Here is a 72,089-nt window from a genome sequence, read left to right on the forward strand (position 1 = left end):
AAACTTTGTTTTTATATGGCAACTACACAATATATGCAATATTTACCACATAAAACATTTTAAAGTGAAAAATTTGAACTAATTGGAGCTTTGAAAATAATTCATTATAACATGGATTTTTTGTCATTATTTTTTTTTGGAGAAGTGGCAAAAAAAAGAAAAAGAAAGAAAGTCAAAAGAAAAAAAAACAGCCTGCGTGGCAGCTTTGTGTCAACATTGCAACTTTTTCTTGTTAGATTTCACCTCATTCAACTTTTTTTAATGTTCATTTTTATTTTTTGCAATAGCATTTTCCGGTAAACAATTAGCTGCGGGCTGCAAATGGCCCCCGGGCCGCACTTTGGCCACCCCTGATCTAAGACATTTAGCAAAAATTAAATCAGTTTGATCTTTTAACAACTTTTTATTTCATCATATTTGGACATTTTCAACTCACATATGAATGAACCGGGCCTCGATAGCTGGATTGCAGGTAGTCCAAAATGCTGCTGCTCGCCTTTTAATTGGCACAAAAAACATGAGCACATTACCCCTATTTTAGCATCTCTTCAATGGCTCCCAGTGCATTTTAGAATTATTTTTTTTTAAATTGTGTTTGTTTTTAAATATTTTAACGGATTAGCGGCAAAATATAAGTCAGACCTAGGGTTGTACGGTATACCGGTATTAGTATAGTACTGCGATACTAACGAATCATAATCGGTACTATACCGCCTCTGAAAAGTACCGGTCCGCCACCCCCTTGCGCCCCTGTCGTCGTCATGTCGTGACATTGCTAGTTTACGAGCAGAGGAGCATGTTCGGCAGTGCACAATCACGGAGTACTTACAAGCAGACACAGTGTGTAGACAGAAAAGGGAGAACAGACTCTTTTTGGCTTAAAAACTAAAGATAAAGGTGAAGTTATAACACTGAACCGCCCTCAGGAAGAGGTGCTTTAAGACATGGCTAGCTAGCTAGCGGCTAAAGTCCAGCCCCAGTCTGCAGTGTTGTAGCTACTTCTAAATCACTAATCCTCACCTCCATGGCGACAAATAAAGTAAGTTTCTTACAAGTATCATCCCTGCAGGACGAGGAATAGCTAAACATGCTTCACTACACACCGTAGTTCACCGGCGTCAAAATGCAAACAAACGCCATTGGTGGATCTACACCTAACATCCACTGTAATGATACCAAGTACAGTAGCGTATCTAGTCAATAGTACTAAAATTATGTCGATATTTTTTGGCATCACATCCTCTTTGGTTGTTTTTTTTATTTATATCATGTTTATAAACTCAGGAAATATGTCCCTGGACACATGAGGACTTTGAATATGACCAATGTATGATCCTGTAACGACTTGGTATCGGATTGATACCCAAATGTGTGGTATCATCCAAAACTAATGTAAAGCATCCAAACAACATTAGTAAGTAAGCAAACAAAGGCTCCTAATTAGTCTGCTGACTTAAACAAGTTGAAAAACTTATTCGGGTGTTACCATTTAGTGGTCAATTGTGCGGAATATGTACTTCACTGTGCAATCTACTAATAAAAGTTTTAATCAATCAAAAAAAAAGCATATGCAGTAACATTGTGTCATTTATCATTCTATTATTTTGTCAACATTATGAGGGACAAGCTGTAAAAATGGATTATGAATCTACTTGTTCATTGTGTTTTTTTTACTGTTAATATCCGGTTATTTTCTGTTTCAACATGTTCTATCTACACTTCTGTTAAAATGTAATAATCACTTTGTCAGGACATGGTCCCTGGTGTGGTTGGTTCTCCCAGAAGGCAAAGGAAAATTGGCGCGTGCGAGGCGTGAATTTAAATACATGTTTATTTAACAATAAAAAAGGAATAAACAAAAGGCGCTCACAGTGGAGGTACAAAACGACTATGAAAACAAAACACTAGCACAAAGGCAGAACTAGGACATAAAACAAACTTGCAAACTAAGGCTTGAATAAAGAAAACTTACTTGGAACCAGAACAGGACATGAAAAAGAACAGCATGGATCATGAGCGTGAACAGAGTGGCAGGAGTGAATGTGATGTCGCCAGGATGAACAACACAAACAGAAAAGCTTATATAGTGACATGATCAGTGAAAACAGGTGCGTGACTCTAACCGTGAACAGGTGCGTGACATGACAATGTGAACCAGGTGAAACTAATGGTTGCTATGGTGACAAATAAAAGTGCACAAAAAGTCCAAAACCAAATCCGAACATGACTAAAACAAAACATGATCACAGACATGACACACTTATTTTTTGTTGTATGATACTTTACATTAGTTTTGGATGATACCACAAATTTAGATATCGATCCGATACCAAGTAGTTACAGGATCATACATTGGTCACATTGAAAGTCCTCATGTGTCCAGGGACATATTTCCTGAGTTTATAAACATAATATGAATTTTAAAAAAAGGAAAACAGATTTTGTGATGATAAAAAATGTTGATGTAATCATTGTAGTATCGACTATATATGCTATTGTACTTGGTATCATTACAGTGGATGTCAGGTGTAGATCCACCCATGGCATTTGTTTACATTCAGGGTGCTAGCTTGGTATTAGCGGTTAGCTATCGTATCCTCCTACGGTGTGTAGTGAAGCATGCTTAGCTATTCCTCGTCCATGGAGGCGAGGATTAGTGATTTAGAAGTAGCTAAAACACTGCCGACAGCTAGCCATGTCTTAAAGCACCTTTTCCTGAGAGCGTTTCAGTGTTATAACTTCACCTTTATCGTTAGTTTTTAAGCCAAAATGCGTCCGTTCTCCCTTTTCTGTCTACACACTGTGTCTGCTTGTAAGTACTCCATGATTGTGCGCTGCCGAACATGCTCCTCTGCTCGTAAAACTAGCAATGTCACGACCTGACGACGCGCCGTCATGCCTGGGAACCGGTACTTTTCAAACAGAGTATAGTACCATTTTTGAGTCATTAGTACCGTGTACTATACCAGTACCGGCATACTGTACAACCCTACTGCAAAACAATATAAGGAAAAATATATGTTAATAATATTATAACCAATAACACCGATTTGTCTTTAAATATGTTTGTAACTTATTTTTGCCTTTTAAAAGAATATATGCGCCGCTGCCAATTATGCAAAATATATGATGACATCATTTTGACACTGCCCTGGCCACGCCCCCATTGTTACAAATTGATTTCCCGTTAGTTTTTTGACTCTCCAATCAGTCAGAAACATTTCAATATGTATTCTTTCAATGATTTCACTTTAAGTAACAGAAAGGCCACTTTTCAAAATAAAATAGCGAGAATAAAAGAGAATGAGTTCAATAAATTGGGCTCTGAGGGAACATTTGTTAGCACGCCGTTGGTCGTGCAGTGAATAAATTGTTCAGGATTTGGGGGAATTGTTCATGCTTACTTTCCGTGGCCTCGGTTCAGTTTTGAAAGGGTGAGTTTAGTCAATAATGTTGTGCTTTGTCTAATTGTGGTGTTTCGTATTGTCATGTTTATATAACTGCCACAGTCCCTGAGCATTGTATGAAACAGAGTGGTTGGCGCTTCAAGAGGGAAGAATGAAAATGACAAAGTCTGACCTTGCTGCATTACTTTGAACACTGCATTTTAGCTGTCCACTTTTCTCTTCTTAGACAGCGCCATCTATATTTATTTTTACATCGTTTCCGACTCGCTTGTCTCTCTGTCCTCTGTCTCTCTGGGTATGTGTCACTCGTTTCGCTCTCATCACGGTGTGTCACTTCCATGCCACTCGCTTTGCTTCTCTGCGTACTATTTCTCCGTATATTATGAACAGGGCCCCCTTGACCTGAGGAGGGCCCCGGGGCAGAGGAGGTTTTGCCCCCCCTACCCTGAAAAATAGTCCGAAAAAAAATATGAACAGAACAGCAACAATGCAAAAATGTCATTCATTTTAAAAATGATTACGCACATGAATACATCTCCTTTGTGACAGCATCTGGGAGTTCAAGAATAGTGCCAGCGATCTGGGAGACTGTGTTACGTACTGGGAGGAGTAGACGGCACAGACCACAAGGGGGCGTAGTTAAGCTCTAGATTTATTTATATACATACAATATATATATATATATGGTAACACTTTGGTATGGGGAACATAATCACCATTAAGTAGTTGCTTATTAACATGCAAATTAGTAACATATTGGCTCTCAATTAGTCATTATTAAGTACTTATTAATGCCTTATTCTGCATAGCCTCATTATACAACAACCCTAATCCTAACCCTAACCAAATAACCCTAACCCTAACCCTAACCAAATAACTCGAAATTAAGTCTTTGTTACTTACAATATGTCCCCCTAGTGACCAAATAACTCTTAATTAAGTCTTTGTTACTTAGAATATGTTCCCCATACTAAAGTGTTACCATATATAAATATATAAATAACAAATAATATAACAAACCAAGAGAAATGGAGTGTGATTAAATCTAAAACAGTGTGTGGTGTGTGACTATGTGTGGTGATTAGCTGTTGAGTGTTACCGTGGACCACAATGGAAACAAGCCTTTTGGCTTTTTGTGCCATTCATTTGCATACTTGCCAACCTTGAGACCTCCGAATTCGGGAGATGGGGGGAGGCGGGGTGGTGTTGAGGTGGGGGGCAGGGTTACGTGGTAGCAAGGGGGGTGTATATTGTAGCATCCCAGAAGAGTTAGTGCTGCAAGGGGTTCTGGGTATTTGTTCTGTTGTGTTACGGTGCGGATGTTCTCCCGAAATGTGTGTGTCATTTTTGTTTGGTGTGGGTTCACAGTGTGGCGCATATTTGTAACAGTGTTAAAGTTGTTTATACGGCCACCCTCAGTGTGACCCGTATGGCTGTTGTTCAAGTATGCTTTGCATTCACTTATGTGTGGGCCGGCACGCTGTTTGAATGGAGGAAAAGCGGACGTGACGACAGGTTGTAGAGGACGCTAAAGGCAGTGCCTTTAAGGTACGCCCCCAATGTTATTGACCAAGTGGAAATCGGGAGAAATTCGGGAAAATGGTTGCCCCGGGAGATTTGCGGGAGGGGCACTGAACTTCGGGAGTCTCCCGGGAAAATCGGGAGGGTTGGCAAGTATGTCCATTTGCCTTTTTAAAGCATTACATGGATTCAATTTTTTAAGATGTCAATAAACTTCTCAATCAATCAATCAAAAAAAACGGTAGTGTTGAGCGAGAGATCCAGGGCGAGAGAGAGACATCCGTCCGTGTCCATGCGAGGCAGTCGAGACCCGGGAAGGCAGTCGAGATCCAGGGGGAGTCCAAGGGAGCAAGACACACAGCTCGAATCCAAGGGGGCGGAAGAAAACAGTGTGGGCACAAGGGAGAAGACGGGACAAATGAGCATGGAAGCGGGAGGACACTGAACGCAAGAATGCACAAGGAGCTTGACAGGTTTGGCTTACTGTACAGGACAGGTAGCTACGTTCTCGCCCGGAACGCAGGTCTGCACTGGCTTAAGAAGCCCAGGGAGCTCATCAGCAACAGGTGTTCAGGAGGATCCTCCAGGATATTATTGAGTACTGTAATCTGCAGTAGAAGAAACTCAAGGGTACTATATTGGGTGAAAAGAAGTGCAAATGTAACTCTATGGGTGTTATTTTATGTTTGGAGGGCTCGGATTATGTGAAAATACACTATATTGCCAAAAGTATTTGGTGGAGGAGGTATTATGGTGTGGGGTTGTTTTTCAGGAGCTGGGCTTTGCCCCTTAGTTCCAGTGAAAGGAACGTTCAATGCTCCAGGATACCAAAACATGTTGGACAATTCCATGCTCCCAACCTTGTGGGAACAGTTTGGAGCGGGCCCCTTCCTCTTCCAACATGACTGTGCCTCAGTGCACAAAGCAAGGTCCATAAAGACATGGATGACAGAGTCTGGTGTGGATGAACTTGACTGGCCTGCACAGAGTCCTGACCTGAACCCGATAGAACACCTTTGGGATGAATTAGAATGGAAACTGAGAGCCAGGCCTTCTCGACCAACATCAGTGTGTGACCTCACCAATGCGCTTTTGGAAGAATAGTGGAAAATTCCTATAAACACACTCTGCAACCTTGTGGACAGCCTTCCCAGAAGAGTTGAAGCTGTAATAGCTGCAAAAGGTGGACCGACATCATATTGAACCCTATGGGTTAGGAATGGGATGTCACTTCAAGTTCATATGTGAGTCAAGGCAGGTGGCCAAATACTTTTGGCAATATAGTGTATATGTATATATTTAGAAGGTCGTAGAGAGGGTTTTTTTATGCTTTAACTATGAAAATATTAAAGTTATGTCATGATCCGTGATCCGGATCATGTTTTGTGTATTCTGTTTGTTTTGGACTCCTTTAGTTCCTGTTTCTGCACCCCCTGAGTTTAGTCACCATGGTTACTTATGATTTTCACCTGTCTCTGTTGTTCGGGACACTCACCTGTTTGTAATCAAGAGACACTATTTAAGCCTGCCTTTGTTGATCACTCATCCTTGTTTCTCTGTTTGCTTCACGCTACTGATATGTGGGTATTCCTATCTCTAATCCTTGCTAAGTGTTAAACTAGCATTCAGTGCGATCAGCACTTTTTTCCCTCGTCTGTTTTTTTCTTTCTTTTAGTGCTTTGTTGTTTTCACAAGATTAAAAATGTTCCTACCTACAAGTCCTGTCCAGAGCGATCCGTTTGCATCCCGGGGGAACCAATCTCGCAGCAAGCTGCGTAAACCCAGCCATAACAAGTTATCTTACTGTGCAGGAATTTGTTATCACAGAAGTGTCCAGTAACCAATTATGCATGATAAACAAAGGACGACCATAATTAGTTTGTTACTGTATTTTTGTAAAGGGGTTTATTCTAACATATGTCGTATTAGATATTAAGATGTGTGGGTTCATGCAAAGTGGCAGCTGGATAATAAAGGAGACAAAGGTCCTGGCAGGCGACAGAATTGTGTGAGATCATGAAAGATGTTGACTGTTTTTGGGGTTGTTTTCTTTTACTTTTCTACAGCAGGGTCTCTTGTGAGACTAAGCAAAGAGTTCGCAGCATGCACTATGCTGCACAAACAAACTAAATAAAGGTTGTTTTTTTTGCTGTCGCCCTGCCTTTTTGGAACTCATCGTACCTTACGACCCTCCGCAATAAATGTTAAGCAGGCATAACAGAGGACTGGCTACCCTGCCTGTAGCGAAAAGGGCTTGACAGCAAAATGAATTATCATGAATTAGTTGTGGAGAGTGACTGGAGATTGATGTTGTTATTCCCTGAATTATTTACTCTTTTTGACCTGCATTTTTCTTGGCCTTGTTATTTTTGTGTACAAGTGGATGGCAGGCATGCTCAAAAAGAATGTTCACATATTACTCTTTGTCCTCTGTTTCGTCACATACTCTTCCAGTTATACTTTGTAAATATATATATATATATATATATATATATATATATATATATATATATATATATATATATATATATATATATATATATATATATATATATATGTATATATATAAATATATATATATATATATATATATATATATATATATATATATATATATATATATATATATATACATATATATATATATATATATATATATATATATATATATATATATATATATATATATATATATATATATATATATATATATATATCTCACCAGCCACATTTGCCTAAAAACATCCTTTTTTTACCTTGAGGTAGGCATCTCAGAACCATTGTGATGCTTAACTGGCTTGTTAAAGGGAAAACAGTAGGCTCTGGGGTTTCCATGGCAACCCAGCATCTCTGCAATGCCAGGACCGCTTTTAATGTTGTGCTAGCATTGACGCTAACTATAGTGTTCAAAACAGTGCGCAGTGCAGTCTCACATTCAAACAATTAAACATTGCTAATTTTAAGTTTGCTGCAACAAAGTTAAATAGGACATTCAACAGATGTTCGTGCTGATTAAAGGGACAGCTCTAAATCATATCATAATTCTCTGGAACTAGCAGGAAGTTGTTAAAATTATCAGTTCCGGTCTAGGGTTGTTAGTGATGAGCTTGTTTTCAAGAATCTGATACATTATTTAAAGGCCTACTGAAACCCACTACTACCGACCACGCAGTCTGATAGTTTATATATCAATGATGAAATCTTAACATTGCAACACATGCCAATACGGCCGGGTTAACTTATAAAGTGAATTTTAAATTTCCCGCTAAACTTCCGGTTGAAAACGTCTTTGGATGATGACGTATGCGCGTGACGTAACCAGTGAAACAGAAGTATCGGTACCCCATTGTATCCAATACAAAATAGCTCTGTTTTCATCCCATAATTCCACAGTATTCTGGACATCTGTGTTGGTGAATCTTTTGCAATTTGTTTAATGAACAATGAAGACTGCAAAGAAGAAAGTTGTAGGTGGGATCGGTGTATTAGCGGCGGACTACAGCAACACAACCAGGAAGACTTTGACTCGGATAGCAGACGCGCTAGCCGACGCTAGCCACCGAACGCACGGATGATCGTGGTGAAGTCCTTCGTCCTTCCGTCGATCGCTGGAACGCAGGTGAGCACGGGTGTTGATGAGCAGATGAGGGCTGGCTGGCGTAGGTGGAGCGCTAATGTTTTTATCATAGCTCTGTGAGGTCCCGTTACCAAGTTAGCTTCAATGGCGTCATTAGCAACAGCATTTTTAAGCTTCGCCAAGCTGGAAAGCATTAACCGTGTAGTTACATGTCCATGGTTTAATAGTATTGTTGATCTTCTGTCTATCCTTCCAGTCAGGGATTTATTTATTTTGTTTCTATATGCAGTTAAGCACGATGCTATCACGTTAGCTCCGTAGCTAAAGTGTTTCGTCGATGTATTGTCGTGGAGATAAAAGTCACTGTGAATGTCCATTTCGCGTTCTCGACTCTCATTTTCAAGAGGATATAGTATCCGAGGTGGTTTAAAAATACAAATCCGTGATCCACAATAGAAAAAGGAGAAAGTGTTGAATCCAATGAGCCAGGCTTGTACCTAAGTTATGGTCAGAGCGAAAAAAGATATGTCTTGTACTGCATTCTAGTCCTTCACTCTAACGTTCCTCATCCACGAATCTTTCATCCTCACTCAAATTAATGGGGTAATCGTCGCTTTCTCGGTCCAAATTGCTCTAGCTGCATTGAAAACAATAGGAAAATATGAGGAGGCTATCAACTGACTATGTCACGCTACTTCGGTATAGGCAAGGCTTTTTTTTTATCAGATACCAAAAGTTGCGATCTTTATCGTCGTTGTTCTCTACTAAATCCTTTCAGCAAAAATATGGCAATATCGCGAAATGATCAAGTATGACACATAGAATGGATCTGCTATCCCTGTTTGAATAAAAAAAAAATAATTTCAGTAGGCCTTTAAGGTAATGGAAGGAGTAAATAATGGTGTTGGTCGTGACCCCAGTATGCAGAGACAGCAGGCAAGGTGCAAGTAAAAGATTGTATAAAGGAAAACAAAGCAGAAAAATAGTGCATCAAGGAAGTGCACAAGAAGCATAGGGTAAACAATGCAAATGATCCAGCCCAGGTATGTCCTGATTGCCAATCCGGCAGAGGCAAGGGAGCCATCGCTCAGATTAAAGACACGGTGGCAAATAGAGGAAAACAGGAAGTGGAAACAAAAATAAAAGCGCTGGACAATCAAACAAAATGCAAGAAACGAATAATAACTGTCATGTGAGATCATGTTGTATTCTTGTACCGTATGGATAGCCTGGTAATAGGCTCCTTTTATTCAAGCATGATACTATGCTGCTGTGTGATATGAAATGCAGAATGTGTGACATTCTGATTGATGTATGGTATGTCGTGCTGTCAGCAGCAGAGACGGGATATTCAGCTCTTTGAAGACGGCCGGATCTTAAGGAGCAGGTATTATCAAAAAGCCGCTACATTTTGTTATCAAATATCAAAGGAAACCATCCTTTTTAGTGTCAGCCACACTAAACCATCGTTAAGGTTCCCCTGCTTGGATAATTTTTTTACACGGGTAAGTGCTCCATCTTCACTGCAAAATCTGAAATCTAAGTAAGATATCTCAAATAATGGTGATATTTGCTTATTTTCTGTCTGATAAGATAATTCTTCTCACTAAGCAGATTTTATGGTAGAGTGTTTTACTTGTTTTAAGGGTTTTGGTCCTAAATGATCTCAGTAAGATATTGCAGCTTGTTGCTGAGATTTGATGACCTATATTGAGTAAAACATGCTTGAAACTAGAATATCAACTGTTGCAAAGCTGTGTCATCAACACTCACAAGTATAAAACTACTTTTTTAAAGTAATAATTTCTTATTTCAAGCATGTAAAAAAAAAAAAAAAATCATGACTTTGACACAATTGTGTCTCATATTAAAACAGATGACAACCAAATGGACTTTGCTGTTTTATTTTCAATGAAACAATAGAAAATACGTACTCATATAGTAGTACAGTTGTTGTTAGTGAGAATATACTTAATTTAAGATATTTTGGGGTTCATTGAGGTTAGCTAATTTTACTTGTTTTGGAAAGTCTTGACAAGCCACATTTTCTTGTTCTATTGGCAGATAATTTTGCTTAGTTCAAATAAAATACCCCAAACTTTTATATATTTTTTTTCTTGTTTTTGAACACTGACTTTTTGCAGTGTATTTCTTTAATCTCCGGCTCTTAGCTTTGTATGGACTCATTGATCGTTTATAAACGGAGCTCGGAGAGGAAGTGACGTCAGAAAGAATGCGCCCCAAACAGGAAGTGACGTCAGAAAGAACGCGCCACAGCCAGCTTCATAACAACTAACCGGTTTCCACTCGGAGGTAACCACTAGAAAGATGGAGGCAAATCATCCGGACATGCTCGTGTTTCTCCTTCTTCTACATGTACAGGCGCTAGTATAAATCACACATGAATACCGTAAGAGAAGGAAACGCGTGATTGCAGCTATTTGGGATACAACACATCTCAGACGGCAACATAGCAATGTTGAGCGACGGTTTTGGATAAGGCCTGGAAGAACGGCAGCCTGATTAAATATGTTTGTCAACGAGTGTGTTGTGTCAGAGGAACGGCAAGAGAACTTTCCAATGTCCAGGTCAGCTGAGATTCTACTTACCGAAAAACATTGTCCATTTGTCGAAGGGGAGACAACGAGAATGCGGGCTCCCGTGGATGTGATAAAAAAAGGTAGCGTGTGCTTTGTATTACCTGTCTGACGAGGGAAGTCTACGGAAAACAGCGAATGCTTTTGGACTGGCAAAGCAGACTGTATCAGTTATTGTCCGCCATGTATGTCGAGCGATTACTCAACGTCTAGTTTTGTGGTAAACAGTGTGAAACGGCAGTATTTATGGATTTAACTGAGGCATTTGACACAATCAAAAATTTTGAGCTGTTTGGCATTGGAGGGTTGGTCTTAAACTGGATAAGAAGCTACTTAACTAACAGAAAGCAACACGTGAAGCTAGGCGAACACACATCTACAGTGCTAAATATATCCTGTGGCGTACCACAGGGATCAATACTGGGACCAAAACTATTCAATCTGTATATAAATGACATTTGTAAAGTTACAAAATAATTAAAGGCCTACTGAAACCCACTACTACCGACCACGCAGTCTGATAGTTTATATATCAATGATGAAATCTTAACATTGCAACACATGCCAATACGGCCGGGTTAACTTATAAAGTGCAATTTTAAATTTCCCGCGACACTTCCGGTTGAAAACGTCTAGATATGATGACGTATGCGCGTGACATCACGGAGAGAACGGAAGTATTCGGACCCCATTGGATCCAATACAAAAAAGCTCTGTTTTCATCGCAAAATTCCACAGTATTCTGGACATCTGTGTTGGTGAATCTTTTGCAATTTGTTTAATGAACAATGGAGACTGCAAAGAAGAAAGCTGTAGGTGGGATCCGTGTATCAGCGGAGGACTACAGCAACACAACCAGTAGGACTTTGAGATGGATAGCAGACGCGCTAACCGCAGACCTCACCTTGACTTCCACAGCATTAACCGTGTAGTTACAGGTCCAGTGTTTGGTTCGGTGTCTCCTGATAGTAGTATTGTTGATCTTCTGTCTATCCTTCCAGTCAGGGGCTTATTTCTTTTGTTTCTATCTGCATTTAAGCACGATGCTATCACGCTAGCTCCGTAGCTAAAGTGCTTCACCGATGTATTGTCGTGGAGATAAAAGTCAATGTGAATGTCCATTTCGCGTTTCGACTCTCATTTTCAAGAGGATATAGTATCCGAGGTGGTTTAAAATACAAATCCGTGATCCACAATAGAAAAAGGAGAAAGTGTGGAATCCAATGAGCCCTTGTACCTAAGTTACGGTCAGAGGGAAGAAAGATACGTCCTGCACTGCACGCTAGTCCTTCACTCTCACGTTCCTCATCCACAAATCTTTCATCCTCGCTCTAATTAATGGGGTAATCGTCGCTTTCTCGGTCCGAATCTCTCTCGCTGCATTGTAAACAATGGGAAAATGTGAGCAGCCCTTCCTCCTGTGACGTCATGCTACTTCCGGTACAGGCAAGGCTTTTTTTTATCAGCGACCAAAAGTTGCGAACTTTATCGTCGTTGTTCTCTACTAAATCCTTTCAGCAAAAATATGGCAATATCGCAAAATGATCAAGTATGACACATAGAATGGATCTGCTATCCCCGTTTAAATAAAAACAATTCATTTCAGTAGGCCTTTATAGTTAGTATTATTCGTTGATAATACAACAGTGTTTTGTTCAGAAGAGAACCCATAGAAGCTAATACAAATAATAACAGAATAAATGAACAAATTAAAAGATGATTTGACAAAAGCAGACTATCTTTAAACCTCAGTAAAACTAAAGTAATGCTATTTGGTAACAATAGAAGAGAAAGTCAAACACAATTACAAATAGACGGAGTAGACATGGAAAGGGTAAAAGAAAACACATTTTTGGGTGTAACAATAGATGATAAAATGAATTGGAAATCTCAAGTAAAAAATATGGGCAGCACGGCGGCAGAGGGGTTAGTGCATCTGCCTCACAATACGAAGGTCTGGGGTTCGATCCTGCGCTCGGGATCTTTCTGTGTGGAGTTTGCATGTTCTCCCCGTGACTGCGTGGGTTCCCTCCGGGTACTCCGGCTTCCTCCCACCTCCAAAGACATGCACCTGGGGATAGGTTGATTGGCAACACTAAAAAATTGGCCCTAGTGTGTGAATGTGAGTGTGAATGTCGTCTGTCTATCTGTGTTGGCCCTGCGATGAGGTGACGACTTGTCCAGGGTGTACCCCGCCTTCCGCCCGAATGCAGCTGAGATAGGCTCCAGCGACCCCCCACGACCCCAAGGGGGACAAGCGGTAGAAAATGGATGTATGTAAAAAATATACAACATAAAGTAGCAAGAAAAACATCAATAATGAATAAAGCAAAACATGTTCTAGACCAAAAATCACTTCATATTCTCTACTGCTCACTAGTGTTACCATATCTGAGTTATTGTGCAGAAATATGGGGACAAAAACAGACTATCTTTAAACCTCAGTAAAACCAAAGTAATGATATTCGGTAACAGTAGAAGAGAAAGTCAAACACAAATACACGTAAACGGAATAGAAATTGAAAGAGTAAATTAAATCAAATTCCTAGGTGTAGTGATTGATGATAAAATGAACTGGAAACCTCATATAACAAATATACAACATAAGGTAGCAAGAAACACGTCAATAATAAATAAAGTTGAATATGTATTGGACCAAAAATCACTTAATTTTCTTTAGTGCTCCCTAGTGTTACCATATCCTAGTTATTGTGCAGAAATATGGTGAAACAACTACAAAAGTACACTTCATTCATTAATCGTGTTACAAAAAAGATCGGTTAGAATAATACGTAATGTTGGATATTGAGAACATTCAAACCCTTTATTTACTGAATAGAAAATTCTGAAATTCCACGACATAGTGAATTTGCAAACAGCTAAAATTAAGCACAAAGCAAACTATAACCTGCTACCCAAGAATGTACAACTATACTTAACAAAAGAGGAGAAATACAACCTCAGAGAAAAATTCAACTTAATACATTTGTACGCACGTACAACACTGAAAACCTTTAGTATATCAGTATGTGGAATCAAATTTTGGAATGGATTAAGTGAAGAAGTCAAACAATGTACTAATATGATCCACTTTAAGAAGCTGTTCGACTCAAAGTATTTACAAACTACAAAGAAGTCGAACCATGATAAACATTGTGAATTTATTGATAATCTTATTCATCTCACTACATGAAATACAACTTGCTTCACTATTTATTATTGTTATTATTTTATTTTACTTTTTTTCTAACGCCCCACATAAACTCTTGTTAAAAAGTTAAAGTACCAAAAATTGTCACACACACACTAGGTGTGGCGAAATGATCCTCTGCATTTGACCCATCACCCTTGATCACCCCCTGGGAGGTGAGGGGAGCAGTGAGCAGCAGTGGTGGCCGCGCCCGGGAATAATTTTTTGGTAACTTAACCCCCAATTCCAACCCTTGATGCTGAGTTCCAAGCAGGGAGGTAATGGGTCCCATTTTTATAGTCTTTGGTATGACTCGGCCGGGATTTGAACTCACGACCTACCGATCTCAGGGCGGACACTCTAACCACTCTATCCAATATGTTGTTATCCTGTGATACGGTTCACACGCATCCAATTAATGTCGTTAACAGCGTGTTTTGTGTATGTCTTGCTGTTTTGCCAGTTAGCATGTAGCAGCAGAGTTCCATCCATCCATCCATTTTCTACCGCTTGTCCCTTTCAGGGTGGCGGGGGGATCGCTGGAGCCTATCTCAGCTGCATTCGGGCGGAAGGCGGGGTACACCCTGGACAAGTGCCCACCTCGTTGCACACACTAGGGGCAATTTAGTGTTGCCAATCAACCTATCCCCAGGTGCATGTCTTTGGAGGTGGGAGGAAGCCAGAGGGAACCCACCCAGTCACGGGGAGAAGATGCAAAGTTAAAGGAGTTAAATGTTGCATACCAACTCTGATTTTGGCAAAACAACCAAGCACTGTACACCCACACTCCCCAAACACATTTGTGCTTATTCTAGTGTCATGTTAAGAATGTTAATTTTCGGATATTAATCATGAAAGGGAGTTACTAAGTTACACGAATGTTAATACAACTGTGTCATGATGTATTTTGCAAGTTGTACACGTTATCCAGTGCTTGTGGTGTAGCACACATCTCATTATGCAAAATGTGAATATTTGAAGGACTATCGGAAAGAGATACACCAAGCTCTACAGGATATGTTCAAACGTGAAATACCTCTTGAAAGTAAAACTTTGTTTTTTTGGACATATACCTCTCAGGACAGGCTGAAGAAAGATAAACACTTAATGAAAATCCTACTGGTGGCCTGTAAAAAGACCATTACTAGGAAGTGGATATCCCAGGAGAGCCCAACTTTGAAGCAATGGATGGAAATAACAATGGACATATATTAAAATGGAGAAGATAACTGCCTTTATTAATTATAAATTGGAGAAATTCACTTCATACTGGGAAAACTGGGTCAATTATGTCACGCCCCATAAGCCTGACTTTAATTTTTCGAATTAGAGATTGTACTGCTTAAAAAAAAAAAAGATTACTCCCTATATATGTGTATATGTATGTATGTGTATATATATATATATATATATATATATATATATATATATATATATATATATATATATATATATATATATATATATATATATATATATATATATATATATATATATATGTATATATATGCATGTGTGTGTGTGTATGTATGTGTGTGTATATACGTGTATATATGTGTGTGTATATAACGTATTTTCCGCACCATAAGCCGCCCCGTGTTGTAAGCCGCACCTTCAATGAATGGCATATTTCAAAACTTTGTTTACCTATTAGCCGCCCCGTGTTATTAGCCGCACCTACGCTACGCTAAAGGGAATGTCAAAAAAACAGTCGGATAGGTCAGTCAAACTTTAATAATATATTACAAACCAGCGTTCTAACAACTCTGTTCACTCCCAAAATGTAATGTGCAAATGTGCAATCACAAAAATAGTAACACTCAAAATAGTGCCGAGCAATAGCAACATCAATAACTCAACGTTGCTCATACGTTAATGTCACACAACACACCAAATGAAAATTTAAAGCTCACTTTCTGAAGTTATTACTCATCCACAAATCCCTCGAATTCTTCTTCTTCGGTGTGCTTCACTTGTTTTTTGGACGCGCATGCAGTCGTAGATCAACAGGGACGGAGCTGCGTGAAAAAAGTCACCCGGTCTCTTCGCTCATTTTTTCTTCATCCATCCATCCCTTCGAGTTAGCTTTTATGATGACGCCTGCTGGAAAGTTCTCTTTTGGCAAGGTCTTCCTTTTGAATATCACCGTGGGTGGAAGTTTCTGGCCGTTAGCATGGCTAGCTAGAACCACATTGAAGGACGACTTCTCATTCCCTGTGGTGCGAATATTCACCGTACGTGTTCCCGTTGTATCCACAGTGCGGTTCACATGAATATCAAAAGTCAGTGGAACCTTGTACGCGTGTCTCTTAGTAGGAGACATTTTGTGGTCTTTACAGAAACACACAAATGAAATGAACTGTAATATCCGCGCGCTTCGTCTTCTACGGGGGCGGGTGCTTACCTTGGCGGTTGCTTACAGTAGAAGAAGAAGCGCTTCCTCTTCTATGGGGGCGGTTGCTTACCGTAGAAGAAAAAGCGCTTCCTCTTTTACGGGGAAAAAAGATGGCAGCTGTTTACCGTAGTTGCGAGACCTAAACTTTATGAAAATAAATATTGATATTAATCCATATATAAGGCGCACCGGGTTATTAGCCGCACTGTCAGCTTTTGAGAAAAATTTAGTTTTTTAGGTGCGGCTTATGGTGCGGAAAATACGGTATACACTACCGTTCAAAAGTTTGGGGTCACCCAAACAATTTTGTGGAATAGCCTTCATTTCTAAGAACAAGAATAGACTGTCGAGTTTCAGATGAAAGTTCTCTTTTTCTGGCCATTTTTAGTGTTTAATTGACCCCACAAATGTGATGCTCCAGAAACTCAATCTGCTCAAAGAAAGGTCAGTTTTGTAGCTTCTGTAACGAGCTAAACTGTTTTCAGATGTGTGAACATGATTGCACAAGGGTTTTCTAATCATCAATTAGCCTTCTGAGCCAATGAGCAAACACATTGTACCATTAGAACACTGGAGTGATAGTTGCTGGAAATGGGCCTCTATACACCTATGTAGATATTGCACCAAAAACCAGACATTTGCAGCTAGAATAGTCATTTACCACATTAGCCATGTATAGAGTGTATTTCTTTAAAGTTAAGACTAGTTTAAAGTTATCTTCATTGAAAAGTATAGTGCTTTTCCTTCAAAAATAAGGACATTTCAATGTGACCCCAAACTTTTGAACGGTAGTGTATGTGTGTATACGTGTATATTTGTGTATATATATATATATATATATATATATATATATATATATATATATATATATATATATATATATATATATATATATATATATATATATATATATATGTCTTAATTAGATTATCCAAACAAAATAGTGCTCGATACCGTGGTAGAGCGTAATATATATATATATATATATATATATATATATATATATATATATATATATATATATATATATATATATATATATATATATATATATATATATATATATATATATATATATATATCTGTTTATATTTTTTTATTTTACTTCTGATTATTATTATTATTATTAATGTATTATTTATTTTTTTGTTTATTTAATTGATGTATTTGTCGATACTACTTTGTTGTTTTTTTTGCTGTTTCTTTCTTTTTTGGGGGGGGTGGTATGGTTGGGATATAAACAAAAAATATTTTGACATTTAGGGCAGACAACAGATGTATGATGTATGTGAATATGATATAATGGATAGGAATGTCTGATGCTAGATGTCAATAAAAAAAAAAAAAAAAAAAAAAAGTAAATTCTGAAAGGGGTACATGACTCACATTCCTCCACAGTAGGACCCCATCCAGACATTCAACATACAGCTTATGAAAAACAAGATTTTTTTATTTTCATTGTAAGTAGGCCAAATCATTAGTACTGGAAAATATCATAATGGAAATACCTGCTGTTATTTGATTATCATAATAAAACATTTAAATTGCTGGGACAGTTGTGATGTTGGTGTGGCGACAGTGTATAGGTCTGATGTTGCTCACATCATATCCATAAATCATGATCATAATTAAAGATACAATTATTTTTCAATTTACTTCCCCTAAATATCTGAAAGTATTCATATTCTCTTCGTGTCATATTATGCTCAATCCAGTGCTGTTGTTTTTAGGTTTAGTTTGTATCCAATCAGAATTCAGCTAGCTTATGTTGCCATGCTGTACGAAATCTACCAGAATCAACAATGCAGGCGTCTGTGCACTGTAAGTGAACGGACACATACAGTTGATAGACAGTTGCGATAGCCAATCAGATCAAGAGTTATTATCAGTAAGGCCTTCTAGCTGGCCTCACATTGAACGTGACATTCACGAGTCCTGTGATTGGATACTCTTCATGAGAACACAAAGAGTTGATAGACAGTTGCGATAGCCAATCAGATCACAAGTTGTTGACAGTAGCCTATCCAAGTAGCCTGATGTTAACGAGACTGTGATTGGATACTCACTAGAAAGAGAACAAAACGTTGATTAGGTGGCAGATATATTGAAGAGTTGGTGCTGCAGGGAATTGTGGGAATTTGTTCTGTTGTGTTTATGCTGTGTTGCGGTGCAAATATTCTCCCGCAATGTGTTTGTCATTGTTGTTTAGTATGGTTTCACTATATGCCACATATTTATGACAGTGTTGGCGTTGTTCATACAGCCACCCTTAGTGTGACATGTATGGCTGTTGACTAAATATGGTTCATTCACGTGTGTGTCGATAGTTGATAGGATCTTTACATACCAACTTTATTTATAAAGCCCTTTAAAAACAACCACAGTTGAAAAACAAAGGGCTGTACACCACAAAGAAATAAAGGCAAAGGACAGACTAAAAAATAAAATTTAAAACAGAAGTAAAATACACATTAAAAAAGCAAATACAAAATTACCCTAAGAACAATTTTGTTAGATAAAAAGCAGTTAAAAGTTAAAAACAGTTAAAAAAGTTAAAAGTTAAAAACAGTTTAAAGTCTCATGCTGGGTTAAAAGCCAGTGAATAAAAATGGGTTTTAAGAAGGGTCTTAAAAACAGCCAAAGAAGGGGCCTGTCTCACATGGAGTGGAAGATCATTCCAGAGTTTGGGGCCCGCAACAGATTGGCAATGATTGGACAGATTTAACTCTTTGTTTGATATCTCCAACTAAGGACTAATACTAACCCATCAGCAGGTACAAAACATTTGCAAGGCCATTTTCAAGAAGGATATTTAAAGAGAAACTACATCTTTTGAGACGATATTGGCCTTCCCGGAGGCTAGCTCAGCTGTTCTGGCGATCAAATGGGGGAATGTTCGCCATTTCCAGTCCAATCAGCCGACGACGAGGTGTACCACTGGCTTATACGGCACCGAATAGTGAGTTCAAATATTACATTTTTTTTTCACTTTTAACATGTTTTTTGCAATTTTAATTTTGACAGTACCACATAAGATATGTTGTAATTGCTGATGCTGTTGATGTGATTCAATGCTCAGTAGGGCGTAAATGTGTTTCTGTATAGTATTTTTGGCAAGAAGACAACACCTGAAAGTCACTCAATGACCTTGTGGGCGGTCTGTATGGACAATTTTCAGTCTGAACGGAGGTTTTCCGCCTGGCACAAGTGTTTGACTTGTCTCCATTTAATAGCAATACATAATTTTTTGGACGGTAAAAAGTGCAGTGGACTAAAACTGCCTTTTAAAAAAGTGCAGGGGACATGTCTTTCCTGTCCACCCCCCCCAAATCACATTCATGTTTACCGCAGAGCATGCTGGTTCTTAAAATGATATTTGAGGACATACTGTCAGCATGGCTATGGTAGGGTGGCTTACATCACTTCACACGCTCGAGTGTTTAATGAGCATACTTTAATGTCCCTGGAATATAATATTTTTGTGCGCATTGTGCTGCTTGCTACTGTACAATGGCTCACTGAACTCAGGAAGGAGGAAAAAGAAGACATCGGATTCCAAAGTCGAAGAAATCTGCAGAGGTATACACATATGCAAATGAATGCAGTATGTGTGTGTCACGTGATCAGTGTGGTTATGCTTCCCTCACAGACTCAGCATTAGTTTGCTGTTATTGAACTAGGAGTGGCGAACGATACAATGCATGTTAAACTTACTAAATAATTTATATTCAAGATGATGCATACTACTTGATGCAATACCTTGCTGAACTCAGAAAGACATATGGAGGTGCAACAGTCATGCTGGAACAGATAATCAGCATCGCTTGACTGCATGATCAAACTACAACATACTCAGGCTGGCTTTAAATTTTAAAGCCAGCCTAAGTATATTCTAGTAATATGGTGTTTTATTCTTCTTCTCCAGATTTTGGCGTGCTCTACCTTCCACATTTTTCCCCCGATTCAAACCGTTTCAACCTCAAACTGTTTGGCCTGTTCGGTAATCGCTGGCTTTCCCTTGAAAAATTCCCAGATTTTCCAAAATTCAAGGTTTTCCCGCAACATTTTTCCAGTTCAAAATGACTTGGCCATTTTTCTAATTTGAACCATTTCCACATTTTTCAACCTATTAAAACCATTCCACCTTCAACACATTCCACCACTCTGGAAATTCAAACTATAATTTTTCCGTTTTTCAGTTTAAAAAAAAATTCTAAGATTTTCCAGAATTCCTGCTTTTCCAAAGCCCTATTTCCACCCTTTTTTCTGGCGACTACTCCTTTCACATTTTTCAACGCATTTCAACTGTTCCACCGTCAAAACATTCCTCTTAAACCAGGACAAAAAACTAAATTGTTTTCTAAACTGGAAAAATCCCGGGTTTTCCGAAATTCCAGGAATTCCATAATACCATTTTTCAATTCAACATGTTACTACTTCAACATTTCAACGACCGATTTGAAAAATTTCAACACCAACTTTTTCAACTTATTCCGACCATTCAAGTTTTTTACCAATTTCAAAAAAATTCCCGCTTTTACCGAAATTCCCAATTTTTTCTGAAATTCCCATTGAAATGAACGGGACATTCTTCAAAGTTACACAATTCCCACATTTTTCGACCTATTCAAACCATTCCAACATCAACACAGTCCACTCATTCTGGACATTAAAACTAACACTTTCGCAAGTTCCAAACCAAATTCCGGTTTTCCTGGAAATTCAAACTCTTCAACATTCAAACCATTCCAACAATTCCAACTATTTCAGCATTTAAACGATTTCAACATTTAAACCATTTCTACATTCATCCTACATTCCATTAGCATTTCAGTTCAGCGTCAGCTTTTTAACATTCAAAACATTTCAACATTCAAACTATTCTTACATTTATACTACATTCTCTCAGCATTTCAATTCAACCTCAGCATTGGCTGAATTCCTTCAGGAATTGCCTCTTCTAATTAGTATATACATTTAATATGATGTCAATGTAAGTAGGGCTGCAGCTATCAATTATTTCAGTAATCCAGAAATCTACTAATTAGTTTGTTCTAATAATCAAGTAATCGACTAAAACACACTTAACACATCCATTGCAGATTTCAGGGAAGTTGAAATAAACAATGATTTTAAAAAAAATTTAAAAAAATAAAATACTCTCCGCCACCCGTACTGATCATTTCAGTGGCCGTGCGGAAAAAACTTTATCGACATTTTAAAAGTTTTGGGCATTCTACACAATCCAGATTTTTTCAATCTTTATTAGTTACACACATTTAAAGGCCTACTGAAACCCACTACTACCGACCACGCAGTCTGATAGTTTATATATCAATGATGAAATCTTAACATTGCAACACATGCCAATACGGCCGGGTTAACTTATAAAGTGCAATTTTAAAATTCCCGCTAAACTTCCGGTTGAAAATGTCTATGTATGATGACGTATGCGCGTGACGTCAATAGTTAAACGGAAGTATTCGGACACCATTGAATCCAATACAAAAAAGCTCTGTTTTCATCTCAAAATTCCACAGTATTCTGGACATCTGTGTTGGTGAATCTTTTGCAATTTGTTTAATGAACAATGAAGACTGCAAAGAAGAAAGCTGTAGGTGGGATCGGTGTATTAGCGGCTGGCTGTAGCAACACAACCAGGAGGACTTTGACTTGGATAGCAGACGCGCTATCCGACGCTAGCCGCCGACCGCACGGATGATCGGGTGAAGTACTTCGTCCTTCCGTCGATTGCTGGAACGCAGGTGAGCACGGGTGTTGATGAGGGCTGGCTGGCGTAGGTGGAGCGCTAATGTTTGTATAATAGCTCTGTGAGGTCCCGTTGCTAAGTTAGCTTCAATGGCGTCATTAGCAACAGCATTGTTAAGCTTCGCCAAGCTGGAAAGCATTAACCGTGTATTTACATGTCCATGGTTTAATAGTATTGTTGATTTTCTGTCTATATTTCCAGTCAGGGGTTTATTTATTTTGTTTCTATCTGCATTTACGCATGATGCTATCACGTTAGCTCCGTAGCTAAAGTGCTTCGCCGATGTATTGTCGTGGGGATAAAAGTCACTGTGAATGTCCATTTCGCGTTCTCGACTCTCATTTTCAAGAGGATATAGTATCCGAGGTGGTTTAAAATACAAATCCGTGATCCACAATATAAAAAGGAGAGAGTGTGGAATCCAATGAGCCAGCTTGTACCTAAGCTACGGTCAGAGTGAAAAAAGATGCGTCCTGCACTGCACTCTAGTCCTTCACTCTCACGTTCCTCATCCACAAATCTTTCATCCTGGCTCAAATTAATGGGGTAATCGTCGCTTTCTCTGTCCGAAGAGACAGTTGCGAACTTTATCGTCGATGTTCTCTACTAAATCCTTTCAGCAAAAATATGGCAATATCACGAAATGATCAAGTATGACACATAGAATGGATCTGCTATCCCCGTTTAAATAAAAACAATTCATTTCAGTAGGCCTTTAACGAATAATCAAGGCAACGAAATAGACTGGAAATCTAACTGTTTTCTTATCGAATGAATCAATGAAGCCCTATCTGGAATGTAAATAATAATGCTTAAAAAAACAACAACATTACAGGTTATGCTGCGTGCACCAATGAATCACTGAACTCATGAAGTAAAGCAAATCTGCTAACAAACATTTTAAAATGTACTTTATGTAAGTAGATGGAAACATGAACATTTGATCAACAGTCATTTGACTATTGCCGTTTGATCAATAGTCCGCCAAGCTCCTCCAGGACAGGAAATGATAGTAGGAGGTAGCTCGACCTGACCTTTCTCTGAGGCCAAACGATACGCCGAACAACAACTCCATTACTGGAACATCGAATTAGAGCTCATTAGCGTGACGCCAACATGCTGTCGGATGCTGGGTTGACTTTTTCGGCTACAGATGGATTTATTTTGGAAGCAGGTGTGTATGTTAATAATGAAGAGTGCCTTTAAAAGAGCTTATGCAGCTAAGGCGACACACGGTATACCCTATACAGTAGATGTAAGGAGTCAAGCTGTTTCAAGTCAGGGGGGGTATGGTGCGGGAAACATTGGGTGCTTATTATGGTGCATCTCTTCCAGATGCTATCCGCCTCCTTATTAGCTCCCTATTTATTCGGAAAGCGTGCTTTGTGAATTCAATTTAAGAAAAACCAAACAGCCTCTTTCCGGAGTTTATCTCCGTAAATGAGGACTCTCTGGAAACAAAGGTAACAATATCCTAGGGTCGTAGCTAATTAAACAATCTCTTATAGGGAGTCTCAGTTCCCTTGGTATCTTTCTCACACGCGGGGGGAAAGTTTGAAGAGTTTCAATCATCTGCTTGAAGCATTTTATTCCCCAGCCCTTTTTCAAGTTGCACTGTTACACTCATATCTTTATTGAATTTTCACTCCCAAAGCCAAAAGAGGTGATTATTGAGAGTATAAAGATAAACAACGTTTATTAGATTTGGTGGACTCGCTTTCCCTTGCTCTCATTTATTCAGATGCCAGCCTCTTCCCTCACTAATGACTCACTTGGGATGCTAATGTACGACTTATTACACATTTATTGGCGCACAAGGGTTCCTCACCCTACTAAATGCATACGGAGAGGCGGTTAATTCGAGACAATTCACGATCAAGGGCATTATGAACTTGGATAGGCTCCAGCTCACCTATGACACTGAAGCAGAGAAATGGTCTTTAATTAGTGCGGGGGGCCCAAAAGCATTGGCACATTGGTCAATAATTATAATTATAATTATGTATATATTATCACACTAACTTTAGTATGCTTAAAGTCCGTTGCTTTAGTTATTAGCTATTGTGCTCAAGTTGGACTTTTGTAATCTATGCAAGGACAAAACTTCTTGTCTGAGGGGTGGCCTCAGCCACAGATGTTATCTGTGTTTTAGCCCGCTGACAGCCAAGGACTTCAACGACCTCAACGAAGATAAGATGACAGCACGCAGACGAAGCAGAGACTTCAAGGACCTCAACGAAGATAAGATGACAACACGCAGACGAAGCGGGGACAAGGCGAAATCCCAAGGCCCCCAGCACATTCCGTCACTTATTGTGCGTCCTGGACCTGCTTTGCATAATATATGTGACCACTCATTTTAGAGGCGGCCTCAGTGATGTTGACTATGAAACTCTGAATAAAAAGAGGAACGCGGGAGCTGAACCTTAGAGCGTAGGGCGAGACTGTGACTAAGTGTGCAGCTCCATGCGTTCTCCTCATGAGCTAAATTGAACTCTGTCTCTGCATGATTCCTTGGTGTCATCAGTGTTTGAACCTAACAATGACAAAATAAAAAGTAATTTTACGAAATATTTTTAAAATTGTCATAAACTCTCAAGACAGTTCATGGTTTTCCCTTAATGTATTTGATTGTGGCGCCACAGCAACATAAAACCGCCACACCTTGTGGGTGTTACGTGCGGTGGAGAAGGAGATGGCTCTGAGACATGGGCGTTGCTTAGCCTTGGGCGTGTTTATTAAAATAATAGAATGACGTGTGTGTCATGTCTGTGTGATCATGTTTTGTTTTGGTTATGTTCGGTTTGGTTTTTGGACCCTTTGTGCACTCTTGTTTGTTTTGTTTCCATGACAACCCATTAGTTTTCACCTGTCCTCATGTCACGCACCTGTCTCACGTTTTGCACTCGCGCACCTGTCACTAATCATGTCACTGTTATTTAAGCCTGTCTTTTTCTGTTGATCGTCCTGGTGACATTATCTATACTACCCCTGTTACGCCATTGATCACGTGTTCCATGCTATAGATTCCTGCTCTGTCAAGTAAGTTTTTGTTATTAATGCCACAGTTAGTGATTTTAGTTTCATGTTCAAAGTTTTTTCCTTTGTGCTAGATTTGTTTTCATTAGCCAAGTTTGTACTTCCGCCCTTGTGCGCGCTTTTTGTCTATTCCTTTTGTTAGTGTTAAAATAAAGATGTCCTTACCCTCACGCCATGTCCGGTCCAAGTTCTCTTGCATCTCGGGAAAACAATCACACCATAGTCCACGTTTTGACAGTGGGCAAGTAATCCAAAAACGTGTGGTGTGACTACCGTATTTTTCGGAGTATAAGTCGTTTCGGAGTATAAGCCGCACCGGCCGAAAATGCATAATAAAGAAGGAAAAAAACATATATAAGTCTCACTGGAGTATAAGTCGCATTTTTGGGGGAAATTTATTTGATAAAACCCAACACCAAGAATAGACATTAGAAAGGCAATTTAAAATAAATAAAGAATAGTGAACAACAGGCTGAATAAGTGTACGTTATATGACGCATAAATAACCAACTGAGAACGTGCCTGGTATGTTAACGTAACATATTATGGTAAGATTCATTCAAATAACTATAACATATAGAACATGCTATACCTTTACCAAACAATCTGTCACTCCTAATCGCTAAATCCCATGAAATCTTATACGTCTAGTCTCTTACGTGTATGAGCTAAATAATATTATTTGATATTTTACGGTAATGTGTTAATAATTTCACACATAAGTCGCTCCTGAGTATAAGTCGCACCCCCGGCCAAACTATGAAAAAAACTGTGACTTATAGTCAGAAAAATACGATATGTGAAGCGATTATATCTTGAGTGTTACCGGGAGGTGTTGAAGGTGCGTGTTGAGGAAGGTGCGGAAGTCCAGAAGGAGCAAGGCAGGTTTGGAGGTCCGTGGGCAAGCGAGGCGTCAGAGTCCGTGCCCAGGCGAGAGGTCGAGATCCAGGGAGGCAGCAAGAAGACAGGAGGGAATCCGGAGAGACGAGACACACAGCTCGAGTCCAGGGAACAAAGAGGAGCTGCAGGGTGACGACACAGGACACAAGACGATGAGCACGGAGGGGAAACACAGAGAGCAAGGAAGCACATAGGCAAGGAGAGCTAGAGACGTGTTACTATACTTAGACTTAGACTTCCTTTTTATTGTCATTCAAATTTGAACTTTACAGCACAGATAAGAACGAAATTTCGTTACATAAGCTCATGGTAGTGCAGGATAAAAAAGCAATAAGGTGCATATATAAATAAATAAATACATATAAATAATATATAAATATATATATATATATAAAATAAATAAATATATATAAATATATATAAATAAATAAATAGATTACTGTACAGATAAATATATTGCACTTACGGGACAAGTAGTTATGTTCTGGTACTGGAACGCAGGATCCTTATGAAGGACGTGGAGCTCTCATCAGCGGCAGGTGTGTTGACTGCTGATTGTGTGCAGCCGGAGGCGCGGCCGCAGCAGGAGAGGAACACCCGTGGGCGTGTCCAGAGGCGCCCTCAGAGGAGCGCACCGCAGGATGTGTGGCGGCAGGAGCTTGAGCCGTTTTCACCTGTAAACAAATTAAAGTGACACACAAAGCCTGACCTTCTTTTTAACTTGTATTGCCAATCTTATGTTAAGAATGGGTTCACTTCCAACAAGTGTTTGCTCCGTGCACGCTTCCTCTGTGCTTTACTCCTAGACACACAACATCCTCAATCTCCGCCGACATGGTGCGTTCACTGAAAATGGGAAAAATGAACATCATAACCCGCTAACATTGTACACATTAACACCAGCAGGTATTTACAGTATGAATGGATATATATGTATATAATTTATTATTTACACACTATTGACTAGTGATGCACCAAAATGTTTGGCCACCCAAAAAAGACTTTGACGAGTCAGCAGAACAGCGCTGCAGAAACTGAGTGTGGTGATGACATAAGCCATGCGCACGGGGTTGTCTGGAGCGAAGGCAGCATGATAGCTCTGTGGAAGTACTTTAATATATTCAAGATACACCTTGGTAAAATGTCTCCTCTTTAGTTTTGGGCGTACTTTAGGCTGCTAAGCATGCTCTACTTATTTTCTCTAGTATAACCATTGCTAGCGTTGGTTGTAGTTAGTTTTGATGATAGATGATAGGTCTTTATTGTCATTGCACGAGTACAACAAAACTTAGTTTTCAGCACAAACCCGTTGAAGATTAGACAAACAAACAACTGTACAGGGTTACAGAACAGGAACGCTGATGGGTCGCCACAAGGCGCCCCGTAAAAAGATGGGGAAGAATGAGTAAAAAAATACAATCTAGACTGGGCTCCTAAGGGGGCCCAGTCTGGAGTGGGAAAAAAACCTCCATAGGAAAGCACATATACATATTACAACATACATCTCGAGATATCTAGCAACAGAGGGAAGGAGTGCAGGGTCATGGTGGTAGGCCGCAGCTCTCAGGCGTTGACCATCCTTTCATCACTCCTATGGGATTTGCGTCGAGGGCGTTGGATTGGGGGGGGGGGGGTGTATGTATGTGTGGCGTATATTTTTGTGGATGCGTGTAAGCCTGCAGTGTGTCTCTGTTCCGCGGCCTTGATGTCGTGCGGTCGCTAGTCCAAAGTCAACAACAACAGGTGTGTGTCCATGAAAGACGAGAAGTGAGTTTGTTGTGTCTTCGCCGCACTGTCCTTCGGGAGAGTCTCGAGGCCAGGGAAACAATCCAAGTTAGAATGCTTTGTATACGGGTGAAAATAAAATTTGTTTTTCACTCTAAATTGTCTATGACCAGTCCTCGAACCTGCGGGGCAGACAGTCCGATGTGATCCAAAATCACAAGAGTGTCCACAGTCAATCATTTGTGGCAGCTTTGGGGTACTTTGAAGACTGCCAGCAACTTCCAATTTGTGGACAAAACAGAACAAAGCTTACTCCAATCAGCAGATGTCCTGTTGTCATAATTCCGAATAGGTAGATATCTTCACGTCCTCAACAGAAAAGGGTCGCCAGGCACGCGGCACTCCTTCTTCACCCAAGAGTCCGTCGTGTGTCCAGCAACAACCGCTTCTTCACGACAGCAGGTTCCCCCAAAACCAAGATCTTGTCAATTTCGTTGAGGCCAGTTAAATAGTTCCAATGTTGATTTGGAGAGCAGTGCAAAAAGAGGCAACAAAAAAGTTAAGACAAGACAAGACAAAGAAGCAAGCAGGAGAGATAAGGGAGAGGAAAGGGGAGCGTCTACCCTCGATGAGTGCCAGAGAGAAAGTCTTTGTTTTCTGATAGTACTGACAATAACCACATTATTGCCATTTGTTGTGATATTGTACACAGGCAGGACGTACTTCTTCCTGAAAATAGCCTAATTATGTGGAAAATGTGTTGGTTAGAGATGTGTTATTGACAAACGCTTGCATATTTAGATATAATTGTCCCAGCACCTCAACCCCGTGTAAGAGGCAGTGGAATTTTGAAGTTCCTTTGAGTAGCCCAGTCGATCGAGCTGGATTTGGCTGCGTATCTGGCAACCTCAGTCAGGGAGAGGGGGAGGGGACTACATACTTTTTGACCGTGATTGCAGTACCATTTCTGGCCACATTATTACATATGGCTTCTTTAATCAATCAATCAGTGTCTATTCATATAGTCCTAAATCACAAGTGTCTCAAAGGGCTGCACAAGCCACAACGACATCCTCGGTTCAGAGCCCACATAAGGGCAAGGAAAAACTCACAACCCAGTGGGATGTCAATATGAATGACTATGAGAAACCTTTGGAGAGGATCTACTCCTGGTTGCTAATCAGGATTCTTTAGAGGACAGGGCTGGATCAGTGTGTGTTTTTTGCTTTTGGACCCTAACATAGCTTTCCGGTTCACAGTTTTAAATCAGAGTTATGGCCACCACCAAAGGGACACTTGTAACTGAATATAAATGAATAATAGTGTAGAATTGCCTCATGAAATTATTCCACAATTGCCAAGATCTTTGATTAATACATTTATTGCGTACAAATTGCTGAATAATTTGCTTTGAAATCATAAGTGAGGGTGACGATGTATTTATTTCTATTTTAACAACAATATGTTAATGTTTTTTGCATGATCAGACAATATTAAAGTTCATAAGACATGTTATTGTGTTACATTACATGCAATTTTTCTGTTAAAATTGAAAAAACGAATACATTTATTTAGAGATGTCCGATAATGGCTTTTTTGCCGATATCCGATATTCCGATATTGTCCAACTCTTAATTAACGATTCCGATATCAACCGATACCGATACATACTGTTAACATGTTTCTCCATATACTGGGTTAACACATGTGCAGTGTTTGTCTAACGCATGCGCAGTGTTTGTGGGCGGGAAGAGGGGATCGAGTGTTTCCGGTTTTACCTCTGTGCGTCAGTGGATTAAAAGTTGTGAACCAGAATAGACGTCGTGTTTTTTCACACCCATTTAACATTGGTAGCAGAGGCTGCTAACTATAAAAACACAGCCGAGGTTTGACGAGTCCAAGCCATACGAGTGCTGGAAAAATGAAGTTAACATTTGGACGCGGGTTACAGAACTCGATAAGAAAAAGCAAGCACTGGCTGTTGCTTTGGGACTTGAAGGAAGAGCCAGAGAAATCGCAATGGAGATATCTGCGGAGGAGTTGGACAATGATAACGGTATGACGGCATTAATTGCAAAACTGGATGACGTTTTTCTGAAAGAGGAAAAGGATCGCGCATACGAAGCGTACACGTACTTCGACTGCATCACCAAAAATAGTTCTGTTTCAATGGTGGACTATATTATTGACTTTGAACAACGCTACAACCGGATGAAAAGGTACAATATGACACTCCCTGATGCGGTGTTAGCCTTCAAACTTCTTGACACCGCCTGCCTCGATGAGGAAGACAGGCAGCTAGCACTGACGGCTAACACGGAGCTAAGCTTCTCGTCAATGAAGTCAGCTCTCAAACGGATATTTGGAGGTAAAACAACGGGCTCGTCAAGCGAGATACAACTGAACCAGGACGCAGCTTTCCTCACAGAACAACCACAATGGAGAGGAAGACGGAACGCACCGTTTCAACGTGGACAACAAAGATCGGTGACGCCGTTACCGGGTACAAACCCACTGGATAAGTACGGTAAACGATCACGTTGTGCCGTGTGTCAAAGCACATGCCACTGGGCGAGGGACTGCCCGCACAAGAAGCACAAACAAGTAAAACTGACTGAAAATGATAATTTGGATGAAGTTAATATCACGCTGTTAACAAATGATCCCCAGTCTAAAGCTGAGATTTTTATGACTGAAGCTGTAGGCTCAGCAATCATAGACACCGCCTGCACTCGCACAGTGTGTGGAGAAAAGTGGCTTGAAAGTTATGTAGATAATCTCAATGAAAAGCAGATAAATAAGCTCAGAAGTACAGAAAGGTCTAGCAACAGACAGTTCGTTTTGGAGATGGAAATGTGATTCATTCCATCAGAAAAGTGTGTCTACCTGCTAAAATAAGATGGACAAAGTGCAACATTGAGACAGAAGTTGTCAAAGTCGATATTCCACTCCTGCTGAGTAAAACATCATTAAAAAAGGCAGGTACTACATTAGACATGGAAAACGACAGGGCAGTGATGTTTAAGCAGCAGATACCTCTTCAGTTTACCAGCTCAGGACACTACTGTGTTGACATAAGAGACAATGATGACATGGAATGTAAAATTCAAGATTTATTTGCTGAAGATGAAGTCCTGATCGTAACAGAAAATATGTCCACAATTGAGAAGAACAAGGTCCTTCTCAAACTTCACAAACAATTTGGCCATGCATCAGCAGATCGCCTGCATAAGCTATTTCAAAGTCCAGGAACAAAGATAGGGACTGTCTCACTATTTTGCAACAAATAGTGGATGAATGTGACACGTACCAAAGATATAGCAAGACAAAGCCAAAGCCAGCTGTGGGTTTGCCTCTAGCTTCGTAATATAATGAAACGGTGGCGGTGGACCTGCACGAGCTGGAGTCAGGCATTTGGTATTTACACATAATCGTCATAATCAGACACTCACAAACCAGAATGTTAAACGGGAAAAGGATTGTGACTGGTGCACTGCCTTGGACTGGGCCTTAATGGCTAAGAACTGCATGCACAGTGTACATGGTTATAGTCCACATCAACTGGTATTTGGTCAAAATCCTAACCTTCCAAATGTATTGGTAAATAAGCTGCCTGCACTAGAGGGCACTACAGTGAGCACAAGAGTAGGAGGACATATCAGCTTTGCATGCCTCAAGGAAGGCTTTCACTGAGGTTGAATGTTCAGAGAGGATAAGAAGGGCATTAAGAAAACAGCTTAGAGACACGGATGAAAAATATGAGACAGGAGAAAAGGTTTGCTAAAAACGAGGAGATAGTGCAGAGTGGAAGGAACCAGGAGTGGTGATTGGTCAAGATGGAACCGTTGTGTTTGTAAGACATGGAGGTTTTCTAGTTAGAGTTCATCACTCACGACTTAATAAGGTGCACACACAGATTAATGACAGGAAAATTACTCAAAGTAATGTTCACACTGAAACAGGATGTGAAAAACATGAAGAGAACATAACCAATGATAGTGACACAGATGTTTTACACAGAGCATCATGTAGCTCAGATAATGAACAAAACACAGCCGGTGAAAATGAACATGACAGTGATGGAGAGGGAAACATGAATGAAGGTGTCATTCAAACAAATGCACCTCAAATGAATCACAGTGCCTGTGATAATCCTGTCCCTGCTTCTAATGTGAAGGTAAAAACAGGACAGATTGTAACTTTCATGAAAAGAGATACAAGTGTAACATGTAAGGCTAAAGTACTCAGTAGAGCAGGTAAAGCACTGGAACCTATAAAAACTGGTATAATGTGGAGCATATTGAGCCTGATGGCAGTACTGGACTAAAAGAGGCTATTGACATGTCATGTGTACAACATCTTAACACTGAGTCAGCTGTCAGGGAGGCTGATGTACTCATAACAAAGACATATCATTTGATGCAGCCAAACAGGCAGAGATAGAAAGCTGGAAAAACAACAATGTTTTGAAGAGACTGAAAATACAGGCCAAAAGTGTATCTCCACTAGGTGGGTCTGTAGTCTCAAAGAAAGTGACACTGGTATTGTACCCAAGGCCAGACTTGTAGCAAGGGGTTTTGAAGAACTTAATTTAAAAAATTTACAAAAAGATTCTCCAACATGTGCTTCTGATCTCTAAGGCTATTGCTCAGTGTAATTTGTCAAAATCATTGGAAAGTCCATTCTATGGACATCAAGTCTGCCTTTTTACAGGGTATGGAGTTGTCGAGAGACATTTATGTCAATCCTCCCCCAGAAGCTGACTGTATGGGGTTCTTTGGAAACTGAAGAAGTGTGTGTATGGCCTTGCTGATGCATCTCTCTATTGGTACAACAAGGTGAAGGAAATCATGCTGAGCACAGGTGGTAAAGTGTCACAGGTAGACCCAGCAGTATTTTATTGGCTGGTCAAAAAACAGTGACGGGTGTACTCGCATGTCATGTAGATGATTTTCTGTGGCAGGCTCATCAAACTTTTCAGAAAATGTGATCCTAAGCTAAAGTCTGGGTTCCAAGTGGGACGTGAGGAACATGACAATTTCTGCTATTTGGGAATGGATATTGAAACTGTTAATGATTCTGTACAGTTGCATCAGCACAAGCTACATTGAAAGTCTGCACCCCATTCACTTACAGCCAGTCCGTGCTCTAGAGAGAGATTTGATTGATTGATTGAGACTTTCATTAGTAGGTTGCACAGTGAAGTACATATTCCGTACAATTAACCACTAAATGGTAAACACCCGAATAAGTTTTTTCAACTTGTTTAAGTCGGGGTCAACTTAAATTGATCCATGATACAGATATATACTATCATATATACTATCATCATAATACAGTCATCACACAAGATAATCACATTGAATTATTTACATTATTTACAATCAGGGGTGTGGAGGGGGTAGGATATGGACAGCAAGTAGTGGACATAGAGAGAGAGAGAGAGAGAGAGAGAGAGAGAGAGAGAGAGAGAGAGAGAGAGAGAGAGAGAGAGAGAGAGAGAGAGAGAGAGAGAGAGAGAGAGAGAGAGAGAGAGATCAGAAGGCATAAGAAAAAGTATCTGCATTTGATTGTTTACATTTGATTATTAGCAATCCGGGGAGCGTGTTAGTTTAGGGTTGTAGCTGCCTGGAGGTGAACTTTTATTGCGGTTTTGAAGGAGGATAGAGATGCCCTTTCTTTTATACATGTTGGGAGCGCATTCCACATTGATGTGGCATAGAAAGAGAATGAGTTAAGACCTTTGTTAGTTCGGAATCTGGGTTTAACGTGGTTAGTGGAGCTCCCCATGGTGTTGTGGTTATGGCGGTCATTTACGTTAAGGAAGTAGTTTGACATGTACTTCGGTATCAGGGAGGTGTAGCGGATTTTTTAGACTAGGCTCAGTGCAAGTTGTTTAACTCTGTCCTCCACCTTGAGCCAGCCCAGCTTTAGAGAAGTGGGTAGGAGTGAGGTGGGATCTGGGGTGGAGGTCTAGAAGTAACCTGACTAGCTTGTTCTGAGATGTTTGGAGTTTAGATTTGAGGGTTTTGGAGATGCTAGGGTACCAGGAGGTGCATGCGTAATCGAAAAAGGGTTGAACGAGAGTTCCCGCCAGAATCCTCAAGGTGCTTTTGTTGACCAGAGAGGAGATTCTGTAGAGAAATCTCGCTCCCCCCCCCCCCCCCCCCACCCCAAAAAATACACAGCAAAAACAGATGATTTGCCTCAGTAGGTCTGATATATAGCCAATATGTCCTCCTGTTCTCCTGTTAAAGTCTCAGCTGTCTCTCATCCAAACCAATGACCGGATTTTCAAGAGGCTATTCTTCAAATCCATCCATTGAAAGGCCATTGAAGCAAAAAAATCAAATGGCAATGTCACTATAAGTGGCGAAGTTGGTAGAGTGGCCGTGCCAGCAATCGGAGTGTTGCTGGTTACTGGGGTTCAATCCCCACCTTCTACCATCCTCGTCACGTCCGTTGTGTCCTTGGGCAAGACACTTCACCCTTGTTCCTGATGGGTGCTGGTTAGCGCCTTGCATGGCAGCTCCCGCCATCAGTGTGTGAATGTGTGTGTAAATGGGTGAATGTGGAAATACTGTCAAAGCGCTTTGAGTACCTTGAAGGTAGAAAAGCGCTATACAAGTATAACCCATTTATTTATTTATTTAAGTATGTTAGAAGAAATGTAAGCAAATGTCATCATAGGCAAAAGATCCCGTGGGTGCTTCGGGGCCCCGAGCACCCACGTGGAATTGATGGCAACTTTCAATCTTTAAAATAATTTTTTAAAAATCAATCTTGTTGTTAATTTTGTGGCGGGTTTGGTCCGTTTTACATAATTAACAAGTCACAAATCATATAGTCTACAATTATCTAAGCCTAACCAAGATTTCATTGTGCCCGACAATGAACTAATGACACATTCATCTTGACTATGAACACACTACACATAAGTGAATGAAGGGCATACTTACTCAACAGCCATACATGTCACATTAAGGGTGGAAGTATGAATAATGCCAACACTGTCATAAACATGTGCCATATCCGGGGACGCTACAATATAAACAAATGCCATTGGTGGATCTACACCTAACATCCACTGTAATGATACCACGTACAATAGTGTATCTAGTCGATACTACTATGATTACATCGATATTTTTTAACATCACAAAATCTTCTTTCGTTTTTATTAAATATATATTATGTTTATAAACTCAGGAAATATGTCCCTGGACACATGAGGACTTTGAATATGACCAATGTATGATCCTGTAACTACTTGGTATCGGATTGATACCCAAATTTGTGGTATCATCCAAAACTAATGTAAAGTATCAAACAACAGAAGAATAAGTGATTATTACATTTTAACAGAAGAGTAGATGGAACATGTTGAAACAGAAAATAAGCAGATATTAACAGTAAATGAACAAGTAGATTAATAATTCATTTTCTACCACTTGTCCTTAATAATGTTGACAAAATAATAGAATGATAAATGACACAATATGTTACTGCATATGTCATATAGTGAACATACAAGTTGTCTTGTATGTTCACTATTTTATTTAAGGACAAAATTGCAATAAGAAATTAATGTACCCTAAAAAAATTTGTTAAAATAAAGCCCATAATGACATTTTTGTGGTCCCCTTTATTTACAAAAGTATAGAAAAGTACCGAAAGTACCAAAATACTTTTAGTACCTGGTACCAAAATATTGGTATCGGGACAACACTAATACACAGAAATGTAGATTGACGCCTATGAATGTCATGATTGCACATGACAGTTTGGACTGTGTTTGTTATTTTCCTGTGTTTGGTATCATTTCCTGTCCTGGTGCTTTTATTTTGGCTGTATTTCCCCGTTTGGTCTTTGTGTTTGCAGCACCTTTACTTTCTGTTACCTGTCCTGCCAACAAACCTGGTGCTCATTAATAGTAAGTTCTATTTAGTTTTACTTTGTTCCCTCCTACGGTGTTCTGTTGATTCCTGGGTTCTTCTTAGACTTGTACAGTGGAACCTCTACTTGTGAATTTAAATGGTACAAACTTTTTGATTCACATTAGCTATTGTGCTAAGTGTGCTTTTTAAGTGTTTTTTTTTTAGCCTTTTTGCAGTATTTTTGCCAGCTAAATATGAGTCCAAAAAAGCAATGGAAAAGTGATGTGTGGTTTGAATCATTCAATAAATATCCACAGCGTCGTCGACACTGCCACACCTCTTTCCCCTTCCTTCCGCTGCACGCAAAGAAGATCAACCACACAGGTAAAGTGGATTTAATGCTTTATTCCTAATAATTTGTCGTGACTTGGCTGTTAAAGATAAGAAGTGTTGTCATTTTAAACTGTGGGTGCACCACGGGGCTGGTGTGTGTGTGTGTGTGTGTGTGTGTGTGTGTGTGTGTGTGTGTGTGTGTGTGTGTGTGTGTGTGTGTGTGTGTGTGTGTGTGTGTGTGTGTGTGTGTGTGTGTGTGTGTGTGTGTGTGTGTGTGTGTGTGGCGGCTGAATAGGAAGAGGGACCGTTCAGCTGTTTTATGGCTTTGTTATTAAGTAGTAAGTTGCTCCATCAGCCCCGTGTTATAGAATAGAATAGAATAGAAAGTATTTTATTGATCCCTGGGGGAAATTCAGCATCACAGTTCGCTCACAATAGACAATATTAAATATAAATAAATAAATAATATAATATAATATATATAATATATATATAATATATACTATATAAATAACATAAATATATTCTACATATACTCTACATCAGGGGTGTCCAAAGTGCGGCCCGGGGGCCATTTGCGGCCCGCAGCTAATTGTTTACCGGCCCGCCACACATTCTGGAAATGCTATTGCAAAAATTAAAAAAACATTTAAAAAAAGTGGAATGAGGTGAAATCTAACTAGAACAAGTTGCAATGTTGACACAAAGCTACCATGCAGGCTTTTTAATTTTCTTTTGTCTATCTTTCTTTTTTCTTTTTTTGCCATTGCTCCAAAAAAAAAAAAAATCAATGTTATAATGATTTATTGACCTATTCAAGGCTCCAATTATTTCAAATATTTCACTTTAAAATGTTTTATGTGGGAAATATTGCATATATTGTGTGGTTGCCATACAAAAACATCAACATTTTATTTGACAAAAGAGCATAAAACAAACAAAATAATAGTTCAAACGTAAAATCGACAGATATATCTGAAGTTGAGCTCGTAACTTAAGTGTTGAAAGTATAAAAAAAAAAATAATAAAAATGTATCACTTTCTGAGTGGGGCACCTTTTGGATCCCAAATATATTTAATGGGATTTTATTTATCTTTTCACTGTGATTACTCAAAAATAATAATGAATTAAAATTAATGGTGTCCTGCATTATTTATATTTTTAAGGCTCTAATTACTTCACATCAAACATTGCTTTCTGAATGTTTTGGGCAGTGGGGGAAATACTGCATATTTCAGTTTTATTATAAAAAAAACTAAGTTGTCTTTGACAGAAAAGGCATAAAACCTTTTTGTTTTTTAAAAATTTGTATCAACCTAAAGTTGATATACTGTAAAGATTTACTGTAAGTGTTATATAAATTTAAAAAATTATAATTTGACTTGTTTTTAACATTTTAATGACTTAGACCCTTTATGAATGAATGAATGATCTTTATTGTCATTGTGCATGTACAGGTACAGGTCCAACGAAATTTAGGTTGCTTCCCCAAGGTGCTTTGCATTTTTTTAAAAAGAAGAAACAACACAATATACACAATATGCAATATGGCCTAAGACCACTCTAAGAGGCAATGTAGAAAAAACGAGACAGTAAAAAGTATAAAGTGACTAGTGAACTGACTAGAGAGGAGTAATGCTGGTTCCCAGTGTGCTGAGGCTGTGCAGGCATTATTATTTTGGATTGAATATGTAAATAAATATGATAACTATTGTCCAGTTGGCATGTAATCGCTGATTGCACAGTCCCGGATCGTGATTGACCGGTGGCTTCCTCATGTTGCACGTGAGGGAGTTTTTATTTTTTTATTTTATTTTATTTTTATTTTTTTTTACATTCCAGCTGCGTTTAGTGCAGTTATGGCCCGGGGGAAGAAACTGTTCTTGAGTCTATTTGTGCGGGTTCGCATGGTTCTGAAACGTCTGCCAGAAGGCAGCCGATCGAAGTGGCTTTTGCCGGGGTGGGATGGGTCCTTGAGTATGTTGGCTGCCTTCTTCAGGCAGCGGGAGTTGTACAGTTCTTCCAGGGAGGGGAGGGGGCACCCGATGATTTTTTTGGGCCGAGTTGACGACCCTCTGGAGAGCTTTCCTCTCCTCAGATGCAGTATGTGAGGATGCTCTCCACAGAACAGCGGTAGAAGGACTCCAGTAGATCCTGTCTCAGGTGGAGATTCCTGAGTACTCTCAAGAAGTAGAGCCTCTGCTGTGCCCTCTTGACGATAGCCGTGGTGTTGGTCCTCCAGGACAGGTCCTCCTCCAGGTGAACTCCCAGGAAGCGTAATTTGATGCCAGCAACACGTGACAAAGAAGTTGGGAAAGGTGGCAATAAATACTGATAAAGTTGAGGAATGCTCATCAAACACTTATTTGGAACATCCCACAGGTGAACAGGCAAATTGGGAACAGGTGGGTGCCATGATTGGGTATAAAAGTAGATTCCATGAAATGCTCAGTCATTCACAAACAAGGATGGGGCGAGGGTCACCACTTTGTCAACAAATGCGTGAGCAAATTGTTGAACAGTTTAAGAAAAACCTTTCTCAACCAGCTATTGCAAGGAATTTAGGGATTTCACCATCTACGGTCCGTAATATCATCAAAAGCTTCAGAGAATCTGGAGAAATCACTGCACGTAAGCAGCTAAGCTCGTGACCTTCGATCCCTCAGGCTGTACTGCATCAACAAGCGACATCAGTGTGTAAAGGATATCACCACATGGGCTCAGGAACACTTCAGAAACCCACTGTCAGTAACTACAGTTGGTTGCTACATCTGTAAGTGCAAGTTAAAACTCTCCTATGCAAGGCGAAAACCGTTTATCAACAACACCCAGAAACGCCGTCGGCTTCGCTGGGCCTGAGCTCATCTAAGATGGACTGATGCAAAGTGGAAAAGTGTTCTGTGGTCTGACGAGTCCACATTTCAAATTGTTTTTGGAAACTGTAGACGTTGTGTCCTCCGGACCAAAGAGGAAAAGAACCATCCGGATTGTTATAGGCGCAAAGTTGAAAAGCCAGCATCTGTGATGGTATGGGGGTGTATTTGTGCCCAAGACATGGGTAACTTACACATCTGTGAAGGCGCCATTAATGCTGAAAGGTACATACAGGTTTTGGAGCAACATATGTTGCCATCCAAGCAACGTTACCATGGACGCCCCTGCTTATTTCAGCAAGACTATACCAAGCCACGTGTTACATCAACGTGGCTTCATAGTAAAAGAGTGCGGGTACTAGACTGGCCTGCCTGTAGTCCAGACCTGTCTCCCATTGAAAATGTGTGGCGCATTATGAAGCCTAAAATACCACAACGGAGACCCCGGACTGTTGAACAACTTAAGCTGTACATCAAGCAAGAATGGGAAAGAATTCCACCTGAGAAGCTTAAAAAATGTGTCTCCTCAGTTCCCAAACGTTTACTGAGTGTTGTTAAAAGGAAAGGCCATGTAACACAGTGGTGAACATGCCCTTTCCCAACTACTTTGGCACGTGTTGCAGCCATGAAATTCTAAGTTAATTATTATTTGCAAAAAAAAAATAAAGTTTATGAGTTTGAACATCAAATACCTTGTCTTTGTAGTGCATTCAACTGAATATGGGTTGAAAAGGATTTGCAAATCATTGTATTCCGTTTATATTTACATCTAACACAATTTCCTAGCTCATATGGAAACGGGGTTTGTAGATGACTGCGTCCTCCACTCCCAGTCGGGGCTGGTAGGTGAATTGGAGTGGGTCCAGGTGGGGCTTGACTGTAGGGCGGAGTTGTTCCAGGACCAACCTCTCCGTGGTCTTCATGATATGGGAGGTTAGAGCCACCGGCCTGTAGTCCTTTGACGTGCTGGGTCGCGTGCACTTGGGGATGGGGACCACGCCAGAGGTTTTCCACAGTGTGGGGACTTTCTGCAGCCTAAGGCTCATGTTGAAGATGTGCTGTAGCACACAACACAGCTGTGGGGTGCAGGCTTTGAGCACCCTGGGGCTCACACCGTCAGGACCCGCGGCCTTGCCTGTTGGTAGCTTATTTAGCATGTGCATTCACCTGATCTGCAGACAGACACACTCGGGGGGGGCTCAGGTCGTTGGGGGAAGGGGGGGGGATCATCAAGCTGAGGGTGAGGTGTTAAGTGGGGGGAGGTCGTCATTGGAGTTGGGGGGCTGTGAGGAGGGGAGGGGGGGATGGATTGGTTCGCTGAAGTTGTTAGGGGGCCGGCTGGCATGTCTTGGGTGGGGCAGGAGCTTGTCGGAGCCACTGTGTCAAAACCTGTTAAAGAACTGGTTTAGTTCATTGGCCCTCTCTTTGTCTCCGTCCACCCCCCTACGTTATGTTATGTTATGTTATGTTATGTTATGTTATGTTATGTTATGTTATGTTATGTCATACTTGCCAAAAATGTTCTCCCGGAATTCAGCCGGAGCTGGAGGCCACGCTCCCTCCATGCGGACCTGAGTGGAGACAGCGGCGACAGTCTGTTTTCACGTCCGCTTTCCCACGATATAAACAGCGTGCCTGCCCAATCATGTTATAACTGTAGAATGATCGAGGGCGAGTTCTTGGTTTCTTATGTGGGTTTATTGTTAGGCAGTTTCATTAACGTCCTCCCAGCGCGGTAACAACACACAACAACAGCAGTCACGTTTTCGTCTACCGTAAAGCAGTTCGTCTGCCGTAAACAGCAATGTTGTGACACTCTTAAACAGGACAATACTGCCATCTACTGGATAGCCTCCGGCACACTGAAATTCAAGTATTTATTTTATAATAAAATAAATAAATATATATATATATATATATATATATATATATATATATATATATAGCTAGAATTCACTGAAAGTCAAGTATTTCATATATATATATATATATATATATATATATATATATATATATATATATATATATATATATATATATATATATATATATATATATATATATATATATGAAATACTCGAGTTGGTGAATTCTAGCTGTAAATATACTCCTCCCCTCTTAACCACGCCCCCCGCCCCACCCCCGACCACGCCCCACACCACCCACCCACCCCCCCCCCACCTCCCGGAATCGGAGGTCTCAAGGTTGGCAAGTATGTGTTATGTTATTTTTATTTATGGACTGAACTTTCACAATACTATATCAGACCCACTCGACATCCATTGCTTTCGGTCTCCTCTAGAGGAGGGGGGGGGGGGGTCCTCTCCAAGGTTTCTCATAGTCATTCACATCGACGTCCCACTCGGGTGAGTTTTCCTTGCCCTTATGTGGGCTCTGTACCGAGGATGTCGTTGTGGCTTGTGCAGCCCTTTGAGACACGTGTGATTTAGGGCTATATAAATAAACATTGATTGATTGATTGATTGATTGATTATTTTCATTTATTATAAAACATACCCCCCCCCCCCCCACCAACTGTTACATCAGTTATGTTTGTTTGATATGAAGTACTGTGTAGCACTGTATATTGTGTTCAAAACTTTACTAAGATATGGACCTTTCTCAAGGCCGGAACCCATTTATTATATTTACATTGTTTCTTATGGAGAAATTAGCTTATTTTTAATTTACTGTACAAACCCTGCTCAAGCACCAATTTCATTCCTAAATTGAGGTTCCATTGCATCATATTTCTACTGCTTAGTACCTAATTAAATGACCTTCTTGCCTGCACATCACTTACCTTCCCTGCATCCTGGGATCGCGCCAACGTTGACAAATACACGCCACCACGACAGCAAAAGGCCTATAAGCAGTGTTCACATTACTCGGTTCAGCACTTTAGGAGCCAGAGACGTCTGACTCATGGAGCAAAGTTCAACCTTACCTTCACAACAGAACATGTCAGGTACAATACAGTGTTTTTCTTTACTTTTTATAACATACAAATCAGCATAGTTTGGTCGTGGAAAAAGGTTTGAAGTTATTTGTCGTGAGTGCCTGGAGTGCTTTGTTTTATCTTCAGCTCGACAGTCAATAAGATCAAGCGAGCGCGACGTGCAAAGCACTCACTCGCTCTGCGTTGGCTGGGGAGATGCGAGATTAATCAAGGTCAAATTGATTTGGAGGTGGACTCCCGGCTTTGTATGCGACAGTTTAGCACTGCATTGCTGAGTAATTCTCACATTTTCCATGTTCAGGTGTTTGGAAGAAGAAAAAGAAAAGGCTGCTTTGTAACATTGTTTTTGGGATGCAGTGCAAAGGTATAATAGTCCATCCTGGGTTTGGACTGAGCCTCAAGAATGATGTTTGGCTTTGGGTCAGGATAATTCACTTTTATTTCCTTCCAATACAATATCTACAGGGCTTCAGTGTCGTGTCAGGGGCGGGAGCCTATCCCAGTCAACATGTTCCCATGTTTTCTAGCAGAAAGTAGGCAAGGCAAGGCAATAGGGTTGTACGGTATACCATTATTAGTATAGTACCGCGATACTAATGAATCATATTCTGTACAATACCGCCTCTAAAAAGTCGCCACGTCGTGTCATTGCTGGTTGACGAGCATGTTCGGCAGCGCACAATCACGGAGTATACTTACAAGCCGACAATGTGTGTAGACAGAAAAGGGAGAACGGACGCATTTTGGCTTAAAAACTAACGATAGAGGTGAAGTTATAACACTGAAACGCTCTCAGGACACGGTCTGCAGTGTTTTAGCTACTTCTAAATCACTAATCCTCGCCTCCATGGCGACAAATAAAGTACATTTCTTACAAGTATCATCCCTGCAGGACGAGGAATAGCTAAACATGCTTCACTACACACCGTAGCTCACCGGCGTCAAAATGTAAACAAACGCCATTGGTGGATCTACACCTAACATCCACTGTAATGATACAAAGTACAGGAGCGTATCTAGTTGATACTACTATGATTACGCTGATATTTTTTTGGCATCACAACATCTTTCTTTTTTTTAAAATTTACATTATGTTTATAAACTCAGGAAATATGTCCCTGGACACATGAGGACTTTGAATATGACTAATGTATGATCCTGTAACTACTAGGTATCGGATCGATACCCAAATTTGTGGTATCATCCAAACTGAATGCAAAGTATCAAACAACAGAAGAATAAGTGATTATTACATTTTAACAGAAGTATAGATAGAACATGTTAAAAGAGAAAGTATGCAGATATTAACAGTAAATGAACAAGTAGATTAATAATTCATTTTCTACCACTTGTCTTTAATAATGTTGACAAAATAATAGAATGGAAAATGACACAATATGTCACTGCATACGTCAGCAGCTAAATTAGGAGCCTTTGTTTGCTTACTTACTACTAAAAGACAAGTTGTCTTGTATGTTCACTATTTTATGTAAGGACAAACTTGCAATAAGAAACATATGTTTAATGTACCCTAAGTTGTTTTGTTGAAATAAAGCCAATAATGCAATTTTTTGTGGTCCCCTTTATTTAGAAAAGTAATGAAATACATTCTGGTACCAGTATCGGGACAACACTACAAGGCAAGTTTATTTCCATCCATCCATTTATCGAGCACAATTCATACACAAGGCAATTCAAAGTTGTTTACAGAAAATTAAAAGAATTCAAAAATACAATTAAATCATAATAATCATAATTCAAGTTAAAATTATAAAACACAATCATAAAAACAATCATAATTCAAATTAATACCAAAGAGGGTGGAGAAAATATGTGCAGTTGTCAAATGGTTTTCAGTCTGTTTTTTTTTTTACATTGCCAAACTTGAAGTAGAGCAAGGGTGTCAAACTCATTTTAGTTCAGGGGCCGCATGGAGGAATATCTGTGCACACGCGGGCCGGACTATTAAAATCATGGCATTAAAACTAAAAAATAAAGACAACTTCAGATTGTTTTCTTTGTCTTACTTTGGCCAAAAATAGAACAAACACATTCTGAAAATATTACAATGAAAATATAGGGAAAAAAATACCGTCAGCGGTAAAGTTTCGATCCATGAAGGAAAGAAGAAAGTGAATGAATGTTAATAACTGAATACATTACATATGCATAAAAATGTGTTTTCTTTTGTATTATTTTTTTAAAGAATTAAGTAACATTTATGACAATATTTTTCCAAAACACAATACAGAATGTGAGATATAACAGGATAATGCATGCATGTATCTTTTTTTTTTCAAAACGGTTACAAAAAAGTGGGACCCCAAAAATTGACTGTGAGACCCCATTTTTCTGACTTGACTTTTTTTTAAATTCCTATTGGTGTATTGGTGCGTGCAAAACAGCAGCAGGCGGCTGTGGCCTGCGGGCCGGCTCTAATACTAATCAAATATCATCCCGGGGGCCAATACATTCGCGGGCCCGATCTGGTCCGCGGGCCTTGACTTTGACACCCCTGCACCCATGAAGTAGAGAATTGGTCTATATATATATATATATATATATATATATATATATATATATATATATATATATATATATATATATATATATATGGTTGTACAGTAAAAATACCGTTTTGTTTTTTCCATCCGCGTGCTGCGGTGGCGTTGCTGAGCCGAGGAGCATGTTGAGTATGTCAGCGCGCACACACTCACAGAGTGCACAAGCAGAAATAGCAAGGAGAGGAAAACTGGTAAATAAAGGCAATTCTACTGGTTAATACAGAGGGTGCGTGAAGCGCAATATGGAGGTGTTTGGGCTTCAAAACTATCATCGATAAAGGTGATGCTTTAAAACAGGAAAGCGTCAGTGTTTTAAAACATCCCTAAAGTGACAAGACCACCTGTGCTTCAAATTAAAGTAAACCTTTAATTACCAAGCATCCAGACCTGCACAATGACTTAATGTAGTTGACTCGCTCCCCTGCTGTGCACATACAGATACGTAGACGTGCACACAGCTGCTTGGCTCGAGGCGAAATATTAGCGGTGTCCAAATCGCGCACGTAGCGCAAACTAATGCAAGTGAATGACTGAATTTTTGTAGCAAATTGCTACAATTTGTGTTTTATCTTTAACAATGTGTGTCTTACCTTCTACATGTCCTGTATGTGTAATTTTAGCTATAGTATAGATTTTAGTATTTACTAATAATTGTATTTGACTTAAAGCACAGACCAAGAGTGGCACGGATAATCATTAACATTAAAAATATTGTCAATAAACTATTCTATAAAGGCAGACTACATGTAATATATAAAATTGTAAATTATTATTTAAGTGCAACAAGGAAAGTGTTTAATGCCTTCTGTTTTTTGTTTTAATCTTCTAAATTTGCTCTTTTGATTGCAATATGATCCATATATTTAATGTATTTTTTTAAAAATGAAGTCAAAATTTTAATTTTTTTGTGCTGCACTTTATTTTGAAAAGGATCGAAAAGTATCGAAATACACCACAATATTGGTATCGGAACCAAAGCAAACAGAAAAATAATTGGAGGCTGCCTGAGTAGGCAGTGTCATGTTTGGAGCAAAGGTGCTAATTAATAAACCAGGTTAAAGCACTTAATTGGTAATAATTATTTTGATCGATACATCGATAGATCGAATTTACACTACCGTTCAAAAGTTTGGGGTCACCCAAACAGTTTTGTGGAATAGCCTTCATTTCTAAGAACAATAGACTGTCGAGTTTCAGATGAAAGTTCTCTTTTTCTGGCCATTTTGAGCGTTTAATTGACCCCACAAATGTGATGCTCCAGAAACTCAATCTGCTCAAATGATGGTCAGTTTTGTAGCTTCTGTAACGAGCTAAACTGTTTTCAGATGTGTGAACATGATTGCACAAGGGTTTTCTAATCATCAATTAGCCTTCTGAGCCAATGAGCAAACACATTGTACCATTAGAACACTGGAGTGATAGTTGCTGGAAATGGGCCTCTATACACCTATGTAGCTATTGCACCAAAAACCAGACATTTGCAGCTAGAATAGTCATTTACCACATTAGCAATGTATAGAGAGTATTTCTTTAAAGTTAAGACTAGTTTAAAGTTATCTTCATCGAAAATAAGGACATTTCAATGTGACCCCAAACTTTTGAACGGTAGTGTATATTCCTAAACTTCAAGTTCCAAGAGATAGGTATTGATCTAAGATCGTTTTAAAGTTAAAGTTAATGTACCACTGATAGTCACACACACACTAGGTGTGGTGAAATTATTTTCTGCATTTGACCCATCCCTTTGTTCCACGCCCTGGGAGGTGAGGGGAGCAGTGAGCAGCAGCGGTGGCCGCGCTCTGGAATCCTTTTGGTGATTTAACCCCCAATTCCAATCTTTTGAAAGGGAATCATTTAATTTTATCAATACTAGAAAAGGGGAAAACATTACATTTGAGAATGGTAGACTTTATATGAAGTCCAGCACTTTTAACAATAAAGATTTTAAACGTTAAGTCTATTTTTCCGTCTGTGGTGTCATCAAAACAAAAATGGCGGACATCTGCGGTGGTCGAGAACGGTTATGACAAATGCAAATGCCGCAACAAAATTGCGTAATATCCGTGGCTTGTGCGTCTGTGTGCCTTTAAGAGGTGGTGCTTTTGGGTGTATGTGTGCTGAGTGCTAAATATGAGTTGTGGCGAACACCAGCTCTTGTACCGTATTTTCCTGACCATAGGGTGCACCGGATTATAAGGCGCACTGCCAGTGAATGGTCTATTTTCGATCTTTTTTCATATATAGGGCGCACCGGATTATAGGGCGCATTAAAGCAGTCATATTATTTGTATTTTTTTCTAAATGGAAAATACTATAACATGTAATGGTGGTTCTTTGGTCAAAATGTTGCATAGATTATGTTTTAGATTAAGATTAAAGATTAAGATTAAAGTACCAATGATTGTCACACACACACTAGATGTGGTGAAATTTGTCCTCTGCATTTGTCCCATCCCCTTGGGGAGCAGTGGGCAGCAGCGGCGCCGCACCCGGGAATCATTTTGGTGATTTAACAGATCATCTTCAAGCCGCTTTCTGACTGTCGCTTCCGGATGCGCCTTTTTGTGGGCAGTCTTATTTACGTGGCTCACCTTCGACGGTGTCTTCTCCCCGTCATCTTTGTTGTAGCGGTGTAGCGTGCAAGGACGGGAGTGGAAGAAGTGTCAAAAGATGGAGCTAACTGTTTTAATGACATTCAGACTTTACTTAAATTAGTAACGGAGCAGCATCTCCTCATCTACCGGAAATGTGTCCCGTGAAAAACCGTCCGACCGGAACTCTCTGGTAACTAAAGTTCCTTGGATGAATAATGTAAACTCACTATACCGGTATGTTTTAGCCTTTCATGGCAGATATAAGTAAGAACTTTACACTACTTTATATTAGAAATGGCAACAGCGGAGGATGAATGTCACGTAACAAGAAGATAGAGAAAAATAAGAAGCTTATGACTACGGTGTCGGAACGGAACTTCAAAGGCGGACGCGCACAATTTTCTAGGACTTATGCAGATCCCAAATACAGATCAGCAGGTACCAGAAGGTAAGAAAAGTTGCTTTTGCATAATATTGCGAAACAAAACGCCAGATAATGTCTTACCTTAAACACACACCATAATAATAATAATCCTATGTTGAAGCTCAGTACAATGCATCAAGCGGTGTGGCTTCATAGCTTACCAAAATCTCACTAAAACATTTTGATAGATTTTTGAGCGCCGTGTGTAATGTTCTCTAATTTCAATGGAACATATAAAATGTTGGCGTTTTTTACTTGAGTCATATTGCATTCCACACCTATCTCTTGTGTTTGACTGCCATCTACTGGTCACACTTATCATTTTACCGTGTACCAAATAAAATAGCTTCCAAGTTGGTAAGCAAAACCAGAATTATTCCTTACATTAGGCGCACCGGGTTATAAGGCGCACTGTCGAGTTTTGAGATTAAAAAAAAGGATTTTAAGTGCGCCGTATAATTCGGAAAATATGGTATATGTGTGTTTTGACTCCCTGAGTTTGTTACCGCTTTATCTCCGACTGTGTCTCTCCTTCTCCACTGCGGGGTATTGCAATACCATAACTTTCAGCTACAGCACGATTGCAAAAGCCACGGCAACTAAAAACGCCACAACACAATGATGAAGCCGCAACACAATGATGAAGCCGCAACACAATGATGAAGCCGCAACACAACTTTGACACAATGGAAGTGCAAGTTAGTGCAACGCATCGACTGCCGGAACACAAGGAGAAGCCATTTGATGAGGAAAATAAATAAATACAAGATATGGATGAAGAAAGCTATGGAAATTAAGAAGCAAGGGGCCAACACCATCAACAGGGATGAGGGGCCACCACCGGCGACGCGAGGGCGAAGAACAGATACTGTATGGTCGGGTCGGGGAACTTTATTTAGCAGGTAAGTCTACTGTTAAAATGTTGGTTACTGTACTTTTATTGAAAATTTCTTGAATGCTTAAAATGTGAGCAGAAAATGTTTTCTCTTGTTAACACAATCTAAAGTGTTGTTTGCACTTTATTCAAATAAGACAGGGGTGTCCAAAGTGCGGCCGGGGGGCCATTTGCGGCCCGCAGCTAATTGTTTACCGGCCCGCCACACATTCTGGAAATGCTATTGCAAAAAATAAAAAAGAACATTAAAAAAAGTGGAATGAGGTGAAATCTAACGAGAAAAAGTTGCAATGTTGACACAAAGCTGCCATGCAGGCTGTTTGTTTTTTCTTTTGTCTTTCTTTATTTTTAATTTTTTTGCCATTGCTCAAAAAAAAAAAAATTACAAAAAATCCATGTTATATTGAATTATTTTCAAGGCTCCAATTACTTCAAATATTTCACGTTAAAATGTTTTATGTGGTAAATATTGCATATATTGTGTAGTTGCCATATAAAAACAATGTTTTCTTTGACAAAAGAGCATAAAACAAACAAAATAATAGTTTAAATCGACAGATATATCTGAAGTTGATCTCGTAACTTAAGTGTTGAAAGTAAAATAAAATAAAACTAATAAAAATTTATCACTTTATGAGTGGGGCACCTTTTGGATCCCAAATATATTTAGTGGTATTTTATTTATCTTTTCACTGTGATGACTCAAAAATATAAAAAAATTTTAATCAATGGTGTCCTGCATTATTGATGTTTTAGGGCTCTAATTACTAAATACTGCATATTTAAATTGTACTATAAAAAAACAAAGTTGTTTTTGACAGAAAAGCCATAAAGCCATTTTTTTTTTTAAAGTTGATATAGAGATTTACTGTAAGCGTTAAATAAAAAATAATAATAAAAATTTGACTTATTTTTAACATTTTAATAACTGAGACCCTTTATGTTCCCTAAAGGTAAAATCAATTAAAAAAAAAGCCATTTATTTTGTTATGGTTTGAAAATTCAAAATATCAAAATGGCCCCCGCATGCTTTCATTTTTCCGTGTGCGGCCCTCAGTGGAAAAAGTTTGGACACCCCTGAAATAAGATGTGAATGCATTAGCCATTAAGTATTGTTTACTTCCTTGTTCGTATCCATAATTCATTTATACATATTTCCCTTACTAGAAATAACAGAAACATAGGAAACTTCACCTGCAGTGTCCAATATTCAGTATTTATATCACAGTCACACTGTTTTATTTTTGGGGGTAAAAAGTTACTGAATCGATTTCAAATCACTCAATCGTTTTGGACCGTATCATTGTAAAAGAAATTCTATTGCCTCTGAAGTGTATCAGCAACCACAAATATTGAATCAAATCGTTGTTAAAACAAATCGATATGTATATTTAGTTTAGAGAGCAATGATATTCGAGAGGCCTTTCATAGCACTGAGTCGGCATCATTAAGGATGTTTAATGACATCCTCCTCGTAACCAATTTTGGGTGACTATGTAACCCTGGTCCTGCTTGACCTAAGAGCAGCCTTTGATACAGGGGACCATAGTATCTTAGTTGGCCTCCTCCAGCACCAACTGTGCATTTTATGGCAAATCCTATTTAGCAACATGACTTTTTGTGTTACCGTTGCTGGTGTGTAATCCTCTACGGCTCCTCTGTCATGTGGTATCCCACAGGGATCAATTATAGGACCACTGGTTGTTTTACCATTTGCATAACCCTAAGAAGGCATGGTATCTCCTTCCTGTGTTATTTACTTTTTTTAAAGAGGAAACATGCCTCCTCAATGCAGCCTCTTCTTACATGTCTTGACAACATTAAAGCTTGGATGGGCAAAACTATCTTAAGCTTTAATAAGGGGAAAAAACTAAGTATTGATATTTGGACTACGAAGCTTCTGTGAGTCCACCCCACTGGCGTTGCACGTGAAGTGAATTAATTAACTCATATCATGTTTTGTTTATGGTGAAGAGCAATGTTCCCTCTAATTTTTCATGTGTGTGAGCAAACGCAAAAACTCCCTGAGCATTCAGTGGAGCCCATGTGAGCAACATCAGACGTGCACACTGTGGCTACACCAGCAGCACACCTGTCCCAAACCTGACTAAATAACAAGTTCAATCTCCATCCATCCATCCATTTCCTACCGCTTGTCCCTTTCGGGGTCCCGGGGGGTGCTGGAGCCTATCTCAGCTGCATTCGGGCGGAAGGCGGGGTACACCCTGGACAAGTCCCCACCTCATCGCAGGGCCAACACAGATAGACAGACAGCATTCTCTTATTATTATAATCAAATGACAGCAGTCATTTCCATGAGGTTATTTTCTAATATAAGTGTTTAGGCCCACTTACAATGACAATAACAAAAAATATTGTTTTTCATGAACTGTGTACTTGTATTGTTCGTCTGGGTGGAGGTCCTGCTTTGGAAATAAATTGTACCCCTTTCAGACATTGCATTTAGTTCCCATTTAAACATTCACATGTTGCACAATGAGATAAGCAGGAGATCATGTGTACATTCCTGCAACTTCCTGTTTGTAAAAAATATATTTTTATTAGTATTTATTTAATATACTAACAGCATTTCATGATTAATATTTATAAATTAAGATTCCTAATAAATGACACTAGAATAAGCAGACATTTGACTGGTAAATCATAGTGTAACGACCTGGAATTACACTTTATGTGTGGTGTTGGAGTTGTCCGACTTTTTGTGTGGCTGTAAACGCATCACTGGCTAAGTGCCATATGTGCATGTGTTGGCGCAAGTGAGAAAGAGCGAGCGGCTGCTGTTGATATAGCAAAGTTGCTTTTGGTCTGGTTTGTACTGCAGAAAATGACCAGTTTTGCTAGATATAATTGTTTTTACTAATGTTTTGGTGATGTGTTTATGGCCAACAATAAAGAGTTTTGCTCAGTAAAGTGATCGATGGAATTCATGTCCTCAAAGCGTCTCGACAGACGTTACAATATTTGAACATTGATGACGTAAACTGCTTTCTCTGTCGTGTCCGTGTCGTGTCGAAAATTGTTATGCGCTTATTTTTTTAATTGATTTTGTGCGTGGCATAGATTTGCCGTGCGCAGAGGACACTTGAGCAGTGCGCAATTGCACAGGCGCGCACCTTAGAGGGAACATTGGTGAAGAGTTACATCCAACTTGGAGAAGGCGAACCACCAAGTTTAATTAAATAGTGGTTTAATACTTTATTTTTTAATTTTTTTTTGTAGTTGTATTTCAGTTGGAGCACATAATAAGATAAGGCCCCTTAGTTTGATATTCGCAGGTGGATCGGATCACTTCTCGTAGGAAAAGAGGCACTAATTGGGACTTCGGAATGCAAAAGTGATAGCCCTATTCTTGAGAAGAGACTACCTGTCTAGCTCAAAGCCAACATTTAATTTATGACTTAAAGCAGTTGTTTCCAGACACTGTGCTCTCCCGACACACAGAGACAGGAAGAAGGAATATAAAGCTGATGGTTTGGCTTCTCCAAGTTAGGAGTGCCTCATTTTCTTGACCTGACCTCCTCCAGGGAACTGCAGTCCTGTATAATGACGCTCGCTTGTAGTAAAGCAACTTTTGGTTCAGTAAAGAGTCTCCGACGTGTCTTTTGATCCAGCCGCACTGCCGTGTCACTCTTCTGTCCAGGCGAGGATGACAAGACCAGAAATACACTTCACACATGAAGCCCAGTCACGAACTTGTGTTTTCTGTCTAGATGGGGATTATAAAGTGGACTGTCAGATTAGCACTGTAGTCGAGTCCAGTTTTTTCATCTACAGCAGCTGGCCAAGGTGACACATTTTCTCTCAGCGCTGCCTTTTGAGACCATAATCCATGCCTGCATTACGTCCCGACTGGATTACTGCAACTCACTTTATTTTGGAGTTAGCCAGTCTTCCTCCCTCTCCCGTCTGCAACTGTTCCAAAATGCAGCAGCACAACTTTTGACTGGCACAAGTAAAATAAAGCTAACTACTCCTTTTTTAGTCTCACTTCACTGCTTTAGGGTCCATTTTAAAGTAATCGTACTTGATTTTAAATCTTCAGATGGTTTTTGCGTCTCCTTATCTCTGAGTTGCTCCAAACCTATGCCTTTTTAGGTGCCTTAGATCAGCTGCTCCTGGAGGTACCTAATATAAGTTGTTTATAGACCAAGGGTCAGCAAACCAACATGTTGAAAGACCCATACGGGACCAAAAATACAAAAAATAAATCCGTCTGGAGTCGCAAAAAATTAAAAGCCTTATATAAGTGTTATAATGAAGGCTACACATAATGTAAGTATCTATATTAGCTATATTAGCCTACTATCAAAATGACTTTAAAAGTCTCATATAAGTGTTATAATGAAGGCAACACATGATGTAAGTGTCTATATTAGCTATATTAGCCTACTATCAAAGGCTGACCCGAATCTTCGTTGACAGAAATGTTGTATTTTAATTTTTATTCTACACATTTTTGCAACATTGGAAATCATTGGTAAAATGGAGGCTTCTCGCAGGATGAGATAACTCCTGGAAATTACTGGCTCAGAATGGCCAAAGGTATAGATGTGTGTGTCCAAGTTTAAGGAAACGGCAGGCTGTCTTCTTCTAATGGATTTATTGCAATCTTTGCAAGCTGGGTAAGGTTTGCTGTGGTCTGGAACAACATGAAACACAAATAAATGCAGCCAATATTACATACAGATAATGTGTCATGCAAATATAAATGAAATACACAGAGGACATAAGTGAAAGAAATCAAATGAGCTCAAATATACATACAAACGAGGCATAATGATGCAATATGTACATAAAAGCAAGCCTAAATGGCATGTTAGCATTGATTAGCTTGCGGTCATGGATTGACCAAATATCCCTGATAAGCACTCCAGCAAATCAATAAAATCAACAAAGCTCACCTTTGTGCATTCACGCACAGCATAAACTGTTTGGTGGACAAAATGAGACTAAGAAAGAGTGGCATAAAACATGTCTTTCTGTGGCAGCGTCGGAGAACTTTGTACATGTAAACAAACTATGGTGCGTTCAAGGACCGCCGAAAGTACTAGGACAAAACGGTGCTTGCTAAATACTCTCATCAGTGAAGCATGTATAACATAAACAGTTGGATTTTTAACAATTAATAAGGTTTGTGTCATGTTTGTTCTCCTACAGAAAAATATATTAAAACAAAAAATATATTTTTTACTTCATCTTTTTACATTTTCGCACATCTCTGATAGACGTCCAGGGAGCCACAAGGGCGGCGCTAAAGAGGCTCTAGAGCCGCGGGTTGCTGACCCCCGTTATAGACAGACAAATTATACAATTTATAACGTGGTGGAGATTGGGCAGATTGTTTTCTTCTTCCCACGGGGGAATGCGCAACACAAAATAATTGAGAGTCACTGCCCCAAGCTGACTTTCTTTGTCTCCTGGTTTATCAAAGAAGTATGATAAGATACCACAGATAGCTGCTAGCTTCATTTTTATCTTTCACTTTTAATTACCACCTGCTTTTTTCTCCATTAGACCAAATTTGTGTTGAAAAGTTCAAAATGTTTAGTTTTTACGTGTGCCCAAAGTTAACCATGACAAATATCAGCAGGATTCTTGTGAGGTTCCACAATATGACAAGAGTGAACGCGACAGAGATGACTTTGTAAGGCAAATGAGGGTGGAGATCAAAGTCGCTGGCTGAGTTGAAAAGAAAGAAAAACAGCATAAAGCCGTCAAATAAAACTCTGAATTCTGTCCTCATGACTGATCTGGGAAATGTTTTTGAAACAAACAGAAATAAATTAGTTTATTTTGTTGTGTAGGCACTTTCTGCCGGGACGTGATTAAAGACACTTCATAATAAACCTTACACATTATTGTACTATATCGTTCTGAGATCAAATGTTTTTACAGTCTTTGCTGCTTGCTTTCTTACCAGAATGCTTTGTGGAACATTTCTGTATATAAGTGTGCCAGAGGTATAGTTAATCTCTGTGGGGCGGTATAGCTCGGTTGGTAGAGTGGCCGTGCCAGCAACTTGAGGGTTCCAGGTTTGATCCCCGCTTCCGCCATCCTAGTCACTGCCGTTGTGTCCTTGGGCAAGACACTTTACCCACCTGCTCCCAGTGCCACCCACACTGGTTTAAATGTAATTTAGATATTGGGTTTCACTACGTAAAATCACTTTAACTCACTAGAGAAAAGCGCTATATATTATTATTATTTTATTTTTTATTTTTTTATTTTTTTGTTTTGTCCTGTCCAGCTTCTCAGGCAAATCATATAGTTGATGTAGATGCCCATATCGGCTGTACAAATTTACTTTACAAAAGAGAAGTGTAGGATACTTCTCGTGTTGCTTTATTTGTATTTGACTTTATTAAATGTATTTATATTATCATTTGGTGCACCCGGGCCGGAGCAGGAGGGGATAGAAAGAGGAAAAAAAGGAAGACAGAGGGGGAAATTGTGGGGACAAGAGGGGGATTAGACAGAGAGACAAAAACAACAACAGCAAACACAACAATAACGACAACAGCAACAAAAACAACAATAGAGCAACATCAGCAAATATGATATGTACAAATATATGATGGTAAAAGTGATAGCAGGTGAAATAAATAATAATACAGAAATGACAATGAGCATTATTACACTACAAATGGAGCAATACAAATGCCAATAGAAATAGCGCTATTGACAATTAATAATACCAATAATTTACCTCTATTATCAACAATACAGTTGTTCAAATGCAACAATACTTATATACGTAATGATAACTAGAGATACAAAAGAAATCAGAAACATGGAAGGTAAGAAAGAGAAGCCAGCTATATTAACCTTGTAGATTGTTATAGTAACAATAGATTAAGCTTTGTCAGTGTGCCATGTGTTACCCAGTTTACCCTATAGGGTAACAACGTTAATTTATGTTTGATGAAAGGTGATTATATGCATGAGTGTATGTATGCATATGTACTTGTATATGTACAGTATGTGTTTATGTATGTTTGTACAGTGAATGTATATGTACAGTATGTGTATATGTGTGTTTGTACAGTGAATGTATATGTACAGTATGTGTATATGTATGTTTGTACAGTGAATGTATATGTACAGTATGTGTATATGTATGTTTTTACAGTGAATGTATATGTACAGTATGTGTATATGTATGTTTTTACAGTGAATGTATATGTATAGTATGTGTATATGTATGTTTGTACAGTGAATGTATATGTACAGTATGTGTATATGTATGTTTTTACAGTGAATGTATATGTATAGTATGTGTATATGTATGTTTGTACAGTGAATATATATGTACAGTATGTGTATATGTATGTTTTTACAGTGAATGTATATGTATAGTATGTGTATATGTATGTTTGTACAGTGAATGTATATGTACAGTATGTGTATATGTATGTTTGTACAGTGAATGTATATGTACAGTATGTGTATATGTATGTTTTTACAGTGAATGTATATGTATAGTATGTGTATATGTATGTTTGTACAGTGAATGTATATGTACAGTATGTGTATATGTATGTTTGTACAGTGAATGTATATGTGCTATATAAATATACTTCTCACTTCATCTCCATCTGTGTGCCTGTGGAGTTCAAGGTGTGTGTGGAAAAGTGTTGGAGGTGGACTGCGTGGCAAAAGATGTTGGTGTATTAGTTGGTGCTTCTCGGTCTTAAGTTTCTGAGCTCCAATTTGTGATTGTGCCACGCCAAGCTGAGCGGTCTGCTGCTACGGCCTCCCAGTTGTCCACAGGGATCTTGCTCTTTTTTTAGTAGTTGTTTAAACTGGCATTTCAGCCATCTCCTGGGTCCCACTAGCAGCCTGGAAAACCATAGTCCAGTTCACCAAACAGGGTCTGTTTGTGGAGGGATGAGTCTTCCTTACGGTATAAATGACAGAGGAAGCGCGGCTGGTTCTTGGCGCTCTCGATGGCAAATGCGCAAGGCATGACGTGCACAAAAATTATCGAGTTGCAACACAAAGGCTGATTGTTGCAATGTATCGGACATTTTCTCGCATCCAACATCAGACAACTCTTCCTGCATGAGAAGACTGAAATTTTGGGGACACATCAGGAGAAAGGCACCTATCCTTTCTGGGCAGCAATCAACCGGCTCCCTCTCTCCAGCAATGCGATGCTCTGATGGAAATCCTGCCACGTCCTCTACAAACTGTAAGGTTCCGTCGGGACACGCCATTGTCGGGCCAAAGCCCTTCCGTCGGTCACGAAGCCCACCGCCATCATCATCATCATTGCTCGACTGCAACAGAAAGCTAACAAGCCAAATAATTGAGTCCGTGAACATTGCTCCAAAGTACGGATTTTGCGTTGATTCATCTAAAAAAGTAAACATTGACTTGTGCTAAGGCTGTAATATATGATAAAATAGAGCGGCAGCTATCCCCTCTTTATCACACAGGAAAACCCCGCCAGGTGTACAGCTGATTGTACTATTTATAGTGCTGTGATATGTGACCATAGGTTAAACAAATATACTAAAGTACTAAGACTATAGTGGCTATAAACAGTTAGCTTCTACAGTAGGGGTGCTCAGAGTGCGCCACAGGGGCCATCTGTGTTCTGTGACTCATTTGCCGTTGGCCCTAGGCACATTACCAAAAAAACACACCAGAAAAATTGGAAAAAATAAAATATAAAAAAATATATATACAGTACAGGCCAAAAGTTTGGACACACCTTCTCATTTCAATGTGTTTTCTTTATTTTCATGACTATTTACATTGTAGATTGTCACTGAAGGCATCAAAACTATGACACCTGTGAAGAGAAAACCATTTCAGGTGACTACATCTTGAAGCTCATCGAGAGAATGCCAAGAGTGTGTAAAGCAGTAATCAAAGCAAATGGTGGCTGTTTTGAAGAAATTAGAATATAAAACATGTCTTCAGTTATTTTACCTTTTTTTTGTTAAGTACATAACTCCAAATGTGTTTATTCATAGTTTCGATGCCTTCAGTGACAATCTACAATGTAAATAGTCATGAAAATAAAGAAAACGCATTGAATGAGAAGGTGTGTCCAAACTTTTGGCCTGTACTGTACACTACCGTTCAAAAGTTTGGGGTCGCCCAAACAATTTTGTGGAATAGCCTTCATTTCTAAGAACAAGAATAGACTGTCGAGTTTCAGATGAAAGTTCTGTTTTTCTGGCCATTTTGAGCGTTTAATTGACCCCACAAATGTGATGCTCCAGAAACTCAATCTGCTCAAAGGAAGGTCAGTTTTGTAGCTTCTGTAACGAGCTAAACTGTTTTCAGATGTGTGAACATGATTGCACAAGGGTTTTCTAATCATCAATTAGCCTTCTGAGCCATTAAGCAAACACATTGTACCATTAGAACACTGGAGTGATAGCTGGAAATGGGCCTCTATACACCTATGTAGATATTGCACCAAAAACCAGACATTTGCAGCTAGAATAGTCATTTACCACATTAGCAATGTATAGAGTGTATTTCTTTAAAGTTAAGACTAGTTTAAAGTTATCTTCATTGAAAAGTACAGTGCTTTTCCTTCAAAAATAAGGACATTTCAATGTGACCCCAAACTTTTGAACGGTAGTGTATATGTACAGTATATATGTGTGTTTGTGTGTGTGTGTGTGTGTATATATATATATTTATATATATATATATATATATATATATATATATATATATATATATATATATATATATATATATATATATATATATATATATATATATATATATAGGTTTATTGTATTATTTCAAATATTTGCTTCAACCAATATCCATCAGAAGCAACTGCCTCTTGTAACAAATAAGTAGTGGTTTTAAAGGCCTACTGAAACCCACTACTACCGACCACGCAGTCTGATAGTTTATATATCAATGATGAAATCTTAACATTGAAACACATGCCAATACGGCCGGGTTAACTTATAAAGTGACATTTAAAATTTCCCGGGAAATATCCGGCTGAAACGTCGCGGTATGATGACGTATGCGCGTGACGAAGTCAGTTTAACGGAAGTTATGGTACCCCGTAGAATCCTATACAAAAAGCTCTGTTTTCATTTCATAAGTCCACAGTATTCTGGACATCTTTTGAAATGTGTTTAATGAACAATGAAGCCTGCAAAGAAGACAGTTGTAGGTGGGATCGGTGTATTAGCAGCGGACTACAGCAACACAACCAGGAGGACTTTGTTGGAGAGCAGACGCGCTAGCCGCCGACCTCACCTTGACTTCCTACGTCTCCAGGCTGCCAAACGCATCGGGTGAAGTCCTTCGTCCTTCCGCCGATTGCTGGAACGCAGGTGAGCACGGGTGTTGATGAGCAGATGAGGGCTGGCTGGCGTAGGTGGAGAGCTAATGTTTTTAGCATAGCTCTGTGTGGTCCGGTTGCTAAGTTGCTAAGTTAGCTTCAATGGCGTCGTTAGCACAGCATTGTTAACCCTCGCCAGCCTGGAAAGCATTAACCGTGTATTTACATGTCCACGGTTTACTAGTATTGTTGATTTTCTATCTATCCTTCCAGTCAGGGGTTTATTTTTTTGTTTCTATATGCAGTTAAAGTACGATGCTATCACGTTAGCTCATAGCTAAAGCATTTCGCCGATGTATTGTCGTGGAGATAAAAGGCACTGAATGTCCATTTCGCGTTCTCGACTCTGATTTTCAAGATGATATAGTATCCGAGGTGGTTTAAAATACAAATCCGTGATCCACAATAGAAAAAGGAGAAAGTGTGGAATCCAATGAGTCAGCTTGTACCTAAGTTACGGTCAGAGCGAAAAAAAATATGTATTTCACTGCATTCTAGTCCGTCACTCTAACGTTCCTCGTCCACGAATCTTTCATCCTCGCTCAAATTAATGGGGTAATGGTCCGAATCGCTCTAGCTGCGTTGAAAACAATAGGAAAATATGAGGGAGTGAACAACTGACAACGTCACGCTACTTCCGGTAGGGGCAAGGTTTTTTTTTATCAGATACCAAAAGTTGCGAACTTTATCGACGTTGTTCTATACTAAATCCTTTCAGCAAAAATATGGCAATATCGCAAAATGATCAAGTATGACACATAGAATGGATCTGCTATTCCCGTTTAAATAAAAAAAATTCATTTCAGTAGGCCTTTAAATTATGTTTCTTTCATTGTATTTTCTGACCAGCAAGCATGTAGACAATTACAGTGTGAGAAAGTTCACATTGGCGCAATCAATGGTAGCTTACATTTTTGTTTTAATCACCGTTTATACAGGAATATTAATTTCAGTGAAAACAAAGTGTTATGATCCGTTGCCCGGATCATGTTTTGTTCTGTTAGTTTAACTTCCTCAGTTCTGATTTCAGCACCCCTGGGTTTGTGTTTTAGTTGCCATGACTGCAGATTAGGTTCACCTGCCTCTGATTAGTGTTCGGGACGCTCACCTGCTCCTGGGCACTAATCAGAGAGCTACTTATTTCCGTTTCTCGCCACAATCAGTCTGGCTTCCTTGTTTGCATTACGCAACAGTTAACGACGGCTATATGTTTGATACTTGATTCCTAATTGTATGTTAGCTTCCGCGCTAACCTCTTCCTTAGCTTTGCCTCCCATGCTATCGGCACGCTTGTTTTGTTTTTCTGCATTTCCTGCATGATTTATGCAAATAAATCATTGTCTCACCTGCACATTGCCTCCAGAGTTTCCTGCTGCATCTTGGGAGAAAGACCCGAACATAACCATGCGACCACATCGTTACACAAACATTGCGTTCGCTTGGCGAACTACCAAGCAGCATGTGTGTAGAACAAAATTCGACAGCAAACATGACGTGATAGCGTAATTCAATAGACCCCACTATCGAGTTACGCTATTGGTAGCTTATTTCCAGAAACCAGCCAAATTTGACAGAACACCGGGACATCGACTCTTACATCAGCAGTCAGTTTAGCAGAACTTCTGGAATAATCCCCCCCACACTTTGGCCACTTTGGACATTTTTGGTACACTAAGTGACAGGTTTATACAGTGACAAAGAGGTTTTGTGATCACATTTACTATGGCTTTCAAGATTTTCCTACATATTCCGTCCACTCCAGCTGTATGTGAGGACTTTTGGTCCATAATGATCATATTAAGCTCATTGATGTTGGTTGGCTGCATGAAAAAAGAGCTAGGGTTGCTGCCTGATAGAAATTCTTTAAAGGAACACCCTGGGGGTTCACTTATCTTTTCCCCAATAGAAGCAAAATAGGTATTAAAACTAGTGACAAGATCAGCCCTATTGGTCCCTGTATCCAGGACAACAGGGGCCTTATGTCCCTTGTTGAGAACAGTATTCAACACGTTCCATGTTCTCCTACAATCCCTCTGCGATTCCTGTAATAGTTCAGAATAATAGTTGCGCTTACTTTTCCTGATAATATGAGTTAATTTATTTCTATAATTTGTGTATTTTTCTTTATTGACAGTGGTAGGGTTCGAAATGCAACATTTGTAGAGTTTATTCTTTTGTCTGATGGACTTTAAAATCTCCCTTGTAATCCAGGTATTATTGTCTGAGGTACGATTTGTGATCATTTTTTCAGGGATTGTTTCCTGAATAGCATCCTGAATCATTTTAATCAGGTTTGGATATGCAGCATCGGGAGAAGTGCAATTAAACACAGAGTCCCATTGCCTGGCAAGCAGATTATTATTTAGGTGTTGTAAAGTTGTATCGTTGAGTGTTTTGTTTTTACCTTTAGGAGGTGGGAGAGGAGAAGTTTTGCCGAAGTCAAAGAATAGTACTATGGGAAAGTGGTCTGTGATATCGGATAGTGTGAGAGTCCAGTCCATAGTGGGCCCATCAGGAGATCATCTTGAGTGGAGACAAGTCAGCAGCGCAGATACGTCCCCAACTGATGCACAGATGAGTGGTCCACCCCGGGTCCCGACTTTGAACAGGTAGCGTCTCATCTGTGGTCATCTAATAACCTCTCCACGCAGGAGAGGGGGGCAGAGCAGAAGAGAAACGGCAGATCAACTGGTCTAAAAGTGGGATCTAATTAAAGCGTATACAAATGAGTTTTAAGATGGGACTTAAATGCTTCTACTGAGGTAGCATCTCTAACTGAGGGCATTCCAGAGTACTGGAGCCCGAATAGAAAATGCTCTATAGCCCGCAGACTTTTTTTGGGCTTTGGGAATCACTGATAAGCCGGAGTTCTTTGAATGCAGATTTCTTGCCGGGACATATGGTACAATACAATCAGCAAGATAGGATGGAGCTAGACCCTTTAGTATTTTATACGTAAGTAGTAAAACTTTAAAGTCACATCTTAAGTGCACAGGAAGCCAGTGCAGGTGAGCTAGTATAGGCGTAATATGATCAAACTTTCTTGTTCTTGTCAAAACTCCAGCAGCCGCATTTTGTACAAACTGTAATATTTTAATGCTAGACATAGGGAGACCAGAAAATAATACGTTACAGTAATCGAGACTAGACGTAACGAACGCATGAATAATGATCTCAGCGTCGCTAGTGGACAAAATGGAACGAATTTTAGCGATATTACGGAGATGAAAGAAGGCCGTTTTAGTAACACTCTTGATGTGTGACTCAAACGAGAGAGTTGGGTCGAAGATAATACCCAGATTATTTACCGAGTCACCTTGTTTAATTGTTTGGTTGTCAAATGTTAAGGTGGTTTTATTAAATAGGTGTCGGTGTCTAGCAGGACCAATAATCAGCATTTCCGTTTTCTTAGCGTTGAGTTGCAAAGATTTAGCGGACATCCATTGTTTAATTTCATATAGACACGCCTCCAGGTGACTACAATCTGGCGTGTTGGTCAGCTTTAGGGACATGTAGAGTTGGGTGTCATCAGCATAACAGTGAACGCTAACACCGTATTTCCGTATGATGTCACCTAGCGGTAGCATGTAGATACTTAAGAGTGCAGGGCCAAGAACCTGAAGCAGAAAGTGCCAACGCCAGCCAAAGATAATAAAATAAACCGCAAAAAGTTATTTATTTCCATTGATTTTAATGGGATATGTTGATTTGAGATACAAGTGTTTTGAGTCAAAAGCTCCATCACAGAACCAATTAGGTTAAGGTATTACTGCATTTCATCGTTTTTGTTCTCCCTCAATACAACCACTTTTCGGATATCTACACCTAAGAGTGTCAGCACATTCATCGTCCAAGGTTATTTGATACATTTTTTAATTTCTACTTCACTGGCTTCTAAACAATTGATGTGTTTGAAGGATATTCAACAAACATACGCCACTATGCCTTTATGTTTACAGATTAGCCTACCTGAAATGTGCCTGTGAAGAATGATGTGAAGCCAAGCATTTTTTTTTACAACCAGACTTAGTAGTTTGCCACAATTTGAGCCATAAATATTACCTGCCACTTTCTGACAAAGGCATCGAAAGAAAATGAAAAATTATATCATTAATACGCACAATTGCAACAATTTGATTCACTTGAGCAGAGCCAAAACTCCAAGCTGTCGCCTGTTAACTGCCACGGCCAATTGCCTTCTTCCCCTCTACCCCGTGACACATCTTGAGCCTCAGAAGCCACGTTTTTAGCCTTTTCCTATCCACGCTCTGTGATTAACTCCTGCTTGGATTCTAAGTCAGGTGTGTTAATTACAGGTGTCTTTACTTACTGTCAAAGTTCTTCCAGACTTGACCGACACCCGCTTAGTAGAGACGTTTAATCATATGCTGTCACGGCGAACGGTGACAGAAAAGATTGTCGGCATTCATCAACCATAGCACAGAGGCAGGTGAACAAACACATTTTTCACAACCTTTCACATAAAGCACTTTCTATCCAAACTAATGGATTGCAGTCATTCAAGAACATAATACACAAGTCACATTGTTTCTTGTCACTGTTGTCATTTCCCAAAGTGTTTGACATGAGAAAATGTAAATGTCTGTATATGTATAAATGATAAAATAATGATAAATGGGTTATACTTGTATAGCGCTTTTCTACCTTCAAGGTACTCAAAGCGCTTTGACAGTATTTCCACATTCACCCATTCACACACACATTCACACACTGATGGTGGGAGCTGCCATGCAAGGCGCTAACCAGAAGCCATCAGGAGCAAGGGTGAAGTGTCTTGCCCAAGGACACAACGGACGTGACTAGGATGGTAGAAGGTGGGGATTGAACCCCAGTAACCAGCAACACTCCGATTGCTGGCACAGCCACTCTACCAACTTCGCCACGCCGTCCCGTATATGTATATTACATTATACAGAACATCTAATTAGCATCTTGCGAACACGTAGGGAATAATCGTACAGTCAATTATTAGACAGGAATAAAAACAACATGAGAGCAACATTAGACATCCTAAATAGCACCATTGAAATGGTGCTCAGAAGGATTAACCCTAAAGGAGGCATATGTAATCATTTCATGTCAAGTCGTCATTAAACGGCTCTGATATGTCAAAAGGCATTAATAAATCAAGTTATTTTCGAATATCTTTATAACTGATAACGGTAGTCCAGCCGGGATATGCTCATTTCAAAATTAGATTTACAGCCCCGAAATCTTGTATCTGTTTTCATTTCGATGCCCCGACCTCTAACGTTTGACCAATTAGAAAGTGATAAACATCTTAAACCTTTTTGAAAAATGAGATAATATTTTTAATTTCATTATGTTAATCATAATTTACGTATCTATTTATTTATGACAACTTTATTGATTGTTTATTTATGTATATAATATCTATTTACTTAGTCATTCGTCTATTTATCTATTTACTTACTAACACCATAACCAAGGTATTTACTATTTACGGAGAGGAGGTTATTTACAGAGTTATCCCACAGAAGATGTGCGGGTTGCAGATGGAAATTAAACCCTGCAGCTACGATAACCCTTGAGAATGGATATCATGTGCATCCTTACCGTCTCCCCCCTCCGTACAACACTAGAGTGCCTGGGATTATGATAGCAAGTACAACGTTTGTCATAATCATAGGGGAAAAGGCGGCAAAACAATGAGCTAAACGTTGGTTTTGGTATTAAAATTGCCCTGGATGTCACCAGAAGAATTACTTAATGAAGCCTTGCTTGTACATTTTTGGTGATTGATTCAGCCATTCGTCCAACAAAAAGTTTTTGTTCCAAGTCATTTCATCCAATAAACTCCACATCCTCTATTATGCAAAATAGTATTTTGTACGATGCTGTTTATGACCTCCAAACGTGATAGAAATCGATGATCTCCCTCACTTGTTGGCTCCACTAGTCACTTTTGAGGGAAGAAGCATTTGAACGGTCACTCTGGAAGTTGTGGCTTTTCAAGACGCCTTGAATGAAAAACCACACCTGACATGACACAACACCTCCTTTGACTTGCCTCCAGCTAAATGAGCCCGTCTTGTGCACAAAACCCAAAACCAGTGAAGTTGGCACGTTGTGTAATTCGTAAATAAAAACAGAATACAATGATTGGCAAATCCTTTTCAACTTATATTCAATTGAATAGACTGCAAAGACAAGATATTTAATGTTCCAACTGAGAAACTACTTCTTGTTTTTCGCAAATTATCATAAACATATTACACATGGCAAAAAAGTTGGCACAGGGGCATGTTCACCACTGTGTTACATGGCCTTTCCTTTTAACAACACTCAGTAAACGTTTAGGAACTGAGGAGACCAATTTTTGAAGCTTTTCAGGTGGAATTATTTCCCATTTTTGCTTGATGTACAGCTTTAGTTGTTCAACAGTCCGGGGTCTCCGTTGTGGTATTTTAGGCTTCATATTGCGCCACACATTTTCAATGGGAGACAGGTCTGGACTACAGGCAGGCCAGTCTAGTACCCGCACTCTTTTACTATGAAGCCACGCTGTTGTAACACAAGGCTTGGCATTGTTTTGCTGAAATAAGCAGGGGCGTCCATGATAACGTTGCTTGGATGACAACGTATGTTGCTCTAAAACCTGTATGTACCTTTCAGCATTAATGGTGCCTTCACAGATGGGTAAATTACCCATGTCTTGGCCTATAACAGTCCGGATGGTTGTTTTCCTCGTTGCTCCGGAGGACACGACTTCCACAGTTTCCAAAAACAATTTGAAATCAATATGTACATATTCCCTGCTTAGGCTGCTGCCCCCGCGACCCGACCTCGGATAAGCGGAGGAAGATGGATGGATGGATGGATGTACATATTATGTATATATTCACATATATTCGTATATATGTTATATTTTATATCGCTATATTTAGTCTATTTATACCTGCATTGTCCTTTCCATCCTTACACTTTTTATCATTGTAACTGAGCTACTGTGTTGAACAATGTCCTTTGTGGATCATTAAAGTTTGTCTAACTCTAAGTCTAAGTCTAAGAAATGTGGACTCCTCAGACCACAGAACACTTTTCCACTTTGCATCAGTCCATCTTAGATGAACTCGGGCCCAGAGAAGCCGGCGGCGTTTCTGGGTGTTGTTGATAAATGGCATTGGCTTTGCATAGTAGAGTTTTAACTTGCACTTTCAGATGTAGCGACCAACTGTACTTACTGACAGTGGTTTTCTGAATTGTTCCTGGGCCTTACACACTGATGTCACCTTTTGATGCAGTACCGCCTGAGCGATCGAAGGTCCATAATATCATCGCTTACGTGCAGTGATTTCTCCAGATTCTCTGAACCTTTTGATGATATTACGTACCTTAGATAGTGAAATCCCTAAATTCCTTGCAATAGCTCGTTGAGAAATGTTGTTCTTCAACTGTTCGACAATTTGCTCACGCATTTTTCACAAAGTGGTGACCCTCGCCCCATCCTTGTTTGTGAATAACTGAGCATTTCATGGAAGCTGCTTTTATACCCAATCATGGCACCCACCTGTTCCCAATTATCCTGTTCACCTGTGGGACGATCCAAATAAATGTTTGATGAGCATTCCTCAACTTTGTCAGTCCTTTTTGCCACTTGTGCCAGCTTTGCCTGTTGCAGGCATCAAATTCCACATGAGCTAATGTTTGCAAAAAATAACATTTTCCAGTTCGAACAATAAATATCTTGTCTTTGCAGTCTATTCAATTGAATATAGGTTGAAAAGGATTATCAAATCATTGTATTCTGTTTTTATTTACGATTTACACAACATGCCAACTTCACTGGTTTTGGGTTTTGCATGTATGTATGTATGAATGTACATATGTATTTACATATGTACTATATTTGTCACTAGTATGTGTGGAAGCCAAAACACGGCCCTCTGCCACCCAGAAAGACCCACCCAAAAGTAAGTAAGTAAGTAACCACCAGCTCCACTCAGGTAGGCCGGCCAGCGACGAGACGCCAAGGTTTGGGCCCAGCGGAAGGTCACAGACAGGCGCCCAGCCGAGGACAGGGCACAGGAGAAGCAGGAGGCAACCGGCCCCCAAGCCAGCGAGGGACCACACCCCACGCTGGCAGAAAGAACAGGAGACGCCGCGTTCCAAAGGGGCCAAGAGAAAAAAAATTGTAACGGGGCCCCAAGTACAGGGGGATCCCTGGGCTTTTGTAAAGTTTTAAGATTGTTTTCTGCTATTTAATATGTAAATAAGACAGTATAAATGCTAATAAAAAAATAATATAGCCATGAAAGTGCAATAATAAGGTTTCTTGAGGATGTCTAACACTAATTACAGCCCCCCTATCAACATTACAAAATGTTTCGTTCCCCCTGGATAGCGGCTTTGAACATTTCACTCAACGCAGACGTCATAACATCATCAAAGCCCGCAGCTCACCTTTTAACATCAACACACAGCACCGACATTTTTAGAATAAGGATGAGATGATAGACGAAGGTAGAAATAAAATAAATCTATCTTTGGCAGCAGAGGAGGAAGTTATAGCACATACTGTAACTGTGGAAGACAGGGGGAGACTCCCAGTAGATGCATTAATAGTAATATATTCATAATAACATGGATGTATTTTTATGATACGTGTTATCCACTGATGATAATCCCAGCTAATCTCGATGGAAAATTTAACAAATGTATAATCATATTTAGGGGAATAATGACAGGTTAAATGATTATATATACATATTCTGGCCAATTTCTATTGAATTTGTGGGACCTTTTTTGTAAAACTTTTTTTTTTTTTAAACAAAACAAATCATTTCGTGGGTTTACGTGCATATGTTAATTCCATTATTAATTATCAAAAAACCTAAGAGAGGTTTTCACACGTTTTAAAAAGATGGTTTCAACCAAATTAATGCAGTAATTGCAGTAAACGCAGTAATGTAAACATACCGTATTTTTCGGACTATAAATCGCAGTTTTTTTCATAGTTTTGCCGGGGGTGCGACTTATACTCAGGAGCGACTTATGTGTGAAATTATTAACACATTACCGTAAAATATCAAATAATATTATTTAGCTCATTCACGTAAGAGACTAGACGTATAAGATTTCATGGGATTTAGCGATTAGGAGTGACAGATTGTTTGGTAAACGTATAGCATGTTCTATATGTTATAGTTATTTGAATGACTCTTACCATAATATGTTACGTTAACATACCAGGCACGTTCTCAGTTGGTTATTTATGCCTCATATAACGTACACTTATTCAGCCTGTTGTTCACTATTCTTTATTTATTTTAAATTGCCTTTCAAATGTCTATTCTTGGTGTTGGGTTTTATCAAATAAATGTCCCCAAAAAAATGCGACTTATACTCCAGTGCGACTTATATGTGTTTTTTTCCTTCTTTATTATGCATTTTCAGCCGGTGCGACTTATACTCCGGAGGGAGTTATACTCCGAAAAATACAGTAAACATAAACTGAACACCTCGGTCTACTTGGACGCATCCTAGCTCGTCCATGCGGACTGCACACTGGCCGAGAGTTGGTTGCTTTGTTGGGTCTGCTCCTGTCACTGGCCATGCTCCCCCCACCCCGGCAGACTATGGCTTGGAACACCGCAGAGGCCACCACAGTGTGTATGTTTTTTTGTTTTTTTTTTGTTTTTACTTTTGTAACTGTATGTAGAAATTGCTGGTTGCATCAGCTCTGCTCTTTTAATGTCTTTAATGTCCTTTGTGTTCTTTGATGTTTCCCTCTTACACACATGCTTATGTGTGCTATGGATATGAGTTTTTTTTTCCTTTGGCCTCAGTCAAATTGATTAGCGTGGACCCCGACTTAAACAAGTCAAAAACTTATTCGGGTGTTACCATTTAGTGGTTAATTGTACGGAATATGTACTGTACTGTACAATCTATTAATAAAAGTTGCAATCTATCAATCAGTCAAACCCCCTCTCCAGAGGCCCAGGCTTAGACGGATTTTTTTTTTTCATTGTGCTGAAAATCTTAATTTCCTCTTGGGAATTAATAAACTATTTCTGATTCTGATTCTGATTCTAATATGTTAATCCCATCTTTTAAAATTAAAAACACCTAATAGAGGTTTTTACACGTTTTAAAAAGCTGGTTTCAACCAAATTAATGCAGTAATTTGTTTTGTAATGCATGTAAACATAACAAGTGTGTATGTATGGGGCGTCAACGTTGGGGAGCCCAGAGTTTGTTGCTATACTGGTTGTACCTGCGGTGAGACTTACTCGAAAATGTTTAAAGACAGAATAATACGAACCTAAAGAAAGAAGGAGCCACAAAGTCAGGGGAGTAATGCTAGTTGTACCACAGTGGCAAGGAAATTCACAAAGCTATTTCTAATCATCCGTGCTACAAATGCGTAGAATTTTATCACAAAGGTGAGACGAAGAAAAGGAAATAGGCGAGTGGTTGTCACGGCGACACGATGTGACTGACACGATGAGATCACGTGGGCTGAAATTATATTCCTGGTCTGGGTCGATGGATCTGTCGCAGTGTAGCCTCATGTCTAGGTTTTATGTCCTAACGTGTCCAAGGCCTTGAACGTGTTGCTCAGTAACAGATGCTCAAGCAATGACTACAATACACCCCTGCAAATGTTCCTATTGGAAATCAAACTCAGGGTTCACAATCTCAAGTAGTCGGCTGCCATTTTTATTTGTGACTTCCAAACACATCCCTGACCCCCCGCTGTTTTGTTTACCGAGCGCTGCTGCTCTTGGCTCGCCTCTAAGTAAGAAGGCCTGACTTTCCCAGCGATGCACGAAATGGGATTTATTCACCTCTTTACATGATCCAACCTCACATTCTGGCAGGGGAAGCGGGTGACTCAGTTTGGGCGAGATATTAATGTCGTTGGCGGAATTGTCGGGGAAAATCTTCCACTGAAGTTAGAAATATTTTATTTTAGTCACGTCTTATACTAAAACCTGCAAGGCTCGGTTAAAGTTAGAAATGATAGAAAGTAAGAATAAACTGAAGCTTCTTCAAACTATGTGTGGAATGTGTACTGTTAAAGGTGTGGTGAAATTATCCTCTGCATTTGACCCATCCCCATGTTCACCCCCTGGGAGGTGAGAGGAGCAGTGAGCAGCAGCGGTGGCTGCGCTCGGGAATCATTTTTGATGATTTAACCCCCCATTCCGACCCTTGATGCTGAGTGCCCAGCAGGGAGGCAATGGGTCCCATTTTTATAGTCTTTGGTGTGACTCGGCCGGGGTTTGAACTCACGACCTTCCAGTCTCGGGGCGGACACTCTAACCACAAGGCCACTGCGCAGGTATTACAAGGGTATAATATTACAAGGGTAGGTTGGTGTTTGTCATTTTCCTGTTGGATTGTAATGCAAGAAAACATGCAAAAACATTAGATGTACCTTGTACATATTTATATAGCGCTTTTCTCTAGTGACCCAAAGCGCTTTACATTGTGAAACCCAATATCTAAGTCACATTTTTAAACCACTGTGGGTGGCACTGGGAGCAGGTGGGTAAAGTGTCTTGCCCAAGGACACAATGGCAGTGACAAGGATGGCGGAAGCGTGGATCGAACCGGGAACCCTCAAGTTGCTGGCACGGCCACCCTACCAACCGAGCTATACCGCCCCGATTATTGGCGGGTAAATACGGGTATTATCATGGTGTGTGTAGAAAGACCCCAATATTATGCAAAACCAATTTTTCTTAACTATTGGTACCTGCTGATGTGTATTTGGGATGTGCGTAAGTCCCGCCCCTTATTTTTTGGACGATGTAAATTCCTTTCATTTTCTCAAAAATCGACAGTGCGCCTTATAACCTGGTGCATCTAACGTATGTATCCATTTTGGTTGTGCTTACCGACCTCAAAGCAATTTTTTACGGTACATGGTGTAATAAGTGTGACGTATAGGAGAAGAGCTACGTGCGGACCGCAAACTGACGCATGTTCAATAAATGGCGGTAGCAAGTACCCGTAAACGAACAACAAAAAAACGTTGATGTTTCATTGAGAACATAGAAAATTACACATGGCGCTGAAAAATCTGTCAAAATTTTTCAGTACGACTTTGTTAAGCTACGAAGCCCCACCGCTTAATGCAGGGGTCAGCAACCCAAAATGTTGAAAAAGCCATGTTATATGAAGGCAACACATGATGTAAGTGTCTATATTAGCTATATTAGCCTACTATCAAAGGCTGACGCAAATCTTCGTTGACAGAAATGTTGTATTTTACTTTTTATTCTACACATTTTTACAACATTGGAAAACATTAGTAAAATGGAGGCTTCTCACAGGATGAGATAACTTCTGGAAATTACTGGCTTAGAATGGCCAAAGGTATAGGTGTGTGTGTTGAAGTTAAAGGAAACAGCAGGCTGTCTTCTTCTAATGGATTTATTACAATCTTTACAAGCTGGGTAACGTTTGCTGTGGTCTGGAACAACATGGCACACAAACAACTATCAGAAATGCAGCTAATATTACATACAGATAATGTGTCATGAGACATGCGAATATAAATTAAATACACAGAGGACATAAGTAAAGGAAATTAAATGGGCTCAAATATACCTACAAACGAGGCATAGTGATGCAATATGTACATACAGCGAGCCTAAATAGCATGTTAGCATTGATTAGCCTGCAGTCATGGATTGACCAAATATGCCTGATAAGCACTCCAGCAAATCAATAAAATCAACAAAGCTCACCTTTGTGCATTCCCGCACAGCATAAAATGTTTTCATTTTCACACATCTCTGAAAGAGGCCCAGTGAGCCACTAGGGCGGCCCTAAAGAAGCGGCTCTCGAACCGCGGGTTGCTGACCCCCAGCTTAATGGAACGGGGAGCATTGCCGCTACCATAGTCAGACGTACTGTGCTTTAAAATACGGGTATTATCATGGTGTGTGTAGAAAGACCCCAATATTATGCAAAACCAAGTTTTCTTAACTATTGGTACCTGCTGATGTGTATTTGGGATCTGCGTAATTCCCAAGAATATGCAAGCATCCGCCAATGTAGTCCGCGCCTTGGCCAATAAGCTCCTACTTTTTCTCTAT

The sequence above is a fragment of the Entelurus aequoreus genome, linkage group LG27 (assembly GCF_033978785.1).
Source record: "Entelurus aequoreus isolate RoL-2023_Sb linkage group LG27, RoL_Eaeq_v1.1, whole genome shotgun sequence".
NCBI lineage: Eukaryota > Metazoa > Chordata > Actinopteri > Syngnathiformes > Syngnathidae > Entelurus > Entelurus aequoreus.